The sequence below is a fragment of the Sitophilus oryzae genome, unplaced genomic scaffold (assembly GCF_002938485.1).
Source record: "Sitophilus oryzae breed Bouriz unplaced genomic scaffold, Soryzae_2.0 scaffold_1122_pilon_pilon, whole genome shotgun sequence".
NCBI classification, from domain to species: domain Eukaryota; kingdom Metazoa; phylum Arthropoda; class Insecta; order Coleoptera; family Curculionidae; genus Sitophilus; species Sitophilus oryzae.
Window position 1 is genome coordinate 250,116 of NW_022145752.1, and position 60,948 is coordinate 311,063.

Consider the following 60,948-nt stretch of genomic DNA (forward strand, 5'->3'; position numbering starts at 1 on the left):
CAGGGATGCGTCTTAACGCTTCTCCTATTCAACATATTCATGGCAGCGCTCTCCATTATAGTGGACAGCAAACTGCAGGAGAGAAGATTGGGCATTAGATACCGATATGACGGCGCACAGTGCAACGTATAGCTCTAGAGGACAAAAATGCAAAGCTTCTCTTTTATTGTAGGCAATTTATTCAAACTAGGTTTATTTGACACAAATGATGAGTACTCTCATTGTACTAAATGATGATCTTCTTAGTCCCACGTTTATGAAAAAAAATCTTATAAATAATAAAAATGTTGGAGCTGTGTTCCATCTAAGGAAATAATAATTTATAGTATAAAAACGGTGTATTAAATAAATCCCTGTGATAAAAAAGAATTGAAATAACATTAGAACATGATTTCTACAATATAAACCTAATATAAGATAAAAATGTTTTTCTTTAATGAAAAAGAAACATTAATGTTATATTTAATTAAAAAAAACTTAAGACACTATAAATTTACTTTAGGACAACACAATACATACATCGTAAATACTCTGATTCAGAAGAATCACTGCTGACAGAATCTTCCAAATTTATAGTATCCAAATCATAGGTAGATGAAGTATCCTCACATAGAAGATATTTCAATAAAACACGCTTTTAGATGTATCAAAAAACTTTTTAGTTAAAGTTACTCTTATTAAAAGTTTTTTGATACATCTAAAAGCGTGTTTTATCAAAATACTAATATTTCAACGATGTTTCACAAGGAACCAACCACAGCTTCAGTACAATTTATTTAAGATATTTCTGTACATCATTTTCTAATATGTTACTTTTTCGCGTTGTTACCAGGGCCTATTTTTCATCTGGTCGGGCCCTAAGGCCCAAGCAAAAATTCGGGCCCTCTTTTCCAATAAAATTCAAAAATTCAAGAAATTATGAATATTTTACAACCTTTAACGGGCCCCCCAGACAACCGGGCCCAAGGCCCGAGCCTTATGGGCCTTATGGTAAAGTAGGCCCTGGTTGTTACTGTTCTTTTTGTTGGTATGAGGGGTTCGGATGTTAATAGTTACCTCTTTAATAGACCATATCCATATATTATTTTTTCCTTTTCTTGGGTATGAGGTTTTATAATAAATTGAAAGATGGAATTTTTTTGTGGGCAAACATAATGGGCTTTTTCAGGCACAAGTAGTGTCTCATTTGACTGGAAGGTTCATCAATATCTAATAAAGAACACATTTTTTGAAATACAAATAATTTTCAGTTCTTGTCCTTATGATCAAGCCAAGTATTAACCAGATCGGCATTGCTTATCAATTTTACTCCATCTTAAAAGTATTATAAAATAAAGTTCGTCGCAAGCAGACGTAGGTGAACTATACAAAAATTAAAAGTGTATGAATATGACAACAAAAATATTCAATAAATACGATATGTTTTGATATGTTTTGATATGTTTTGATATGTTTTTTTTAAATGCCTTTTTGAAGATTGAAAACGTAAAATTTTTATACCCATTTAAGAAACATCTTAAAAAATAAATAAAAACTAAACAATCACGAACTTGTTTAGAAATAAATTTAAAGTGCATACCTTTTTTAACAATATCCATAGTGGCTTTCAATTAAATACGTACCGTTTAACTCTATAATATACAGAACTACTATGAATGTTATTCTTTTCACTGATAAGATAATGATCGCAAAATTTATTTTTAGTGAAAATATTTGCTAACAGAAAACGCTGTTTATGAAAAATAATATACGGGATGGTTGAACATTGCTATAAGTATAAAATTACATATTCAGATATTAGTAAATTTTAACTTTTTTTTCGATTTTTGTCCATGGGACGAAGCACTGTGCGGCGGTCTGTTGAACATAAAAAGACTCAGGGCAAAAACACGTACAAAATTTATCACAAAATTTCAATACGCTGACGACTGCGCTCTAGTTGCAAACACGGTACAACAACTACAAGAAATGTTGAACACATATACCTGGGCATACGAGGCTTTGAGCCTTAAGCTAAACATCGACAAAACTAAAATCATGTGCTCCCCCGGAAGATCACAACAATGCTATAAAAAATCGGAAGGAAGAACTATTGGGAATATGTGGCGGAATTCAATTACCTTGGCAGTTTGATTTCCGGAAAAGGCCAATATTGACTCTGAAATTCAGCACAGGATTAGTAGCGCCTCAAGAGCATTCTGGAAATTAAAAGACAGGGTTTTCTACAATCATGACTTGAGTACAAAAACAAAACTTGCAGTGTACCGAGCAATTATAATGCCCACCATGTTATTTGGGAGCGAAACCTGGGTGCCGTACCGCCGACACATGAACGCTTTAAACAAGTTGCAACCGAGACACCAGGCGGATGAAACTGCCATTTGAATTTTGGAAACACGGCGGAGTTTCTGCCAGTAGAGGGATAGATGGCGCTGCGTAGAAATTTCATCTAAAGTCCCTAGATATCCATCTAGGGACTTTAATTTCATCATGATTTAATCGGGTTATCCACAGAGTATAGTTTAATTAACGAAATCGTTTGATTCTCTGTGGAGTAATTGGAGTAGTTGGAGTAGTTGAAAAATAGAAATATTTATATAAAATGTTGATAATTTAACAGTGATGTGCTTTGTTACCTTATCAACAAATATTGGTATGAAGTTGCTTCGCCAGAAACAATTATAATTAAATAATTTAATAAAAAATTTAATTTCTAAGTGACCGGATCCAGTTAGATTAATAAAATAAATTGAAAAGTAAAACGTCATTCCATATTTGGCCAGTCTGTCAGATTCTAAAGTGAAAGTGAATTGTGATTTGTTTATATGGGAATATTTTAACGGATTTTCGCGAATTTAGAGTATTTTTGGACGATAGGATTGTGAAATTTAAAAGCCAAGTAGTTCAATATATAAGATTAATTAATCCCTGTGATAATTTTTATGAAATTTCTCATAATCAAAACAAATTCTTTCAACAAAATGGCTGTCTCAAGAAATTTAAAGAATATCAATTTAAAGTTTTATTTAAATGAGGATCGAATCAAGAACTTGTATAACATTTCATATTAAAAGCTTAATTTTTTAAGGTTGTGCAGTAATTTTAAGGGGAAGGGTACGGTTTTAAATAAATATATGAAATATACAAATTTGCAAAGACAAACAAGTAATTTTAAAAAGATTATTTATTTATTTAAACGAGTATAATCATTAATCATTTAGTTTGAAAATATATTTTTATTTACTTATTTATACATTTTCTATAAACTTGTATTATTGATAAGCTTTATATGTCCTGTTTGTTTGTAAAAAAATGTTTCGGGTCATCGAGAATAGATTTACTAACAAAATTTATCCCTTTACTTTCTGTATTATACAAACGTAGAATGTAAGATGTTTCTATTTGAATAGGTTATTAAAGTTTAGATTAAAGTTATACCAAATTAGATACACGTTAACTAATATGCCTTTATATAATGATTTATTTATTTATAATTTATAACCTTTTTTATAATTATTTATAACTGATCGTATAACTTCTGACAACTTTATATATATACTTGTATAGTATTGAATGTGTTATATGTATTTTTTATTAACAAATGTTATAATAAAATAATCAAGTTACAAATTTTTCGTGTTTTATTCTAATTTCAGGGATAATTTCAATCTAGATTATTAATTTATTTGTATTCAAAAATACATTATTTTTTATTTTGTAAATGTTTTGTTACTAATAAATTAATAATCAAGATTGAAATTACATCAAATATAAGTAAAAAACTTATGAACTGGCAGTAAAGGTCCATTTAAAAATATGGCGCGAACCTTTAGTTCTGCCAGTAGCCCGCTTGGATCGCGGCGAGCGCGTGTTTCCAAGCTTTAACATAGGAGTTTTCATTTCTTTCAGTTAGTTATTCTATGCGAGACACCTTAGACAACTCTTAAAAGTCCGGTGGTTCCATCATGTCTCAAACGTATCGGTTCTTGAAAAAGCTAACTGCGAGAGTATTGAAGTCATGGTTACAAAATCCCGCTTAAGATGGGCTGGTCACTTATGCAAAATGCAAGAAAAGCGCATACCAAAATCTCTGCTTTACGGTGAGCTTGTAGACGGTAAGAGAAGGCCGGGTGAACAACTGAAAAGGTACAAGGACATTTTCCACGAAAACTTAAAGGGAATTAACATGCAGAATGAGTGGGAAACAGCAGCTCACAATAGATCTCAATGGAGTTAACAGCGGCAACCAAAAAGTAAAGAGGCAACAAAGCAATGAGATTTTTGAATGTCCGGAGTGCGGTAGGCAGATAACATCACGTATCGGGCTTTTCAGTCACAGAAAAGCTCATGAAAGAAAACGCCTTGCGTGACCATCTTCTTTATGTGTGTCGAATACTCGTCAGCGAGTAACGGCTGTATGTATATGTAATTCCTGACAAATTTAAATGTCCACTGGAAAAACAGACTGGGACACAGGCATAGCAACCTTTATCCAAAGACCTAACTCTAAAACCACAATCGAACTAATATAGCTAATTTAAATGATTGAGCATAATATACACAATCAATCAAAATGTAGAGAAAAAACAAATAAGACTAATAAACATAAAACAAATATACCTATAACTCTGCAAACTAAAAATCTGAAAATTGTGATTTAACTTTACACTATCCGCCAGTTGTTGAAGTTTAAATTGCAGTTTACAACAGCCTATAAAAATAGATACTTCCGTAAGAAATCTTAAGGTTACCAACTACCTGAGGATTAATCCCAAGCTATTAAACTGGCCCTTAGAGAGTTAAAATGCGAGATTCGGAAAGAAGACTATACAGACATTATTCCTAATTCCGCGTCGCTGCGGATTAGTACGATAATTTCTTATAAAAACGTTGAATTATTGGTCTGAAAATTTTCGCGTCTTATGGTTGGGAAAACAGCTTAAATTTATTAATGACTTTTTCGATCTGCTAAAGTTTATCTTCAGGTTAAATAGTCCAAGCGATCTATCAGGCGTATTGCCAAAGAAAAAAAATAGGCATATCAATCTTGCATAAGACTATACTTTTCGTTCAACAGGATTTTCGTGCGCACGCACCAAATAAGACGATCTTATTCATCTACTTCATCGCTGAACGCTGCCAGCTGTCTATTTTAAACTCTAAATATTCTCTCTCTCTCTCTGTCTTTATTCCTACAAGAGGAATGTAGTGGTTAGGTGATGTGTGAGGTTTGTCTCCATAATTCCCTGTCTTCATGTACAAGCGTGTGCAGTGGCTTGTGGGTGATCTTTGATAGCTGGTCTATCCATCGGGAGGGCGAGCGGCCTCTTGGTCTTCTTTCCGGAACCTTGCCCTGTATATAATGAGTTTTTCCACACAGTCAGTATCCCTCCTCATAACGTGACCGAAATATTTAAGTATACGTGACTGTATAGAAGTTGAGAGGCGTTCTGTGATGTTCAGTTCTTGGATTATGGATTCATTGGTTCGCCGGGCAGTCCAGGGAATTCTGAGCATTCGTCGCCACAGTACATCTCAGTTGCGTCAATTTTTCATTTCTGACTGTCTCATCGTCCAGGACTCGGAGCCATACATTAATATAGGAAATATTAGGCAGTGAACAAGCCTTTTTTTAAGTGTTTAGATATGTTTTTGTCTCGCCATATCTTTGAGAGTTTTCGCACTGCCACTCTTGTCATTTCACATCTTCTTCTTATTTCCCCTTCTAAAGATCCCGTGTTGTTTATAAGTGATAAAATATAAATATATAATAAATAAATATATATCAGGTTTGTTGTTGTTTTGCCTGTCGATAATCATAATTTTTGTTTTAGAGGGATTAATTTCAAGTCCAAGTTTCTCGCTTTCGTCTTCAACCAATTTTTGAAGCTGCAGTAACTCTTCCTCGTTTCCCGCTAGAAGGACCGTATCGTCTGCAAATCTGAGGTTGATAATTTTGTGACCATTAATTGTTGTCCCCCTTTGCCAATGTATAAATATTAATAATGTATAATATACCGTGCTGGCAACTGTTACTTTTGGGTCGGCATTTACATGTGTAGAAGTAAATCGCATAGGGATCTTATTAAGTCGGAGTGAGAGAAATGCGACCGACCGACGCGACGCGCAACGGTGTGCTGTTGCGGCGTTGCCGATACGCCTTTTCCTATAAAGTAAAATCACGATCGCAAACCGCTTATTTTTAAAAGACTTTTTTTCAAGAGATAACTAGATAAAATCATTAAACATGTTTCTGAGCATCTGAAATGGAATTATAAGGATATCCATCCATTTACTTTTAGAGCATAGCAATTTTTAGCAATCGTGTAAATTTTTTATTGATAAAGATTTTCACATACTGTCTACAAAGAAAATACAGCAGAAATATTAACAAAGTTCTTGAAAAAAAACTACAATCTATTATTTCTAATAGATTTCGAGATATCGATTTTTGAATTCAGAGTTCTAATAGCGCGACCACTATCGAACACCCACTCAATTCCACTTATTTTTACCAAAAATGCAAGTGTTTCTAGCTTGCACTTAAAAAAATTCAAGCTATAGGGAAAATTACAACGATTCGTTAATAAATGAACAAATTAAGTATCACGGGACGTAATTAAATCGTGAAGCTGAACGCATGACGTACACCTCTCCCTAGAACTTTAAGTACTGACAGAGGTATTGATTGGGTCGACCGGTCAACTGCGACAAATCTGTTATATCCCCTTCCACGTCTGTTAGCGATGTGCACAGTGTCTCGGTTTATTTCATATGTTTGGCAACGTGTTTACTGCCCTCTCTTTGTTCAGTACATTATAAACGCATTGCACTCTTCTTACATCGGAAATCTCGACCCCAGACTAACCTTTGCCAGCCCTTAGTATTATGATTTTATTGGTAATTCATTGGCATTATTTCAAACTGTTATTTTAGATATTTATCACATGTATCCGCTTCTTGTATTTGTTTAAATATGTCAGAGATTAAATTTAAATTTATAAGTAAAGGCGCGAATAGTTAGACGCTAAATTAATTTACGTGCTAGATAGAAACTACTTCTATTGGTTAGTATGAAATAAATCAACTAATCGATAAATACTTCTCACGCTTGCGTGGTTCAAAGCTGTTGAACGAAAAGGACCGACTTATGTGAATTTTGTATAACTCTATCTGAAAAATTTGACTTCAATCTCTATTCCTGATTAGCCATACGGTGTAATATGTACAGGTTGTTAACTGGACAATTACTTATAGGGGAACAGAATGGCAACACTGCCTATTGAGAACACATGCACTTATAGGGTTTTTTGCCGACTCGGCCAGTCGCGCGTCGCGTCGTCTATCGACGAGCGGGCCGAGGTTGCCATATTTCAACCATAAAGCTCTTGCCACGAGTAATAAACAAATTAACAACCTGTATATATATGGTATCAACGGACAACGGACGCATGAAAATCCAGCTTTATTCTACTGTTTTTATTCAATGCTATAGACAAGAAATATTCCGTCCAGATTACAAAAGGAGCCATCAGCTTAAAATATTCGAGTTTTATTCTATTTTCCATCTCAATCTTTTAATATTACCCTTTTCAACGAGGAATTAGCCAGCACCGTGGCATAAATTACCTAGACAAGCTTGAAAATGCAAAATGGCGCCAGGTAATCGCCGGATTTACCGGTCCGTGCCCGGAATAAACCGTTTCTCTAGCGATTCCGGATTTATATATTTCTCGTCCGATTCATTTAACTCCGGCAATCCGGAGCGTAGGAACGGGGCTGCTTAGGTCCAGTTTTATAGCTTCCAGTAAAAGTTTTGATAAAACCAATGTTTATTTTTATTTTATTGAACTATAAGGCATACTATTGTTACTTGAGCTTGAGCAAAAGAGACCCAGGACAAAAACACGTATTATAGTCGTAGTGGTTGAACCCAAATACACGAAAAACGTTTCAAATAATGATAGAAGCAAACCACTTGGTATAAGTGGTATATACACATAAACAATCGATTTGACCCGCAGCACCTTATTGCAAGTGGAGGCAAATTCAAAATGGCGGCGTTTTTTAGAAATACTGTTTTTTGCTTTTTTTTGTTTTTTAAGTTTTTTAATCGATTAAATTAATAAGTGTATTTTGAATTCGAATGCTAATAATAATAGGATTAATACTACACTTATACAAGTAGGTTTATAAAATTCAAAATGGCGGAATTTAGTTCTGTATTAATTAGTAGTTGCGAGCTAATCACCTACGCGCGAGATATAAGTTTTGGTTCAAATCAAAAATTTATTACTAGCAGCAGAGCACCAAGAAAGTAATTGTGAGAAGATCCCCAATCCAAATAGTTGGCGTAACGCCATCACCTAAGGGATGGGGCTGGGGTTGAAAATAAGAATTTAAAGTGGACTCCTCTATGGTCTGTTCTTCCAAATGTATGGCAGACATGCCAAGAGCTAGCTAAATGCTCCTGTAAAACTGGATGTAGCAGTAGTCAAGGTACAAGAACAGTTAACCGTTTAGTTTACCGTTCTTGGATAAGGTACGCGTAAATACTGCATGACGCTATTCGGTTTTCCGATATCTCTCTAATAACTGTGCCGGTCAGGCGCTGTGCACAATTTTAGAGGCCATAAGTGGGCGTGCTATGTGCGCAAACTAGTAACCTAACTAGTGCCCGATTTCGAAAATAGGAACCACGAAAAACTATAAAGAAAAAACAAAGTTTATAATCTGTATGATCTGTGCTATAAGTAAAACAGCGAAAACGTTAAGGAAATGAAAATATAAAATGACACCAATCACAAGCAAATCGGCGCATAATAATGCAATAAATTTAAAAACTAAAAAAAAAAATTTTAAAACAAAATTTATAATGAAAAAAATTAAAAAAAACTACACGTTACTCCATTCTAAAATTATTTTTATTTAATCTAAAATTCAAATCACAGTGTATCCTTTCTCAAAATAAATTAAAAATTAAGTAGTTAAATAATACTGCAGATCTCATAAAATTAATTTTTAGTTACATTTGTCAAGCCTAATTTAAGTTATCGTTGAGTATATTAAAACAATACATAGTATGTATTCCCTTCATTCTACCATTAAATGAAGGGTATTTTAATCAAATAGACCCTGTAGAAAACTTAGGATATAAGTAACAATGAATAATTACTCTATTTAAAATTTGTCATGATCTAATTGCTATTAAAATTAAAATATTTAGTTTTTATTTTGTTAATTGAAAATAAAAATAAGTTAGTTAATCTTGGTATTCTAGTACTGGAACATAACTTTGGAATGATTCAAAATGATGTCGTTTTATTTTGTATAATCTAATTAATTTATTTCCTAGATTCTTTATAGTATACAGGGTGGCACAGTTTCTTGTAGCAAGTCAAGATAACTACCTATTGACGCTAAGAATCCTCTTACAAAAATCTGTACTACTCTGTATAATATATTTCTTTTCTTTACAGAGGTTGTGCAAAAAGTACCTAAGTATATGAAGCACAAATATTTCAGATTCCTTTCTAAAATTCTAAAAATAGTTATTTCAAATCTATATCTCTATTATTTAAATTTTAAATTAAACTAATGTTAACACTCGGCGTTTTGTTTGTCATTGTCACTTTGGATAAAAGATGGCGCTGGTGTTATCAGTCCCACGCTGCTCTGAGTGAACACCTGGCCAGTGTTCTTATCACACATTGATATTTTCCTCTGTTTGATTAGAGGTACCAGTCCGTTTTTCAGGTTCTGAAAACAAAATAAAATGTATTTTAAAATATTTATTTTTCAAAGGGTTATACCAAAACATCTTTTACTCAATTTAAGTTTTCTTTTTTGATATATTTATTTTATTTACATTTATTTTATTTTTAGTATTTTTATAGCTCACCTGTAATATAGAATTTGGTTCTGTCAAGACGTAATACAAAGCATAGATCGGTATCCAAATCATGGAAGAAAAACTAATGCACATTCCAACAATATTCGCCCACAACGGATACTTGTAATCTCCATAAGTGAGAGTTTGGTATTCCAAAATATGGCCCACAAATATTATCTGAAACAAAGATAGAGAGGTTGATACTGATTGTTTTTTTGTTAATCATAAGATTAGCTTTAAATAAATAAAATTAAAAAATATATGTGCTTATAGTATTGAATTAATATAGTATGTGAAACGAATAACTTTGAATTTGACAGTTCCCGCGGGCTTTTCTAGTGTTAATTTTATTAGGTTAGCAACTTGCAGCCATGATGACGCAATGCCGTCTCTAGTAGAACAGACTCGGAGCGAGATTTATGACGTCACGCTAACATAATTATTCCTTATATTTGACTATGACTGAAATCGTACTCCATAGTCAATGTAGATAGTTTTAGTGTTAAGAATAATAATTTAAAAAAATATGTGGTCATCTTTTGAAAAGTTTATATTAGTTTATTAATTGCAGTAAACATTATGTGGTTTGTGGTGTGAATATTTTATATGCAATTTTTTGGATTATATTCGACACTATTTTTTTATATGACACAACACTGATGAAGGCTATAATGTTAGCCGAAACGTTTTTTTAAACCAAAAAAATAATGAAAAACCAAATGAAAACTTAATCAGCGTTTTTCCCGAACCTAAATCCCAAGAAAATCAAAAATTTTATAGAATAATTTTACATTATAAAATGACAGCGATCTTTATTTCATAGCCATCGCTGACGCATTTTTCTATGATATTGTATTATTGCAAATATAATTTTTCGAACATTGATACTTGCAAAATATATGTACATATAAATTTTGTGAATGCAAATAATAATACATCACTATTAGTAGATATTAAATGTTTTTTGTTAAATTTGGTCGATTTTCAAACCTCGAAATTTAAAATATATTTTACATTTTCCCCATTATCTTATGTACCTACCTATTCATTATTTGTATATTATAAAACATTTGCTGCATTTGTATCGTTCATAGTATATTTGCCAAAGTATTTATTATTATAAATAGGTATATATTATATTTATTAACTGTATATTTTATGTAAACTATATCATTTTTAAAATACAAACCAAAAATACGAGGAATAATTATGTTTTCCATGTATTCTACAACATCCTACTACAACAATCCGTATCTAATTAGCGTGACGTCATAATTCTCGCTCCGAGGCTGTTCTATTAGAGACGGCATTGGTCTGATATTTAGAAATGTCAAAAGCTGATGACATTTTACTTTTGACAATTATGCGATTTCGTGTTGATTTTTGCAAGAAGAGGAAGAACTGTCACTTGTTTTATTATTTTCCTTTTCTATTTCACGAAAGTAAAAAGAGTTACCTATCTGATTCGTTCAGGCACTCAATTTAAAGAATACTTAAAGAATATCAGTAACTTTTTTGACAGAGGGATTATATATTTGTCATGTTGGTAAAAAATAACGGTCAAAATTCAAAGTTATTCATTTTATAGACTATAGCAAAGTATTCTATGTAAAATACCTATTGTTATTACGAGATAGAGCAAAATACCCCAGCCAAGGAAATTATTTTTTTTCCATAGAAACTGTTAAAATTGCCTGATATCTATTAAAAAGAAGGATAGGTTAAAAACTTTATTTCTTCTCGCACGTTTTTTAATTGCTTCCATTTTGAAAAATGTTCTATTCCTTTTCATAAGTTATTCGGGATTTAAATGGAAGTAGTTTGGATATGGCGAATATCTGTTGGTAATTTACTTATTTCGTTTTGAGCCATTTCTGGCCCTAATTCAATCAGCCATCGACATGAAAGAGAATTAAAAAATATTGACTCAAAACTGACAACTAAAGAGACAGCTTTATTTATTTGTCAAATTACATAGAAACCAAGGCCAACCCAGCACAATATTTTTTCTACTCGTAATAAATTCCTTGAAATAATAATGTCTGAATATTTTTTAAAACGTAACTCGCTATGGAAAAAATATTGTTTTATACACGACGATAAAATTGCATTATCGTATCCCGAATTCTTTTCGGTCGTCTGTATAAAAAATAACTTAAAGAAATAATACCATAAAACAACAAATGGGTATAGAAGGTACGATAACACAGGATATAGAGAAAAAGCAGCTGATCTGGTACGGACATGTAGAGCGAATGAAGGACACTAGATGGCCCAAGAAAATAATCAATTGGCAACCAAAGGGCAGAAGAAAACAGGGAAGACCAAAACTGGGATGGCAAAAAAGCGTACACAAAGCGATGAGTGAAAGAAACCTGTCAACAGAGGATTGTACGAATAGAACAGGCTGGAAATTGGGTATCGGACTACGTAGAAAAACGTTCTAAACCGACTAATATATATATATAAAAAATAACTATTTTACTATAAATAGTAATATTTAAAATATTTCTTCACCCACAACTTCAGGTCATAACAGATGCGTCACCTAGCGGCCATTTCTCAAACTTGCAAATAATTTCCAGAGATATCCCTTGACCGATTCACATATTACAATTTTTTCTCGAAAATATACGATAAGTAGTTTGTGAGATACAGCCGGCATCTATTCTTAGTTGGCTACCCGGTGTATGTACAGGGTGTGTCAAATTTGACGCTTTTAAATGGAAACACCCTTTTCTATAGGAGATAGACGAAAACTAATATCGGTGTCTGAAGCTCAATTTTCATCAAAAACATGATGGTGAAAACCGCACATCAATATCTGTTACCGTTTCGGAGTTACGGGGTGTTTTTCAAAAATGTGCATTTTTAACAAATCGCTGTAACTTTTTTGCTATGGAAAATTTTGTATTTCTATGAAAACATTTCCAAAGCACCTTTTTACGTAGAATTTAATGGTTCAAGTATAATTTTTTTAAAATTAATAATTTTAGAGTTATCAACAGAAAAATTGATTTTTTATTTAGGACACCCTCTATATTTTTAATTAACTGCAAAGAATTTAAAATTACCTTTCCAAAAATATAGCACACTTGATATTTTGTTATAATCCCCTTCGAAATACAGAATTTTTAAAAGTTTGCCACTTTTAACTAGTAGGCTTTGGACTCCTTATTGATGATATGTCCTTAATGGAACTCGAAAACATATTTTTCCAGCAAGACGACGCACCGCCTCTAAACGTTGAAGTTATCAGCAAATTTTTGCAGCCAATTTCAAGAATAATTGAATAGCTAACCAAGATTCCAGCCGTTGGCCGTCGAGGCCGCATGACTTAGTGCCCATGAATCTAATCCTATGGATATATTTGTGGAAGAATAAAGGTTCCTTATTCTTCCATATAATATAAACAAGAATTAGAAATACTTAGCAGTTATGAGAGGGTATCTTTCACCCCCACTGAGTTAATGAATTCCGCGAGAATTGTTCAAAAACTGCCCCGTCTATCCATAACAGAAGACGGTCGATATGTCGAACACCTGTAGCCAAATATCATGTCTTGGTTTGCTATTTATTTTTATTGTTATTAGATATAGTTTAAATGTGTTGATGTTAGTTAAATATATTTTAAATTGTTATAAAAATTGATGCTCATAGCTAGAGTTTTTTTGCATTACAGTCGGTGCCGTTCAAAGCCTACTTATGTAAAGCAGGCGAATTTTTATATACTCTATATCCCGAAGAGGAATCGAGCAAAATATCAAGTGTGTTATATTTTTGGAAAGATAATTTTAAATTCTTTTCAATAAATTAAAAATATACAGGGTGTCCCATATAAAAAATCAAATTTTCTGTTGATAATTTTTAAATTATTAATTTTAAAAAAATTATACTTATACTATTAAATTCTACGTAAAAAGGTGCTTTGGAAATGTTTTCATGAAAATACAAAATTTTCCATAGCAAAGAAGTTACAGCGATTTGTTAATAAAGCATATTTTTGAAAAACACTCCGTAACTCCAAAACGGTAACAGATATCGATATGCGGTTTTCACCATCATGTTTCTGACAAAAATTGAGCTCCAGACATCGATATTAGTTTTTGTCTATCTCCTATAGAAAAGGGTGTTTCCATTTAAAAGCGTCGAATTTGACCCACCCTGTACAGGGTGGCTCGAATTCGACGCTCATCATTGGGATTTCGGAAACCGTAAGAGATACAGGATCGGTTAAATGGAGACAAAGTTGCGCAATTTGATGCTCAATAAAATGCCGTATTGCATTTTGAAAATTTCGAATACTTCCGAATATATTCGAAAAAAAAACGGAATTTTCAATTTTGTTTTCTATTGTTTCCTGGCTTTATTTGTTAAGATAACTTAAAATGAAAAACACATTTTTATGACCACTTTTTCTGCCTAAATCCTTTCATCACTCTTAAAACACTATATATAGTCACTTTGATATTTGCCGACGTTTCGTACAGAAAATTCCATCACCAAAATATTTTATGCAAAAAAAATAAAAATGCAATACGGCATTTTATTGAGCATCAAATTGCGCAACTTTGCCTCCATTTGACCGATCCTGTATCCGAAATCCCAATGATGAGCGACGAATTCGAGCCACCCTGTACATACATCTCTAATATCGATGACGTTTAGAGACCATAGAGACTTAATAGAATATTAGAGCGACCTGGTAAACTGACATTTAATAACATAAATTATACAGACATTGGCTTTTAGTTAGTTTAGCTTAACGAACGCCATTTCTGGCTAGTAAACACTGACGGACTGGCATTTTCATTAATATATTCACTGGGCCAGCAGTGAATTTAATATTAAAGCAATATTAAAGCAGTTAAAATTTTTATAACCCTGCTACTTAAATTATGTATGCCGTAAATAAATGTATTGCCAATCCCAGAAGGTTATAAATTAATATAATTCAATAGTAGGTATATGATGTAAAACAAAATCAATTTGAGTTTGAGGGTATTAATAGTATATTACATACCGAGGAGGGAAGGTTATGTTGTCTACCGTCATATTCAAGGCCTGACTGTTTTGACAGTTCTACCGAAGTGGTCCAGAATTAGTAGTCGTAAACAAACCAATTGTTTTCATTAGTTTCGCAACAAATCTGTGTTTTTTGCTCGTTTCTATGCTAATAAAATTATACTAAATATTGCTTTACAGGTGAATAGACTGAAGTCGAGAAACCCACCTTTGCGAACAGCTGAACAGCTAAAAAGCAGTAACTACAATTCTCGAAAACAGTGGCTTCAGTTATGGATAGTTATGGATAGAAATGGCCGATGCACACCTATACTCCTGGTTCGAAAATAACTATTGCCAGATACCAGGTACCGATCTAAACCGGAAAACATGGTCAACTTTGAATAGGATTGGCTATGGAAGATGTGCGTGGATTTCCTTTATAAGTGGGATAAAATACCTTCCCCAGAATGTGATTGCGGATCCCCTCACCAAACCGTCCACCACATAACTAAAGAGTGCAACCTACGCGCTTATGGTGAAGTCTAGGGGGACTTTCTGGAGGCTTCTCCAGCAGCTTTGGAATGAATAGGGCATCTAGATGTCAATATATAGTGTTCTTAAATACGTTTTTTATATTGTCGTTTTATCATATACCTACTTGTTTTATTTTATTTATATTGTAATGTTTTCATTTACATTGTAGTTTATTTTATCTCTATGTTTAAAAGTCTTTCTTTTCTTGCATGTATAGCCATACGATAAATAAATAAATAGATAAATTTCTGTATTTTTTGCATTTTTTTGCTTCCGACGACGGAAAGAAATAAACTTTCCGAAACGTTAAGCATTTTTTTATCCGTTAGGCAAATTTTTTCATTTGTAAGCCACTGCTGACAAGTTAGTCTCCGTTGGATTAAAGCAGCAGTGTTACAAAAAATAACTATTTTATTTTGTAGATTTTCTTGAAGTGGCGAAATACCCATATAGGTGTTTTTGGAGAGATGAATCCGCCACATAGGTATAATAGACATCTTAAACTAAATTTTTAAAAACTTTACTTTTTCTGTTTGTTTATTTTTGTATTGTGTACTTCGAAGGAAGAATATCTTCAAATTTAAAGAAAAACAGTCCCTAACCTTCTTTCTTCCTGGATTTAAAATAATACCTTTAACTTTGGAAAGGTAAATCAAATATTGAGGCTGAACTCAATCTCGGCAGTGCGCTCCGCGCGAAATTCAATTTTCCTAAGTAACAAATTTAACTTTTAATTTAACTTCCGACGAGTTTTCAGTTCGGAAGAAACTTTCAAATCACAGGTAAGATACGTTTTAAGGAAGCGTAACTTGTTAAGTCTTCCTGTGCAGGTTAAATATTCTAAACTCAGTCATTAAAACAAGAACAAAATAAAAATTTTTTTTTTGATATCAATAATACTAGTGCCACAAAAATGTCATACATGGAGTGGTCAGAATTATAGTCCGTCTAGAAAGTATCCGGAAACAAGAAAGCAAAATTACAATTATCGATATATATTTTTAGAACTTGAGTTAAAATAATTATAACAAATTATTAATTTTATTTACTTATACAACCTCAATTTAACTCCAAACACTGAGCTAAACGTCCAGGTACACCTGAAACTAGGTCCACACCATAATGTTGAAGTGAAGAGATCAGCAAGAAGAGATAAACGCTTGTGGACAGAAGAACTTGCAGAAAAAGCTCAAATGGCAGCTGAAATAAATGATTCCAGGACACTTTATCGCACTACTAAAACGCTTGCCAATAAAAACATTAATAGGGAATGTCCTATAGTGAAAGATAAAGAAGGAAATATACTGACCTCAAAAGAGGATCAGCTGCACAGATGGACGGAATTTTTTAGTGAGCCTCAACAGGTAACAAATGATATTGATGAGGTACCAACGTCTTCAACAGAGAACTGCAAATCTAGAATCGCAACACGTGCTCCATCGATTCAAGAAATAAAGCAAGCATTATCACAGCTTAAAACTGGCAAAGCGGCAGGTCCTGATAATATACCCGCTGAACTATTTAAGATACACCCAGAAAAGATTGCACAGCTACTAGAGACAATAATAAAAATCAGTTGGGAAACAGAATATATCCCGTCAACGTGGAAAGAAGGACTTATTGTAAAACTCCCTAAGAAGGGCGACTTATCCCAGTGTAAGAACTGGCGAGGCATTACCTTACTTAACACCATTAACAAGATAATTGCTACAGTCATCCAAAAAAGAATATCAGATGCCCTTGAACCGACTCTGAGAAAAGAACAAGCAGGCTTTAGGCCTCAAAGATAATGTATCGACCAAATTAATACTCTCAGAATAATAATAGAGCAATCTCAAGAGTTCAGATCGCCATTATACATGGTGTTCGTGGATTTTCAAAGAGCATTCGATACTATAAAATACATAGCCATCTGGAAAGCTTTGAGAGAAAAAGGAATACCCGAAAAAATAATCCGCATGATTAAAATGCTTTATCATGATGCTACAAGCTGTGTCTTACATAAAGGTTAAGTGGGGGAGAAAATTTCTATTGCAGTAGGTGTAAAACAAGGCTGTATACTTTCGCCGCTACTCTTTAACATCGTTCTGGATGTAGCACTAAATAGAGCATTTAAAGAACCACTAGGGATACAATGGGGAAGCTAGAAGACCTGGATTACGCAGACGATCTATGCATCTTTTCCCATTCACACTCGGATATGTCTCAAAAACTTTTTAGACTCCAAGAGGAAGCTAATAATGTCGGTCTTCAAATCAACGTGGCGAAAACCAAAGAAATGAGGTCAAATACTCCCAACAACCAAGATCTATACCTCTCCAACCGAGCCATCGAAAGAGTTGATGAATTTCAGTACCTGGGAAGTATGGTTCACAGCTTTGGGGCACAGAGAAAGATATAGAGGAAAGGATTTTGAAGGCACAAAGAGCTTTTGGCATGCTTACACCTGTGTGGAACTCCTCTATATATAGCAAAAAAACTAAAGTCCAGCTCTTCAATAGCAATGTCAAATCTATTTTGCTTTATGGATGCGAAACATGGAAGGTTACGCGTGGTCTCATGGATCGCCTACAGGTGTTTGTTAACAAGTGTCTTCGAAGAATATTGAGAATTTTCTGGCCCAATCAAATTAACAACGAAGAACTGTGGAGAAGAACATCACAAAATCGAATAGATATCGAAATTAAGAAAAGAAAGTGGGGCTGGATTGGGCACATTTTGCGCAGACCCCACAGAGATATCGCTAGACAGGCACTTGAATGGAATCCACAGGGAAGACGTGCCAGGGGAAGACCAAGGAATACCTGGAGAAGAACAGTAATCTCTGAAACCCAAGAGGTCGGGAAAACATGGGGAGAGATCAAACAGACAGCTCAGAATAGGATCAGAATACATTGAAATTAGAAAAAATATAAAATTCCGGATACTTGGTTGGTAGATATTCTTCTACTATTTCCAGTGTTGTTTATTAGGATGTCTTTTCTCTCTACATTACTTTAGATTTTGCTAAGCTCATTTTGAGAACTGCTTTATTGTATAAAAAACAAGTATCATTTTATAAACCTATTTTACGATAAAATAATAATGTTACACAATACTCCATCTCTGGTAAACAAAGATTCAAAGTGAAAGAATAAAATAAAATAAAAGGACACAAAAATATACATGTTCTACTATCGATGGCAGAACTAATATCCAATTTAACTCTAACATTGGCTTTCCGCATGCACGACTTTGCTAAAGAGAAGACAAAAGAAAAGACATGAAATACATCTTTCTGTTCCTTTGTTATTCTATATTTATACGACTTTATATAAATGTTTGTCTTTATGAAATCTAGTTTCTTTTCAATCGCTTGAAGAGGCAGATGACATCTTTATTTAAAATTACAATTTATCGTAAAAAAGTAATGGAAATAAAAAAAGAGTTATGTATTTTCATTCCTCATGTAGAGAGTGTCCCAAAAGAAAACATACCAGGTCGGTTAAATGGAAGCAATTTTGCAAAATTCGATGCTGATCAAAATTCGAACTTCATGGTTTAAAAATTCCTAATACTTTATTAATACTCTCCGAAAAATTTGGTGGAGTTTTACCCTTTGTGCAAAACGGTACCGTTTAGATTTCTCTCCTCCGTTATCTAAAAACCAATATGTACTACCAGTCATGACCTAAAGCGGTAGTAATAAGCTCCTTATGTCCCTTAAGTGATGTTAGAAGGTGAATTTTGTTGATGTAAATCAACTGTTTATATATTTATAAGCAATTTATTTTTGGTTCCTAAAATATTTGGATTAAATGAAAATACGTAAAAGTGGGCAACGCTGTACCGGTCAAGCTTAATCACGTCACTAAAAGCTTATTTGGTATGAACTGTAAATTTGTAGTCAAATCCATGTAAGCCATACGCTAAATAAATAAATCCTCTATTAATAACTCAATACTTACCGCTATAACGATTGGAGCACAGTATTTCCAACATATCCTCCAGAACAAGTTAGGTCTGTGACCCATCATCTGTTCTATACAGTCGCACAGCTTATCAACACCAAAGGACCATGAAATGGCTACGGTTTGGAAGAAACACACCCACAGTAAAGACATTCCGCTCGCTGAGTAGTAATCCATCAGTTGGAAGACATACATACCACCCTAAATGAAAAGCCTCTATGAAAAAGTATTTAAAATCATTTTTATTTAATTTTTTCACTTGTCATTTAATAAAAATAAAAAATATGTTTATGTTCGCCATAATTTTATTTAAAATATTTAAGTTAAATTGTAGTACTTGATTTTTTTGAACAGACGAAAAAACCTATCATACAATAATTATCCATATTAATACTTAACGTACAAATAAAAATAATATGTTTTACCTGGGTTACCATAGGAATTCCCAATAAGAACATGATGACGCAAACAATCGTTGTGAACATCACTCGGTGAGGCCTCAAAAAAGTTGACCAATTATCCATAAATCCAGTAATGAAAGACTCCACCAAGCAAAAGGCACTGTCGATACCAAGTACCTACAAAAAAATCCAACTAGAGAGTCTATTAGGCTGTGTTATTCGGGTCGCTCTTAAGGGTTGGGTAAAGCAGGCGTGTGGCCTAAGGAAATATATATTATATTTCAGAAATCTGCCTAAGGGTACGAACATAGTGGAGGCAGGTTTCTGCTTTCCGGCAGCCTGTCTCTGGGCACCTATTGTTGATCACTCGCATCTTCAAATATCGCTCACATCTCGCATCTCCGAAAAAGCCATATAACAATACACGTGATGCGTAACTTTGCGTATATGCATCACGTGTATTGTTATATGGCTTTTTCGGAGATGCGAGCAGGGTTCGGAAGTAGCTAATTAAGAGGAAATTTATCTGATTAACTAACCTAACCTAACCTAACCATATTGAAACGCCGCGCCCACGCGCCGGGGTACGCACATAGGGGTATTTGGTCTATAAACCTGGCCAAAAGTGATATTTTTTTATTTTCATTTTTTATCTTAACTGAATACAAATCTATAAATACTAAATGCAAGCACGTTTATTAGCTTTTTTTAAGTCGTAAGTTGACTATCAAATAAATAATATATTTCAATTATAAGTCTGAATTATCTTGAGTGTATTCTGAATATTTCTAAGATTATAAAATAGTGGAATTGTTTGTAGTGCTTTTTTTGCAAATTGTTTATAATAACTGTCATGATGGATACAGAGCCAGCTGGCAAGTCTTGCAAAGCAATGTTTTTTGCCATATTTTTATTTTGAAACGTTTCCTTCTATTCTATTTCTTTATAATGTTTTATATTTAAAAAATCAGAGGCATTTTTATAAGGTGTAAGACTATTCGGCAATATTCCGCATGGAAATTAGCATCCGTTCAATGCTTAAAGTCTCCAGCTTTGGAATATGTACAAAAATCTTGCCAATATTTGCCACTGCCAAAAAAACATTGATTTAAATAGATTCTTAAAGGAAATAGTCTTTACCCTATAACACCCATCCTCGCTCAAATATCGTCTATAATATACAAATTACTTTCTTGTTCTAGCATCCTCATCCAATTGCTTGGTTTTGCACAGAATGGCCTTATTTGATCGTGGCCTTATTTGATCGGAGGGTTTCAGAGTAGAGGAAAAAATATTGTGTAGGAAAAACAAAATGAGGTTCCATATTAGCACCCTGTCCTCTAATAATTAATATTACTAGCAAAAAAGCAAAAAAATCATAAAACATAATTTTGGCCAACTTTTAGTTCTTAACACCCTCTGTGCGCCGTCGGCGCCTGCCAAAGCAGAAATAAATACATTTTCGTTCCGGTAAAAGCGAGAACGCCGACGAACGCTGGTTGACGGCTCCTACCTGCTTTTACTGTGAACTAACCGATTTGATAACACGCTTTAATTTCTCAAGGTTATAAGCGCAAGGCGGCGCGGCGCGGCGCTACTATGTAACCATATACAGGGTGTCCCAGAAATACGTGCAAGTATTTTAACTTAACTGGTAGTATAGTTCAACCCCAGAAACACGCCTATGAGGTTTTTTTCTAAATATTTTTTTTGAAAATTCGGAATTTTTTGAAAATATTTTTGAAATTTTTTTGCAATTTTTTTTTAGTTTTTATTTCAAAAAATAATTTCTTGATAATATGGCAACATAGGTAGTAGATTAAATTTATAAGAAAGAAAATCCAGAAAAGATCCAGTGGTTCTCAAACAAATATCGAAGTATTGGAAAGAATATGTAAGGACCAAGAACTATTGACTACAATAAAACGATGGAAAGCAGCATATTTTGGTCATATTTTTCGAAATAACAAATATAGTTTCTTACAGCTGATCGTTGAGGGAAAGATTGAAGGACGACGAGGCATCGGGCGTAAACGGTTTTCCTGCTTGCGGAATTTGCACCAGTGGTTTAATATAGGAGAGGCAAGTGCAATTATCCGTTTGGCTCAGACAGGGAGGAATTCCAATTGATGGTCGCCAACCTCCGATGAGGAGAAGGCACATGAAGAAGGTTCTCAAAATTTGAGCAAAAAATCATTTTTTTTGGAAAATTTCAAAGTAAAATAACTCCATTATTTTGGACTTATTTGAAAAACGATAAAGAGAAAATATGTTTCTTTTATCGAGATCTACCACCCTTTAAAATACTTGCACTTATTTCTGGGATACCCTGTTTATAAAAATACACGTGATGCGTATACGCAAAGTTGCGAACGATGTCAAGAATAGGTGCCCAGATTGGCGCTGACTACCAGCAAACCTGCTTACACTGTGTTCGCACACTAAGGCTTAGCCCGACTCTGTCGTGTTAAGCCACACCCAAAATTCCAAACACACGTGCTTTGATTAAGGCTTGATTAAGGTTTGCAGAGCTTCAGCATTTGCCATAAAATAGCAAGCAATTTGTTACAAAACCATATAAATTATATATCACTGTAATTACAAAACTTCAATCTATTTCCGTAAATTGAAACGGAATTTTAAATTATGTATTTATTTTCGAGAAAATTTAGTCCAAACATAAGGAATATTTTGTTTATGTTTGACCATCAAAATCTTAAAAACAAAGAAGTTTTCTAAAAATTTGCTACAATACGGACATAGTATAATCCTTTATCTTTAATTTTCTTCATTTGTGTAAAAATACCTAGCCAGTTTTACATAAAACGTTAAATACCGACCGCCTATTTTGCAACTTCTTCGGACTAGTGAAATGGGCTCTTAAATAAACAACAAAACAAGCTAACCTATTTTGGGACGACCCAGTATACTTACCAGTAACATGATGAAGAATGTGGCGGCCCAAAACGACGCCCCCGGTAATTTTAGGACGACCTCCGGATAGGTCAAGAACACCAGGCCTGGACCGCTGTTGACCACGTCACTCACGTCGGCATTTTGTTCGTGTGCCAAGTGACCTAGGATCGAGAACGTCACAACGCCAGCTAGCACTGAGGTTAAGGTGTTTACTATGCAGGTGATGACAGCATCTCTGTAAAACAATTAAAAATTAATAGTATATATTGTTTTATTGGGAGTAAAAATGGTATTTTTTGTGACGAGGTACAAATAGTTATTTATGGTACTAGTGTGTTTTCTTAAGGTGCGTATTCATTATCCGAACGAACGAACGAACGAACGAACGAATGAAAGTGCGGTATATTTAGACGGGGACCGAACGCATGCGGCCGTTCGTTCGGTCGTGCGCTCGACCATCCGCTTCGAGTCGGTACATCAAAGGCGTTCGCCTGCGTGCGCTTTCAGATTTAAGGTGCGTATTCATTATCCGGAACGAACGAACGAACGAATGAAAGTGCGGTATATTTAGACGGGGACCGAACGCATGCGGCCGTTCGTTCGTTCGTGCGCTCGACCATCCGCTTCGAGTCGGTACATCAAAGGCGTTTAGACGTCATGGTACAAAGAATACACGGTATGATCGATAGCGGCTCCAATTTCGTTCAGTTCGCGCATACCACCTGTGACGTCACTAGGAAAATGAGGAATAAATAAAAAATAAAGAAAGTTGACAGGAGATCTGCATTTTTGAGGTTATGGTTAAGAATTTTTTATTTTTAAGACTTTTTAGTTCGTTTAATTTAATAATTACTAAAACCAGCAGTTCCAAAAATATATTTAAGAATAATAATTATATATTAACATGGATTTGGACGATAATAGGTAAAAATACTAAATTTATTTCTATATTGGTATAAAATTGTTTATTAGGTTTTTAGTTTGCGATGTTTATGGTAAATAATTTTCATTTTCATTGCCTCTGAATTCACATGAGGACAGAGTTGAGGATATCTATGGAAAAGTAACCACAAGAGGAATTGTTACATCATTTAAAAAATATTGGGAAGTTTATTGTTTCCCATCGAAAAGTAGAAAATGCCAATGCAGATGAACGTATTGTAATTGTGATAGAAGTAATTCTAAGGGTGAAGTTTATTATAATTAGTGGAAGTAATACCAAGGGTGAAGTTTATTATAATTAGTGACCTCTGCTTCTTTTTATATGTAGATGTTTCTGGTTTTGAGAATAAATCGGTTGAACCACACCCAAAATTTAAAGGAAGTATTTGCATATCCAGAATATGCCCATCATGGGTTATATAGCTCAAATTTCCTTTAATGGTAGGCAATTATTCAATGCAAATTAACTTTTTAAGCGACTGAAATATTAAATAGTTTCATCATCATCATTAGCCGTTTGTCGTCCAACTTTGGACATAGGCCTCTCCCAATTCTCGCCACCGATCTCTGTTCTGTGCTGTGCGTGTCCAATGTAGTCCTGCCATTCTTTTGAAATCATCGTACCATCTCATTTGAGGGCGTCCTCTCATTCGCTGTCCTAAGTATGGCCTCCATCGCTGAATTACCGTGTTCCATCTATTGTCGGATTGTCTAACTGTATGTCCTGCAAAGCTCCATTTCAATCGTGCCGCCCTGGCTGTCACTAAATCAGTCATTAAATAGTTTACAATATGGTATATCACTAAAAATATATTACTTTTAGGTACAATTAGGGCCCGATACATTTCAAAAAGTAGAATATTATTTTATATTAAATGAGGTATTGTACTAACAATCAATTTATATTAATAACGGAGATTAAAAAATAACAGAATAAATAGTTCTTTTTTCTTATACTACAAAAATAAACTATAGAATACAACAGTATTTAAAAAAAATAAAAGCGATGTTCCGGCCGAGATTCGAACTCCGGTCTCTCGCTTCCTAGCCCGACTCCTTATGCACTGCTCCATAGTAACTTGCTTAGCGATAATTCAATGACGGTATATAAACAAAAAAAAAACAGGTTTATAACAATATCTTGACGATTTGAACTGGCGCGCGAATGAAGAAATGCGTGCAGTCTTCTCGTGCGGTTCTATCGTGCGGTCCCCGTCCATACCACTAGCGAACATTCGTTCGTTCGTTCGTGCGGATAATGAATACGCACCTTTAGGGTGGCCCATCGAAAACGTTCCGCAAGGCATAACGGCCAGGGTAATTTAACACGTCAATTTTGTTTGTGAGGCGGACAACTTTTGCCCCAAAAATGATTGCAAAATCTTCAACCATCTAAGTGGGAGTGTCATCCCCCAACTTTTTTCGAATGGGAAGGGGGGTCAAGTGGCACCGCAATGAAAAGAGCTTTCTCATCTCTATATTTTCCCGCTTCGTTTTTGAAAATCGGTCGAGTCATTGAGAAAATATGAATGATTGAAATTTGAAAAGTTTATTTAAACATTTATCAGAGTAAATGATAAGGATAAATTCCTTCTACCAATTTGAGGTTTTTTCTTATTATTTCTAGATGTTTACGCATTTTTTCACTTGCCGAGGTTGAACGATCAGGTACGGTAGTTGCTAGATAGCTGTTCTGTGACTTGTGCCATAAAGTTCTTCTCAATATCGTTAAACTTTTTAACAATTATGGTGTATGGTGTACTCATTTGCTGAAAAAGTAGAAATAAAAGTAAAAATAATGAATGTGGCAATCGGGTTGCGTAGATATTCCAATGAACGCCATCCTGACAAACACCTTTATGGCAAAATTGTTCGCGAGTTAGTAGCAAAACTTCGCGAAACTGGTTCCGTTATGAATAAAAAGAGGCAGAGGGAATATCCTGTAGTAAATGAAGCTATGGAGGTATTCGTATTGGGCCAAGTTGCCATGGATAGTACGCTGAGTACAAGAAAATTAGCCAATGAGACCGGCGCGGCGTAAATCGTACAAGTGTCCAAAGGATATTAAAAAAACACAAGTTGTACCCGTACAAAATTCAATTGGTACAAGAACTCAACGAAGACGATTTTGATCGTCGCGGACTGGTATTTTTGGAAATTCTATTGTGTGTCAGTTTAACGATATTGAGACCGCACCTGATCGTTCGACCTTGTGGCAAGTGAAAAATGCGTAAACATCTAGAAATAATAAGAAAAAACAGCAAACTGGTCGAAGGAATTTATCCTTATCATTTACTCTGATAAATGTTTAAATAAACTTTTCAAATTTCAATCCTTCATATTTTCTCAACGACTCGACCGATTTTAAAAAAAACGTAAGACAGGTATATGAGACATACAATGTATAAGTCATATGTATGTGTGATACTTCGTATCATAGTTGTGCCTATAGTACACACCTTGTAAAAATGTGACGTATACACATAATATAAATATCTATATAGGCACTTTGTAATAGTATACTGTTGTGTCTACATTCCAGTATGAAATGAAGGTGTGCGCATGCGCGGCTAGCCTCAGCGTAGATACACCGACCAAGTGTATCTTATGTGTCCTCTCTCCTTTCTCCTTTCTAGGAGTGGTATATGCAGGTGGGTGACACTTCTTATGGGAAAACTGGCAATGGTTGAAAACTTGACTACAAGCGATTTTCTAGGAATCTTCCTTACCGATAAATTATTGACAAGAGTGACAGATAAAACTTTGACATTCTTTCAGTATAGCAGTTCATCTCTTTTTCTTTCTAAAGTGTGCGTTGAAAGGAGACAAAAACAATTTTTGTTGACCCATAATTTGTTATTCGAACACCACTTTTCTCCTTGTCGGGTCGTTGACGTTGACTTGTCGCCATTTTATTTCTTTTGTTTACACCATGTTTACACGCTGCAGTTTGCTTTGTAAATTTAATACATAAATTATTTAGGCAAATATAGGTTTTTGATAAAACTCCTTGGACTAACGTGTAGGTAAGTGTTGATAAATAAGTTTTTTTTCATCTTAACATGCTCATTGTCATTCTCCTGATTTAGGTGACACAAAAGGATCATCAAATCAAATTGAATTTTATATTTTTTCATCCCAGGACCGATAATAAAATATATATTTTATGGATACCTTCCTAAATATCAACGAGATGAGCCATCGGAAGAAAGGGACGATAGTACAAAACAGAAAGGTGATCTTTTTTCTTTCAACTTAGGATATTGAAATTATTATATACTATAGTCGTGTTCATAATTCATTATTATTGTGTTATTTGCGCTATTGCGTTCCATGATATAAAGAAATATAAGAATTTTATTTTTGAACCACTTAATCCATTTTATGGAAGAAAAATGGTACATTTAATACAAAACAAAAATGGAACAATTTTAAGGCTACTTCTCTTGAACTTACGATCGATGATTATTATGATAGTTTTGGAAAATACAAAGTTTTGCCTTCCTAATTTTCGCTCTAAAAAGATATAATTGGTATCATTAAATAAATATTTCTTAAAAAGAACGAAACGTTAGGCATCAAAACTTGTATTATTTCCTAAATTCGTTCATAAGAAGTAGTTTCATCCAGCACAAGATGTATATACGAAGCCAAATACATACGTATACACGCGGTAGTCACAACTGCAATGTGTAAACATAGTTTAAACGTAATACACAAGCACTGTGTATCTCTTACTTTGTGTATACGTAAATGCTATACTGTGGCTACATTGTGAGGCGGACGTTTAACCTTTGTGCATACGTGTTGAACTACTATGTATAAACGTAGCATATTTACATCGGGGGAATTTTGTCACCCTGTGTCTACATCTAATAATGTAAACACATCGTAAATGTGATTTGATGTGCCTGTATGGGATATATCGAAGAGTCCATCAACAATAAAATAGAGATTGCGAAAAAGACATCATCTGGAGGCATACAAGGTTTTACAATTTCTGAATCTACCAAAAAAAAATCATTTTCATTTAATATTAATGTTAATTTAAATAAATAATTCAATATAAATTAATATAATAAAGTTAAGTTATATAAAAATAATATATAACTTCAAAAACTCACGCCCACAATCACGTCGCAAAAATTAATACTTTTGGACGTTTGAAAAAAAAGTATATTAAAAATATTCGTAAGCTCTGCAGTCTTTCATTATTTTCTCATATTAAACTAAAGACCCCTATAATAATCGATAAAGAACAAGAGACAAAAACAACATGCACGTGGCTATTGCGCCTGGAGATTACAAGGTCCAATTTTGCTCGTACTCGATCTTCATTTGTTTTCCGACTACGTCACTCTGGAGAAATAGAAACGGGGTGATCAATTGTTTCGGTTTGTCCTTTCAGTTGTTCTGCGAATGGGAAATAACAAAAGACTAGCGCAGGGCTATGGAGATTCAGTCGATTGATTTATGAGTTTGTTACATCGAACTTTTGGTATACGATTGATGCAATAAGTAAAAGAAAAACGAATTTTTATTTATGAAATTTTAGTTTTATTATTATTATTTTTAGTTTATAATATACAGGGTGGTTCGAACTGTATTCCGAAAACTTCGGCAACATATTCTGCAGGTAAAATTAAGTAAAAAAGTTCTTATAAATGTATGACCTAGAATGCTTAGTTTGGGAGATACAGGGTGTAGAAGTTTCATTTTAATTTCGATTTTTTCCAAATTTTTCCAAATAATTTCTGAAGAATAACATCAATATTTGGATGAAAATTGGTGTCTGGGAGTTTTTTGACATGAGAAATTTGATTTTGATGTCAATATGACTCCTACTTGTGTTTTAACTGTTTTGAAAGGTAATAACTTTTTGTCCGTACCTGTATAAAACTAATGAGTGAAAAAATATACATTTCCGCGGCTTTCTCCGTAAAAAATGTCTCTTAGTAAAAATCGCTACGATCAACCTTTCTCAAGATATTTTTGACTAAAAAAATCTAAACAAAAATAATATAATTTTTTTACTCAGTAGTTTTATACAGGTATGGACGAAAAGTTTTTACTCTTCAAAACAGTTAAAACACATGTAGGTGGCGCCCCCTACAAATGGGAGTCATATTGACATCGAAATCAAATTTCTCATGTCAAAAAACTCCCAGACACCAATTTTTATCCAAATATTGACGTAACTTCAGAAATTAATTGGTAAAAAATCGAAATAAAAATGAAATTTCTACATCCTGAATCTCCGAAACTAATCATTCTAGGACATACATTTATACGAACTTTTTTACTTATTTTATCTGCAGAATATTCTGCCAAAGTTTCCGTAATACGGTTCGGACACCACTTTGTATAATATTTAACTGATAAAATAAAGCGGTGTTTTATTTATCCAATAATTAATAATATCATACTCCCCAGTACGCTAGCTAAACCCCTCCTAATCCCCCCACAACAACATCCCAATTTCAAAAACTTACTTGTAAGCGTTATGGTGGAACTTATTATACGATCCCAAGGCGGGCAGAGCCCCACATCCAATGCTGTAGGCGAAGAATATCTGGGAGGCTCCGTCCATCCAGGGTCCCGGCGTGAGCAGCGCCTCCAGCGGGGCACCACGTAATAATAAAGGCCTCGCCGGCGCCCTCTAGCGTGACGGCGCGAACCAGCATAATGAACAGGATGACGTAGGGGAAGAGAGCGGAAAACCAGATTACCTGCGAAGAGTAGGGAGAGTGAACGTGTTATTTAATATTTTTATGTTTTTTTCATGTAAAATTATAGACAGGGTGTCCCATTTTGGTTGAAATCATACGGTATCTCCGTTATTAGTGAAGATAGAAGGGTGCGGTTTGCACAAACCTGTCTCACTTTTTTGTCAAACGGAAGATGCCGTAAACAAAATTTTCATAGCCCTCTTCGTTTCCGAGCTCCAGGGTCTTTTTGAAAAATTTGCAATTTGGGACACCTCCTGTATCTCCGTTATTGTTAAAGCTATCGAGAAGGTGAAAACTGTTTATTGTAGAACTTTTTACGTAGAATACAGTGCCTTAGTCTGTTTTTCTACCAAAAAAATATTTTTGAAAATATGAACTAAAGTTATGTTTTTTTAAATGGAACACCCTGTATATTTATAAATCATATGATCTGTCTTGCCATAAGCTTCTCAAAAATATAAATCATTCTATATTTATTTTCACTATTTACTGCAATATTTAAAAGTTTTTATCAAAAGATCATATTTATTAGTAGGCCATGATTGATAATAAAAGAAACTAAAGAATTATTAAAAGTATACTGCTATCTGTCTCTTGTTTTATTTTGGGAGCCGCTAATAAATTCTTTATATATTAGGGAAACTTAACTCTCTACCGCTATTTGTAAATCTTGGAATCAGAGAATAATCTATAATCGTAAGAATAATCTATCGTATCGGAAATTTTAGATATTCCTTTAGCTAATTTACGTGAAATATACTTTCAGCAAGATGGGGAACATTCCCCCTCATAACTATGGAAATATTAGAATACTGTTAAATTATTATTTTTCAAATCAATGAATTGGAACCAATGAACGCATATTGAAGCCTCCTCCATTCCCGGATTTCGCCGTTCTCGATTTCTGATTTTGGGGATTTTTGAAATACGAAATATATCGTGGGCACTACAACAATGTCGAACACCTGAAAAATGCTTTAATAATTCAAGATTTAGATATTTGCAAACCCATCCCGCTATAAAAAAAAAGAAAAATATATTCACAGTTTCAGTGGTAACAGTTATTTCAAAAGTAAAATACGAGGTAAAATATATCAATCCCAAATAAATTTTGATATGTGTATGATTATTTTAGTAAATACCATTTTGATTTTTTGTTATTTATCACGGCCTACTAATAAGAAAATGATATATTTTAAATATTGCAGTAAATAGTGAAAATATAGAGTGATATATATTTTTGAGAAGCTCGTAGCAAGACAGATCATGTGATTTATAAATATACAGGGTGTTCCATTTGAAAAAACATAACATTAGTTCATATTTTCAAAAATATTTTACTACTTTTTAAAACAGAAAAACTTTTTTTCTACGTAAAAAGTTCTACAATAAGCAGTTTTCGCCTTCTCGATACCTGTAACAATAACAGAGATACAGGGGGTCTCCCAAATTGCAAAATTTTTGAAAAGACCCTGTAGCTCAGAAATGAAGAGGGCTATGAAAATTTTGTTTGCAGCATCTTCCGTTTGACGAAAAAGTGGGACAGGTTTGTGCAAACTGCACCCTTCTATCTTCACTAATAACGGAGATACCCTATGATTTCAACCAAAATGGGACACACTGTACAGGGTGGCGCCTCTCATATGCGCCGCGAAAGCTCCAAAGAGAACGGTAGTTTATATTGAAATTAAATTTTAGCAGCGTATGTATGTTAACTGAAAGTATTTTATAAAAATATATAGAATTATACAGGGTGTACCCAAAAAAAGTTACACATCAAAGTAGTGTTTTTTCTAATGGAACACCCTATATGTTAATTGATTTTCAGATTCTAGGAAAAAAATAAAGGTGAGTTTTATTAAAGAAGCATATACTTAAAATCTAAAGATTTTGACATATTTCACATTTTGTGAAAATGAAGAGTAAATTTTAAATTTCGATAACAGCTACCTAAATTTTAGTTGACCTTGTATAGCCTGATATTTAATTACAGTAACCATTGTATGTTAAACCGAATTGAAATTTGACCCGAACAGTTATACAGGGTGAAAATGTTAAATATATCAAAAACCTTACATTTTAGTCATATATTTTTTTATAAAACTCACCTTTATTTTCCTCCCAGAATCCAAAAATCAATTAATATATAGGGTGTTCCATTACAAAAAAAATAACTTTGATATGTAACTTTTTTGGGGACACCCTGTAGAACTCATTTCATTTCAATACAAACTGTCGTTCTCCTTGGAGCCTCCGCGGCGTATGAGAGGCGCCACCCTGTATAATAACTAAGTGTATAAAAAATTCTCTTACCTTGCCACTTTGGTGTAGCCCTTTTCTAATAATAAAATATATACCAATCCATCCCAAAACTAGGCATACAAATAAGTTCCACTGTAGACCCCCTAAGTCTTCCAAACCCTTTGTGATTCCCAAAACTTTGTTACTAGAAACAAAAATATAAATTATTATAATATAAAATTAATCAAAGATATACTAAGGGCTGGCAAAGGTTAGTCTTGGGTCGAGATTTCCGTATGTAAGAAGAGTACAATGCTTTTATAATGTACTGAACAAAGAGAGGACAGTAAACACGTTGCCAAACGTATGAAATAAACCGAGAAACTGTGCACATCGCTATGAGACGTGGAAAGGGATATAGCAGATTTGTCGCAGTTGACCGGTCGACCCAATCAATACCTCTCTCAGTACTTAAAGTTCTAGGGAAAAATGTACGTCATGCTTTCAGCTTCACGATTTAATTACGTCTCGTGATACTTGATTTGTTTATTTATTAACGAGTCGTTGTAATTTTCCCTATAGCTTGAATTTTTTTAAGTGCAAGCTAGAAACACTTACATTTTTGGTAAAAATAAGTGGAATTGAGTGGGTGTTCGACAGTGGTCGCGCTATTAGGACTCTGAATTCAAAAATCGATATCTCGAAATCTATTAGAAATAATAGATTGTAGTTTTTTCAAGAACTTTGTTAATTATTCTGCTGTATTTTCTTAGTAGACAGTATGTGACAATCTTTATCAATAAAAAAATTACACGATTGCTGAAAATTGCTATGCTCTAAAAGTAAAAACAAAAAAAGTTGTTTACAATTTTTGAATGGAAAAAACAACCTTATCGAATTTTTCTTATGTAAACATATTGTAAAATATCCGATCTTGAAAATAAAAAAAGTTTCAATATCTAAAGTGGTTCTTGAGTTATGGCCTCTAGGCCTGTTTTGTGTTAAAAAGTTAAGTTTTTAAATTATCGCGATTACTGACGTTTTCTCGTTATAAAAAAAATAACACCATAACGATATCCTTATAATTCCATTTCAGATGATCAGAAACATGTCTAATGATTATATCTAGTTACCTCTTGAAAAAAAGGTTTTTAAAAATAAGCGGTTTGCGATAGCGATTTTACTGTACTTGATAAGGAAAGGCGTATCGGCAACGCCGCAACAGCACACCGTCGCGCGTCGCGTCGATCGATCGCATTTCTCTCACTCCGACTTAATAAGATCCCTATGCGATTTACTTCCACACATGTAAATGCCGACCCAAAAGTAACAGTTGCCAGCACGGTATGAATAGTTATTTATTCTAATAGTGTGTTATCTTACATATAAGTCATGCTGAGAAAAAATGTTCTCAAGTGACTTATATTTTATAACACGTGAGTGCCATACAAAATTTGATCCAACAGCAAAACTGTTTCATGTCCAATTTCTAAAAAATAATTGATTTAAAAGGATCTACCAGTTCTACTTTCATTGTTGCGAACTAATAAATTATCAGGGTGCGTTTATGTTACTATCCAATATAGATTTTGCGTTTTGTTTTTTTGTAAATAATAAATAGCACTGACATTAAAACGTCATTTAGATAAATCGCGATTTTTTAACGATAAAATCGTGAATTATCAACCAGCAAATCAGATTTCAAAGAAAAATGATTCAGGAAGATCTTCCGCAAGAAATTATTAAACAGTCAGACGCGGCTACAGCACAAATACTACCAGAAAAGTTTCATGGCGTATACTCCGCTGGCAAGCGAACCTTTAGGTCGGCGTTTACATGTATAGGAGTGAGTCGTTATGGCAATACATAACTACTTAATCTAACGCTACATTCCATGCGCTTGGGAAAATACTCGCCTTCTGTCTTTATTCAGTACATCTTATTTTACTAAGCGTGTTGACCGTACTCTTCGTACACATGAAAACCGGCACCCAAGAAAAGAAATGCCGACCCTTAGTATTCAAGGCAATTCAAGGCGTTTCAAGAGTGGATGAAAGTAAAACATGTCAAAGGTATAAACGAAACTATCTTGCTTGCTTACTTCTTTGAACTACAGATGAAATTTGTTCCATCATCCTTATGGACTAAGTATTAAATTATTATTATTATTTTTAGTAGGTATTAATTTCATTTAATGTTAATGTTAATTTAAATAAATACGAGCCCTAACAACTAAATGTTCGGACAAACAAAAATTTATTAAAAACCTTTATTTTCATTAACTGAATTACTTACATTTAAGAAATATATTAAAATCTGACATTTCTAATTAGTATTTAAATATATATATATAGTTTAGTTTCTATAAACATTAAAATAAACTGTAGGCCAATAAATAAACAAAAATATTGCACAATATCGTGACAACTGAATGTTCGGACACTTTAAAAAATAACTGTTCTCATATGGCGTTACATCGACATATGAACTTTTGCAACCACTGCAAGCCTGTTTGGCATTGTTTTTATTAATGATTGACATACGCCAGAGTAAAAATTTTGCCATAATTCACTGAATATCATCGTCAAATGGGCAATGGTTTTCTTGGGAATTGTGGAATGTCTCGATAACATTAAGGTCCGGACTTTGCGAAGGCAATGTGGGGACCTTGATGTTCATGTCCCTAAACCATTTTTTAGTGGTTTTAGCCGTATGGCATGCCCCGCCATCCTGTGGAAATATAAAATTCATATCCTGGTAAAGGTCTCTCGCACTTCGCACAAAACTGTTTTTCAAAATTTCTTGATGTTTTGACACATTAGTTGTGCCTTTCTACCCACCTCATACCTTCCTAGACCCATTGCGGACACAAACTCTAAAAGCACAATATCTTTAGGAAATTCCACTGTCCATCTTTCATAAAGATCATGCATGCGTGCAGATGTAATCCTTGAACTTGCAGTTTGCGATTAGAATTAACAGCGTAGGATTGGAACTTCTGATGTCACAAACTACAAAAATGAGATTAAGGTAAAATATTTAATTATTTCCCAATCCGACGCTAATAATTCCAATCGCAAATGGCATAAGTGCGCGGATTACATATGCACATCAGCCACCTTAATATTGATATAATAAATATAATCGAACACCGCTAGAGTGTCTATTTGATAAAGATTGCCTCAAAAGGACAGTGAAATTTCCTAAAGGGATTATGATTTGAAGGTGTATGTCCAAAATAGGCCCAGAAAAGTATAAGGTAGTAGAAGGCATAATTGATGCGTCAAAAAATCAAAGAATTTTGAAAAATATTCTTGTGTCAAGTGGGAAAGACAAAGGTCCTTGTAACCAATTGTTCTGGTAAAGACCAGGACAATAATTTTATATTTCAACAGGATTAATAAAAACAATGCCAAACAGGCTTGCAGTGGTTGCAAAAGTTCATGCCGATGTAAAGCCATATCAGAACAGTTATTTTTTAAAGTGTCCGAACATTTAGTTGTCACGATATTGTGCAATATTTTTGTTTATTTATTGGCCTACAGTTTATTTTAATGTTTATAGAAACTAAACTATATATGCTGCTCAACAACCCTTAGCCTTATGTATACTCTTTCTTATGCTATCTTTGCTATGTACTGCTGTATATATGCTGTATGTCTTAACAACATGTAACATATGCTCATATATATTTAAATACAGTAGAAATGTCGAGATTTTAATATTTTCTTCTTAAATAATAATTCAGTTAAGGTAAAAATAAAAGGTTTTTTAGCCTGTTTGTCAAACTGTGGTGTTAAGAACTCATAGTAATTTATGAATAAATCTTAATAATTTCTATAAAATGGTGTGGCTTTTGAAGTTATAACAGACTGGTTTGTTATAACTTCAAGAAACTTTCCGATATTAATGTTATTCTTTATTTTGCTGTACGTAGCCTTACATGTGAGTATGTCTGAATAAAAGTGGCTGTTGAATAAAACATATGATCCCTTAATATACTGATTTGCTTTATATTTCAAAAAAAATGTTAATATTCAAAATTTATCTTTTTTACTTTTCGAAAACATGCAGTTCTTAATTTTCTTTTAAAGCAAGGTAATTAACAAAAATGAGCATTTGCTTGAAAACTTATTTTTATTATCAAAAAGTTTGCCATTCTCTAATTAGAAGGAACAAAAGGAAAATCTTTATTTTAGTTAATTTAAGAACTGCTTAGGTTAAGAAGGAAGGATCTAAGAGAGGATTGAAAATAATTAGAATTTCAGACAATCTTAATGATGCTTTTAACTCGAGTGGCTTTTAATAAATACCAGTTTTGCAAGATTTAAATAAACAATAACATTTAGAGTAAAATGAAAATTTTTGTATTTTGTAAATTTGTTAAAGAATTTAAAATTTAAACAATATTAGCCATACCCTATCTGGTGGATTCATCATCAGAAAATCATATGGGTTTTCGCTACTGCACACTACAGAAAATCTACAAAATAAAATAGTTTTTTGTAAACACTTCTGCGTTAAACCTAAACGGACTGCTTGTCAGAAGTTGTGTTTGCAGTAACCAAAATTTGCTAACAAAGAAAAAATGTAACGTTTCGGAAAGTTTTCTCTTTCCGTCGTCGGAGCTTTAAAAAATATAAGAATCAAGAAAAAAACTTATTTAAAATATTTAATTGAACTATTCGAGAACACTTTACTTTTTAAAAACAAGATTCTCGTCTCATCGTTAAAAAAAATAAAATAAAAAAAATAAAAAAAATAAAAGAAAAAATAAAAAAGAGATTAAAATAAAAGAGGCTTTTTAAATTCAATCTAATAAAATAAATGTATTGCTTTCATGCATCTATAGATGTTATTAATGTATGGCAATCCCTTCTTTGATTTTAAAGAACATTACATAAATAAACATAACATACGTAAAATTTAAAAATAATCATCTGAAGTTTTTTGGGCTTTTTGGTTTTGCATAAGTAATTATCAGGTAACAATTATTTAATTTAGAGTTTAACTTAATATAATATGTTTTAACAGAACAGTAACGATTTCTTGTAGACGTATCTGTTTGCATTCAAAAAAGTAAGGAGAATGTTCTCGAATAGTTCAATTTAAATATTTTAAATAGTTTATTTCTTCGATTGCTTTTATATTTTTTTTTGCTTCCGACGACTGGAAAGAGAAAACTTTCCGAAACGTTAAGCATTTTTTTTCTTTAGGCAAATTTTTATTACTGTAAGCACAACTTCTGACAAGCAGCGTCCGTTTAGGTTTAACGCCAGAAGTGTTTACAAAAAATAACTATTTTATTTTGTAGATTTTTCTTGCAGTGCAGTGGCGAAAAACCCATAAGGATTTTTTTTGGATAGATAAAAAATTTACTAATACAGGGTGAGTTTTATATAAGTCAATGTAACAAATGCACATATTTATCTATAACTTACTCGAAAAATTCTTCAACAGGAGATGTAGACCTTCTGCTTTCATTATATAGAGAAAGATTGCGTCTTGCTAGCCAACAATTCTCCGTATTCCGCAGTTATCGAAATTTATCGAAATTCAAGGATTTTAGTTAAAGTACCAGGCACAGACCTAAATAAATTTTCAATTTATTATAAAATAGAAACCATTTCAGAAATATGAGAAAAAAATAAAGGACCGATTAAATATAAAAATAATGTTGGTTTCTAGTGAACAAAAACGAACCTTGTTCTTCTTAGAAATTCTTGTTTAATATAATACTTATTAATCAATTATGGTAAAAGTGTTTTTAAGCTTACTTTCAAACTTACCACAACTGTCCCATGTTAGTACTGGTACAGAAGCTATTGTAGTTATAATATAAAATAATGTCCAAGCTATGATAATACAGTAGTAAATATCGAGTAGGAACACTATGGTCATCGTGGCAAATCCTACACCCTTTAGAATAGGGCACAGGTGTCCTACAAAAGTCATTCCTCCTGAACCCAGGTATTGGCCTACAGCTACTTCTTGAAAAAATAGAGGAATGCCACAGAAGATCATTGCTATCGTGTAGGTTACCAAAAATGCTCCTACAAGAACAGAATAATTATGATCTAGGATAATAATTGCCCAAAAACAAATTACCGAAAAGAAAGTTACCCGAACAGATAATTGCCCGAAAAGAAATATCATCGCATTACAATTTACAGAAGTAAACATTTCCCGAAATATTGCAGGACATTTAAACACTGTCCATTAATAATTGAAAATTAATAATATGTATAATAAAAAATATAGTTAATATAAATTGATTAAATAATAATCTCTAAAGGTGCGTATTCATTATCCGAACGAACGAACGAACGAACGAACGAATGAAAGTGCGGTATATTTAGACGGGGACCGAACGCATGCGGCCGTTCGTTCGTTCGTGCGCTCGACCATCCGCTTCGAGTCGGTACATCAAAGGCGTTTAGACGTCATGGTACCAAAGAATACAAGGTATGATCGATAGCGGCTCAATTTCGTTCAGTTCGCGCATACCACCTGTGACGTCACTAGGAAAATAATGAATAAATAAAAAATAAAAGAAAGTTGACAGGAGATCTGCATTTTGAGGGTTATGGTTAAAATTGTTTATTTTTTAAGACTTTTTAGTTCGTTTAATTTAATAATTATAAAACCAGCAGTTCAAAAACTATATTTAAAATAATAATTATCTATTAACATGGATTTGGACGATAATAGGTAAAAATACTAAATTTATTTCTATATTCGGTATAAAATTGTTTATTAGGTTTTTTAGTTTGCGATGTTTATGGTAAATAATTTTTCATTTTGTGCCTCTAAGATTCACATGAGAACAGAGATGAGGGCATATCTATGGAAAAGTAACCACAAGAGGAATTGTTACATCATTTAAAAATGTTGGGAAGTTTATTGTTTCCCATCGAAAGTAGAAAATGCCAATGCAGATGAGCAATATTGTGGTAGCGGTAGAAGTAATTCAAAGGTGAAGTTTATTATAATTAGTGAGTAATATAAGGGGTGAAGTTTATTATAATTAGTGACCTGTGCTTCTTTTTTACTTATGTAGATGTTTCTGGTTTTGAGAATAATCAGTTGAACCACATCCAAAATTTAAAGAAGTATTTGCATGCCCAGAGGCATATGCCCATCAGATTTATATAAGCTCCAAATTTCCTTTAATAGTGAGCAGTATTCAATGCAAATTAACTTTTAAGCGACTGAAATATTAAATACTTTACAATATGGTATATCACTAAAAATATATTACTTTTAAGGTACAATTAGGGCCCGATACATTTCAAGTAAAATATTATTTTATATTAAATGAGGTATTGTACTAACAATCAATTTATAGTAACTAACGGAGATTAAAAATAACAGAATAAATAGTTCTTTTCTTATACTACAAAAATAAACTATAGAGATACAACAGTATTTAAAAAATAAAAGTGATGTTCCGGCCGAGATTCGAACTCCGGTCTCGCTTCTAGCCCGACTCACTTATGCACTGCTCCATAGTAACAGCAGCGACTAATTAATGACAGTATATAAACCAAAAAAAACAGGTTTATAACAATATCTTGACGATTTGAACTGGCGCGCGAATGAAGAAATGCGTGCGGTCTTCTCGTGCGGTTCTATCGTGCGGTCCCCGTCCATACCACTAGCGAACATTCGTTCGTTCGTTCGTTCGTTCGTGCGGATAATGAATACGCACCTTAATAAATTGTTTCTTCATTCTTGTCTTTTTGATACAAATAACTGTGGAATAACAATTTCTACTTTCCCTTGGCATTGGCATTTGTATTTGCTATACACAGACCTTTTCAAGCCCTATACCTATACAACTTAAGCTTGATCTTTGTGCATCCTTTATCCGACGATACGACGATATGATATTAATTTTATTGGTTGAATTCAAAGACTTCGATTGGTTAGAAAATTACGCAGTTTTTAAATGTATTGCATTTAAAAACTGCGGTTTATCGGATATACGATTTGCTTCTGATTGGTGTCATTTTTAAACGGTTTTATTTAGCTCGACCCGTACGGTATTTATTTATTTGTTTGGGTCAAAATTAGAAATTGAAATTTAAGTACCCTCCTGTTGTCAGATTGATCTGAAATTTGGTACACACCTTTAGTTCCGATGACAATACAATATAGTATTATCAATAACATTGTAAATCTAAGACGGCCGCCGGTACAAAATGGCGGATTTCATATTTTTCCACAACCCCCTCAATATGGGTATCAAATGAAAGGGCTACACTAGTAGAATACTGTGATTATGACAAAATTTAAAATCCAAGATGGACGTCGTTACAAAATGGCGTATTAGGTGAGGGCATGAGTAGTCGTGTCAGAACAGTTGTGTGCCAAGGTGGTAATGACGTTAGAAGGACAGATAAAAAAAATAGGTGATTAGATGTACCTACGTAGTTGCTTGGTAGCTTTGCCACCCAAGTTAAGGTAATAGGTTAAAACATTCACTGAGGACTGCAACTGGCATTAGGGTGGCTAAAAATGTAATGTCGCAAGCGTTTTCCCCTCGAATTGAGCTCTTGTTGTATATTATGCCTTGCCCTCTACTGGACACTCACAGGGGGGGTCGACAAGGTAAATGTCCATTACTCGTGGGGAAAACAAACAAACAAAATAAAAATTGGTAAAAAAACTTTTTAAGTTGAACGGTTTTATCTTATGTGCACTGAAAACTAGAAAATAATAATAACAATTGGAGTATTTTGAACTCCCTAGTTCAGAAACTTATTTTAGTACTAAGGCAGAATAGCTTTTAGGCATATTAGACTAAAAATAAAAAGCATTAAGGGCCTGAAATCCCTACCTATGGCAAAAAGCATATCTTTATACTTTGGTAAATCATGAGCTCGGCGTTCGCTGAGGTAGAAGCCGCCACGGCTGGTTATTGATTGTCAAAAATCTTCAGTTACGATTATAGTAAGTCGATGCCAATCACACTTAGTATAAGAAGAAAGTATTACAACAACTTAAGTTAATGGGCCCCCACGTTTTTATTGCGAATATGCTCCCCTAAAAAACCAGTACTAAAATATTTCTCGAACTAGAGGTTCAAAATACAGTGTCGCCAACCATTACTACGGTTTTCAATATTTCACCTCAGACAAAGAGCAAATTTGGCACCACCGATTTCCTATATTTTCATTCCCATAGCGATTTCGCTGTTTTACTTATAGTCTCAGAGCTAGAAACGTTTTCAAGAGAGAATTTTAAGAAAGCTGGTTTTTTAATATATCTTTTGCTATGTTCTACTGAACAGAATACGGACCGTCTGGCTGCCGGTAGACGTTGCGTTCACTACTGCGCATCATATCTGTATTCAACATCTTTTCACTACTGCGCATCACAAATTCGCCCTGTATTTCAGGAGCTAAGGAGGCTAGGACAAACATATGTGTAGCATATTAAGTTTCATAAAAAAGTAACAAATCTACTCATAAACGAGAAATCCCATAAACCATACGAAAAATGATACCCTGTACAGATGTGATGCGCAGTAGTGAACGGCAGTAGTCTACCAGCAACCAGACGGCTTGCACTTTTGTCAGAAGAGCATAGGAGAGCATAGCAAAAGATATATTTAAGAACCAGCTTTCTTAAAATTCTCATTTTCCCCACGTTGCTAGCTCTTGTACTGTTATATTTTTATTAAGGTCAGATTAAATTTGTCAAAAAAGTGTCAAAACGTTCGTTATCGTACAATCTTTCTCCGTTGACAAATTTAAATGAAATTTAAACGGATGAAAAGCGGCACGAAAACGCTATGACCAAACAAAGCACCGTTGGACCATCGTATCAACGGATAACGGATGCATAAAAATCAACAGGAAAATCAATACTCGGATATTTCAAACTTTGCATGGTATTTCTTATTTCCGACGAAGGTACACCATCAACTTACCCCCTCCATTTTTGTAACACAAATACGGAAACCTCCAAACATTGCCCAGACCCACCGAAAGACTGATGCAGGACATTAGGAAGTCCAGCTTGTGTCCCCAGCCACCCCTATCCTCCTCCAGTTCGTTGCTGTTTATGACGTATGTAACAGATTTCTTGTCATCACCACCCTGTAGACATTTTTCTTCCTCCACCCTGGATTTTCCGCTTTTTTCCATATCTTCCGGACTGACTTCGGGAAAGAAGATAATCTTGTTGGCCATTTTTTCTGTAAACAGAAATAAAACTTTATAAGGAAAATATTTACTTTCTTTGGAAGCATTATTTTAACTTGCAGTCGATGAATAAAAAGACTAGCGAAGAAGACATATACAATTTCGGTACTAAGACAAGTAAATATTTTAGATTTTGATTTTTAGTTTGTTTTTTTTAAGTCTATTACGCTGTACTGTTCGGGTCGGGTAAAGCGGGTATAGTAAACGCCACGAATGTTTGGGAGTGATTCATCGGTTGCTACCTTTCAATAAGAAGATTAAGGAAGGAGCATATCAAAAATCTTAGGTACACAGCGATGGGCCTCAAATATGGCCGACTTAAATTCCGGTTTATCAGTGTCGTTCTAATTTTATTTTAAAAATGTAAAACTATGATATAGGAATGGGCATTAAGGGGTAAGACTCAATAATTTGTTGTTTTATTTTACGTTGTGAATAAATATTTGGTAGTTATTAAAATTGTTATAAATATATAATTCTAATAAAAGTAGATAGAAGTTATAATAAGTATTACCACAAACATCCGATACGCTACTGGAAGCAGGTAAGTCAAATTAACGTATCTAAATTCTTTGACATCTAATCTTTTGACAAGTAATAAATAAAAGCTAAAAAATGCAAGAAAAATATATAAATTTAGTTAATTTAAGTGAAGATTTCATAAATGATCGGTTTACTACACGTATGTATATTATATAGTCACTTACTAGCGAAAGTTGTTCCATTATTTCACTCAATTTTGCCGAGATCTACCGCACGCTACACAACCAACTATTTTAGAGTCTTTTCGATAAATCGCGATAATGTCACTGTTAATTTAAGTGCTGCCACAATTTCCATCTAGATTTACTACCTTTTATACAACTATCAGTAGTAGAATAAATAATAAAAATAACATAAAGTAAGCTCCGTAAATACTGACAAATCCACGAAATTTCAAATCAAATTCAAATGTCAAATGAATCGTCAAACAAGAACACAATCAAGGATCCCAACCTAGAGTAACCTTGGCGCTTTTTCCGCCCACCATGCATGAATAACTGGATAGCATTATGCTCCTTCCTTAGTCTTCTTATTCAAAGAGATTCGCTACCATGTGAACTAATCTGTTCAAAGGTCACATAAAAAACTTAATTCCAGTGCCATTAATTGTTCCAAGTCATATAATAATCAATATATAATCTGTTGTAATTTGTTGTTTTAACTGTCAAAGTCTTGTCAAAACCTATATTTGGTTATAAATATAACATCTCTAACATTTTAGAATAAGTAGGAGGAGCGCAGGCAGATGATTAGACCGGGTCTTTAAAAACCTACGTCTGCGGTAAAAATTTACGTTTTTAATGTAAAAAATGATGGCGCGCGTGTCGATTCTAACTTCATCAAGCGATGAATCACTCCCAAACATTCGTGGCGTTTACTATATAAACTTCGTTCACATAAAATCTGAGAAATTAAGTTTGCGTGATGTTTTTAGATTGTTCAGACTGGCTGATATGTCTAATAAAAGATTTAAAACAACAGAAAAAAACCAGATACGTAAGAGAATAGCAACATGCTACTTTAATAGAAAAAAAAACAGGGAAAATTTCTTTCATCACGCGATTGTAATATTAGGTCTCAAAAGAGGTGATGAAGAGTAAAGAACTTTATAAAGTTTATTATAACTTAATTATATTTTCTAATTATTTAATGAAGAGTTTGAAACTTTTTAATATTGCATTATAATGTCTTTTTAATAAGTTACAAATTGGGACCCAGCTAAATGAGGTATTTTTCAAATCACCCCGACCCACCCCTAGGTGCCACCCCCTCACTTCTAACCTCAAGATAGCGAAACCCCACTTGTGACACCTCTTTGAAAAGCGTATCAAAAACATTTCAGCAATAAAAAGAACGAAAAAAATGGAAAGTTTAAAATAAAAAAAATGTCAAAACGTGTCCAAAATCAATAGAATGAATTATTTTTTTGTATCCACATGTACCATTACGAAGCAGGTACAAAGAAATTTAGTGCCGCTCTTAATGAAGACCTCATACACTTTCAGCAAGATGGAGCCCCTCCCGCATTATTCTATTGTCTAGAAGGCGGTGGTTGGATAAATAATTATCCCACAGCAATAAGGTTAGCAGAAGGGGTCAATCGAGTGGCCGCCAGATCACCTGATCTCACTCCTTTAAACTTTTTCTTGTGGGGTTACACTAAATCCATAGTCTACAAGACAAAACCAGGTTTGTTGCAAGAATTGCGGCAGAGGAGAACTGAAGCATGTCGAAATATTCCGAGAGAGACTTTCCAAAAAGTGAGAAAAGAATTTGAGCAATTGTTAAAATAAATTATCATTTTAAATTTCTTTCAAATTGTCACACCTACATTTCTTACCACTAGTTACCAGTAAATAAGTTGAAGTCTGTATGACCATCGTTTAGCAATTTCAATTAGCTTTCCAAAGAAGTGTCACAAGTGGGGTATCGCTATCTTGAGATTAGAAGTGAGGGGGTGGCACCTAGAGGTAGCCCATACAGCACATCAAATCACATTTACGAAGTGTTTACATTATTAGTCGTAGACACAGGGTGACACCATTCCCCCGATGTAAATATGCTACGTTTACACATTGTAGTTCAACACGTATGAACAAAGGTTAAACGTCCGCCTCACAATGTAGCCACAGTATAGCATTTTACGTATACACAAAGTAAGGGATTACACGGTATGCCGTAGGATACAATGCTTGTGTGTATTACGTTTAAACTCTGTTTACACATTGCAGTTGTGACTACCGCGTGTATAAGGTATGTATTTTTGCTTCGATATATACACATCTTGTGCTAGATAAAAACTACTTCTTATGAACGAATTTATGAAATAATACAAGTTTTGATGCCCTAACTTTTTCGTTCTTTTTAAGAAATATTTCAATGACACCAATTATAATATCTTTTTTAGAACGAAATTGGGAAGGCAAAACTTTGTATTTTCAAAGAATATCTCGATCGTAAGTTCAGTAACCCTTAAAATTGTTCCATTTTGTTTTGTGTTAAATGTACCACTTTTCTTCATAAATAGTTAAGTGGTTAAAAATGAAATTCTTATATTTCTTTATAATACATGAGAGCACCAATATCCCAAATAACACAATAATAATGATTATTTACACTTTCTGCAGAAACCAAGTAGAAAAAGCACTGTAAAAAGAACAGAATTTGTAAAAACCCCATTAAAAAATATATTTTACCTAATTGCTAACATACTAAAATAGTAAACACTGGTATATCGCCACGATTTGAGTGGACCCTCGTTTAATCATTTTTCTCGCTTTTTTTCCCTCAAAACAGTTGGGTTTGTTATACTCATTCAACGAACACTCTGTTGGACTTTGTTGTATTTTATTTCCAGATTAACAATCTCACCCTTAAATTTTATATGAAACTGATTATTGAATATTAAACATATCTGTATATTGATCCATCAATAACTTACCGAATATCAGTGTAAGAAGTTCTTTGAAGTGTTTAAATCTTTCTTTCTCTGGTCCATTTAAATTTTTATTATTTCCAAATTAAAAAAAAATATATTGCAGAGCAAACCTCTTAATTCCCGTTAGAGACAGATTCACAAGGGAATTTTATGACTTTATTTATGAATACCGTAACAAATAATGGATTCTCATTGTCATTGATGAGATTTACAATAACAAATCAACATAAAACAAGTAAAATCCAAGCAACCAAAACCTCTGTTTACCAAATTTGATATAGCTATGAATACCCATTGCACTTGAAAGACGATTCTTAAATCACTTTGCTCAAAATTTTCAGATATCCCAAAAAAATTATAACTGTTGCCACTGGCATTATAACACTGCCATTTGATATTCGATCAGAGTGAACCTATATTAAACCATAATGTGATATTTTTAATTTTAAAAGCTGGCATGCTCTCTGATTTGACGAAGTGCATGTATATACCGTATCCAATAATTGAAATTCTATTTTGGACTTTCGAAAAAACAATATATAGTACCTACATGTGTTAGAAAAATATCGAGTTTAACCTTTACTTCACCGTAAAGGTGTTCTAAATATAGATGAACCTTAAAAATATTACCAGTATTTTTTTGGAGATTAACACATGGGGAAAATTATTGTCTGTGTCTTGAGATTTTATATTAGGATTTGTTTTTCGTCATTTTTGTACTTGTTTGGTGTGATTAAAAAATCCTCACAATCTTGTATTAAGAATCCATTTCACTAGTTCGAAAAAGTAGCAAAATAAGCGTTCGGCATTTAACGTTTTATGTAAAACAGGCAGGTATCTTTACAAAAATGAAGAAGGAAATTAAAGATAAAGGATTATACTATATCCGTATTGTAGCACATTTTTAGATAACTTATGTTTGTAACTCCTTATGTTTGGACTAAATTTTCTCGAAAATAAAGACATAATTTAAAATTCCGTTACAATACGGAAATAGATTGAAGTTTTGTAATTACAGTGATATACAGTGCCGGCCCAAAGTGGAGAAACTCTTAAATTGCACAATGCATTCCACAAATACATTTGCTATTGATACGCCAAGTATACGAATGTTTATAGATCTTGATAATACTTAATAAAAAAGAAAAACACTAAATATTTTCAGAAATAATTTGCTGATAAGTAAAATTGTTTATTTCTATGGGGACATAAATGAAGAAACTTTTGCTATTATTACTATAAATTTGCTATTGCTTGTGTGAGAAAGTTAATATTTTGTCAGTATTTTTGTAGTTTGTCTTTAAAATACCTCGTGGTATTAATTTATCAAATCAGGTAAAACAACTGATTATTAAAAAATACCAGGAGGGAGTCAAGCAGGTTGATATTGCAAGTCAGTTAAAATTAAATAAAAGTGTTGTTTGCAAACAAATAAGACTGTACCAAGTAAGAGGATCAATTGAAAGTAAACCTAAACCAGGACGGCCCAGAAAAAGTGGAGCTGCCACCGATAAATTAATAAGGTGTTCTTTGAAAAATCCATTTATTACTGCGGTCGATATAAAAAAGGAAAATCCACATGTTTCAATTTCTGTGGGGACTATTAGAAGCTACACGCCAGACGTCCTGCCAAAAAGCCTTTTACTTGCCACAGAACATTTAAATTGGATTTACGACCAATGGAAACAAGTGCTATGGTCGGATGAAAGCAAATTTAACATGTTCGGCTCCGATGGTATGAAGTGGGTAAGGCGCCCTAATAACGAAAAATACAATCCTAAATATACTACGCCAACTATCAAACATGGGGGTGGCAACATGCTTGTGTGGGGGTGCTTCTCTGGCCATGGAATGGGACCACTAAGAAGAATAGAAGGAATTATGGATCGGTATCAGTATCTGGACATTTCAAGAAATACAATGTTGCCATTTTCTGAGGAATCGTTACCTCCTGTTTGGAAGTTTCAGCATGATAACGATCCAAAGCATACTGCAAAAATCGTTAAAGAATTTGTTGAAGCAGAACAAGTGCCTGTTATAAAATGGCCAGCTCGGAGCCCGGATTTGAACCCCATAGAAAATATGTGGGAGCAACTAGAACGCGAAGTCCGGCAAAAACACCCGGAAAATTTTACAAATAACGATGAATTATTTGCTGCTCTGCCACAAGCTTGGTCTGAGATTTCAGAGAATTTGTTTTTGTGGTTTTTGTAGAAGGATGATATTTTATTTGTAAAGTTACTTGCTTTTTACAAAAGCAGGTTATTTTGCATATGAAAGTCGACCCCGAAATCGAGTTTGCCTCGAAGTTTGCAGTAGAGTTTGGAAGTAAAATTGATGTGCTAAAAATAATGTTATTAAACAGAGTATTGCAGTTTAGAGTGCTCCAGAGTTCATCGCCAATTTTTGACTTTAACCATTGCTTTAGTATTTTAGAAACTATATTATTTTCTTGGATATAATCAGTTTCCAAAACATGTAGAGTGGTATCTTCTGAAAGACTTCCAGAACTAAACGATTTTGTCAAAGCACCTTTAGATTCCAGATATTTTTCAGTATTAGCTTTAGATGCAAATGGGCTAGAAATGATGCAATCAGCTTCCCGGCCGTCGTCGCCACGTGCGTTTAATCCAGCGTTGCCAGATGTCCAACAAAATACCTGTTTAATACCAGTTTAATACCAAATAAAACCAGTTTATTACCAAATAATACCAGTTTATTACCAAATAATACCAAATTAGTACCAAAAATGGGGAAGAACTGTAAACTCAGTTAACAACGACAACTGAAAACTAAAGAACCAACAAAGTAATGAGATTTTTGAATGACCTGAGTGCGGAAGAGAGATAACGTATCAGGCTTTTCATTCACAGAAAAGCTCATGAAAGAAAACGCTTTGCGTAAACCGTCTTCTGATGCGTGTCTCTAAGTAATTACAAAAAGAGTAAAATAACAAAATATGGTAAAAAGAGTTATTCAGATAATTAATATGACCCTGTATACAGTATTTAGAGTTTGTTACTGGTTGGTGAACGAATTGCAGAGCACAATTGATACAAAATGATACTTGTTTAAACCAATTTCGTTGGCATGGATTGTTGTTTCGTGTATCATATTAAATCGTATACATTGATGTGCATGTGCGTTTTGCCGCTATATTGGACCCAATAATTATTGAGGGCTAATTAAGGCAACAACAACAATTAAATTGACCTTTGATGTTATTTTGTTTATTGGCGATATGGTTAAACACAGTTGTGAAGCGTTTTCTGAATCGAATTGAAAGAATACAATGAATGAAATATTTTTTTACAATTGTTACACATACAGGGTGTTTCAATAAACACGTGCTATCTCTCAAAAATGCAATTTGGTTGGCAACAATGAGTTTAAAAATCACGCCCTAACTAAAAATGTAATTGATATGAAATATAGGCCCGATCATGATTAGTTTCATATCTACAGAAGATTAAAGTCCTTCATAAGTTTAAAAAAAATTAAAAGAAAACAATTTTAGTTATTTTTTATACAAGACGATAAAATGGTATTTTATCATCGATCGAAAAGATTAATGTAATGTAACTTTTGTTTCTTACATATATCTCTATTCACTGTTAAAATTTCACGTCAATCGGTGCGGGTGTCAAGAATACGGAGCAAAAATAGTTATTTTTTATACAAGACGATAAAGTGGTATTTTATCGTCGATCGAAAAGATTAATGTAATGTAACTTTTGTTTCTTACATATATCTCTATTCACTGTTAAAATTTCACATCAATCGGTGCGGGTATCAAGAATACGGAGCAAAAGTAGTTATTTTTTATACAAGACGATAACATGGTATTTTATCGTCGATCGAAAAGATTAATGTAATATAACTTTTGTTTCTTACATATATATCTATTCACTGTTAAAATTTCACGTCAATCGGTGCGGGTATCAAGAATACGGAGCAAAAGTAGTTATTTTTTATACAAGACGATAAAATGGTATTTTATCGTCGATCGAAAAGATTAATGTAATGTAACTTTTGTTTCTTACATATATCTCTATTCACTGTTAAAATTTCACATCAATCGGTGCGGGTGTCAAGAATACGGAGCAAAAATAGTTATTTTTTATACAAGACGATAAAGTGGTATTTTATCGTCGATCGACAAGATTAATGTAATGTAACTTTTGTTTCTTACATATATCTCTATTCACTGTTAAAATTTCACGTCAATCGGTGCGGGTATTAAGAATACGGAGCAAAAATATTTATTTTTTATACAAGACGATAAAATGGTATTTTATCGTCGATCGAAAAGATTAATGTAATGTAACTTTTGTTTCCTTATATATCTCTATTCACTGTTAAAATTTCACGTCAATCGGTGCGGGTTATTAAGAATACGGAGCAAAAATAGTTATTTTTATACAAGACGATAAAACGGTATTTTATCGTCGATCGAAAAGATTAATGTAATGTAACTTTTGTTTCTTACATATATCTCTATTCACTGTTAAAATTTCACGTCAATCGGTACGGGTATCAAGAATACGGAGCAAAAATAGTTATTTTTTATACAAGACGATAAAGTGGTATTTTATCGTCGATCGACAAGATTAATGTAATGTAACTTTTGTTTCTTACATATATCTCTATTCACTGTTAAAATTTCACGTCAATCGGTGCGGGTATTAAGAATACGGAGCAAAAATAGTTATTTTTTATACAAGACGATAAAATGGTATTTTATCGTCGATCGAAAAGATTAATGTAATGTAACTTTTGTTTCTTACATATATCTCTATTCACTGTTAAAATTTCACGTCAATCGGTACGGGTATCAAGAATACGGAGCAAAAATAGTTATTTTTTATACAAGACGATAAAATGTTATTGACGATAATGCAATTTTATCGTCGTGTATAAAACAATATTTTTTTCCATAGCGAGTTACGTTTTAAAAAATATTCAGAAATTATTATTTCAAGGAATTTATTACGAGTAGAAAAAATATTGTGCTGGGTTGGCGTCATTGGCGTAACTACAGGGTAACCCCCAAGAGAAATCCTGAATAATGACTCTTGGCTACGTATTAATTTTTATTTGCTTGTTTTGTTTAGTTAATATTATTTTGTTGTGTTCAAAAAATGTGTTAATTTATATATTTTAGAAAATTTGTAGGTATTTAAGTAATCTACGGGAACACGGTTTGATAACCAAGTCTATGAAATTTATTGATAGAGAAATTCATGTAAACGGTTTATTCAAAAAATGTGTTTTTTAAAATTATTTTTCATTTTTAAAAAGCAATAGCCCTAGTCCCCCCCCCCTGGGCTTAACACCAGGCCTTCCCCCAGGCTCATAACAGATTGGTTTCTGTAATGACAAATAAATAAAGCTGTCTCTTTAGTTGCCAGTTTTGAGTCAACATTTTTTAATTCTCTTTCGTGTCGATTGCTGATTGAATTGGAGCCAGAAATGGCCCAAAACGAATTAAGTAAATTACCAATAGATATTCAGGCTGAGGCGACAAACGCCATATCCAAACTACTTCAATTTAAATCCCGAATAAGTTATGAAAAGGAATACAAAAATTTCCAAAAATGGAATTAATTAAAAAACGTGCGAAGTAAAGTTGTTAACCTATCCTCGCTGTTAAAGTGTCATTTAATCTACCTTTGCGGTTAAAGTACTATTTTAACTACTATTTTTGCTATGGAAAAGTTTTAAACAGTTCAACAGAAATACCTTTAATCCTTGTTTTGGGCATTTTGGTTATATATTTCTATCCATACACCATACACTAATCTACTTCGAGATACACTAACGCATTTTTTTAATAATAATCGCAAAAATACGGTTTTTATCATGAGAATAATTTATTATATTTGATGCGTCTAGTCGAAGTCTTTCGTCATGGCGACAACCAGCGATCAATCTATATCTATCTAGTCAAATCTAGTTAATTCTCATTAAACTATATTTAAATATCTATAGAATTTCCGCAGGCATACATAGAACTGTTTATATTTGTTCAAACGTTTTTAAATTTAGTATCTTTTATATCTTCCATATATCATCATAATTTAAAAGTAATAAAGGTATATAAAAGTGTCACTTTCTTTATATTGTGTACGTATGTTTGATCATGCAATTTCAAGATCACATCTGCATGACCAGTGACGAATGGGTGTACCAAGAAAAATTGTATAGTGAGTGTCGTTATACAGGCTGTCCATTAGGGCGCTCCGATTTTTTTTTCTTTTTAGTTACCGTAAAAATATCGTTCACGATGATGAAAAAAAATTGGTAGACAGTTCTTTTAGTTTCAAAGTAAAGGAATTTTTTCAATTTTTTTTATCTCAAATACTGCGACTTTAACTGATTTTGAAGTTATTAGAAATTTTGTAGCAAATATTATTCCTAATCTTAAATTGAAAACCGCGTTTCGCTAGCTACTGTAATTTTGGAGTTACGATTTTTTAAATTTTAACCCCTCCCATACCCCGTTACCAACTCCCCACCCCCACCAAAAACTAATGGCAAGATTCTCGGGTGCCTAGAGGTATATTTTTGTACCAAATTTGGTTAAAATCGGTTTAGCGGTTTTTGAATTATCGTGTTACAGACGGCCAGACAGACAGACAGACAGACAGACACCATGAAAATATTTTGTATTTAGGTAATTTATGACCCAAATAACTTATTTTGAGTAAAATTAAAAATTACCTGTTGGTATGGTCGGCTCAAAATCTGAGCTTGACCTAAGCAAAATTATCATCGATTGTCGTTCCCTAGCCATCTTTGACGCCATTTTTTTTTCGATCGTATGGTAAAGGTGTGTTCTGACTATTCAGTAAGAATAATAGATCATTGAGATCAATGAACCAAAAGAAAATAACCGTACAATTATATAAATATATTCATAAACTTTAATTGTTTATATTATTTATTATTAGAAAGCAAATATTACTCTATATACTTCTAAGAACTCTATTTTTAACCTAATATATTATTACAAAGAGTATAATTTTGTGGTTCGTGTTACATCAGCTAAAAACAATTTTAAATACTTTCTAAAATATCGAAAAAATTAATAACAATAAAAATTCATAGTCATTTTATGTCTGTTTGTTGTGGTTGTATTTAAAATACGTACTGTGTATCATACGGTCTAGTCTAACAATTATCTGAAAGATAAAAAAGCTATCTTGATTGAATTATGGTTTGCGAATATATCTAATCAATTATCGAAAGTTCAAATTTAACGAATGTAGTAAATTAATACTTTTAAAATAAAAAAGGAGATAGGTCTCCTTGAATGAAGTCAGTAGCCTATGATTAAAATTTGAAATGAGAGTAAAATATTAATAAAAAATAGATAATAGTAGGTATATAATATGTGATTGAATGAAAACAACATCAGAACAAGCGTAAAATTATATTTCTGTTAAAACTGGTTCATATTCATCACAAAATATCCTTTCCAAAAAAATCAAAAATGTATAGAATTCAACTTAATAATATCATAGGATTTAAAAACTTCACAACCTACTATAATATTGAGCTAAAAATTAAGAAATTGGCGCTTATCCCCTGGGCCACTGTTTTTTAATAATCTATACTAATATATAAAATTAAGTGATTGACTCACTGAACCTAACTCACAACCTAACCTATCCTGCTCAAACCACTCAACGTAAGAAGCTCAATTTTGGCATACAGGTTGATTCTAGGGTGTAGAGATTCAATAAGAAGGGATTTTTCAAAATTTCAGTTCTTAGGGGGTGAAACCACCCCTCAAATATTACAATATTTTTTATTTAAAAAACAGTCAAGTTCCGAAAAAACGCTTAAACACGTATATTTTATTTTGTTTTTAACATATTTTAAGATTTTTTAAAAATGTATACATGGTGTTTCGAAAAATCTGGTCATTGATTAATCACGATCCTGCTTAAAGCGCTTGACGTAAAAAGCTGATTTTTGGAAAACGGATTGACTTTAGGGTGTAGAGGTTCGATAAGAAGGGATTTTTCGAAACTCGAATTCTAAGGGGGTGAAACCACCCCTCAAACATTAGAATATTTTTTATTTAAATACCGGTGAGTTTTTCGGAAAAACTCTTAAACACGTATAATATTTTATTTTGTTGTTTTACATATTTGAAGATTTTTTAAAAATTTATACAGGATGTTTCACAAAATATGACCATTGAGTAATCACGATCCTGCTTAAACTGCTTGACATTTAAAGCTGATTTTTGGCAAACGGATTGACTGTGGGGTGTAGAGGTTCGATAAGGATGGGTTTCTCGAATCTCAAATTCCAAGAGGGTGAAAACGCCCCTCAAATATTACAATATTTGTTATTTAAAAAACGGTTAGTCTTTCGGGAAACCGCTTGGACACGCATAATTTATTTTGTTTTTTTACATATTTTATTTTTTTTTTAAAAAATCATACAGGGTGTTCCAAAAAGTTGGGTAATTCATTAACCACTATTCTGCTGGAGGTAAAAATCTTATTTTTGACAAACGGATTTTTCGAAAGTCAAATTCCAACGAGATGAAACTACCCCTCAAATATTACCAAGTTATATAATAATATCGCCATATTGTTGTATTATAAATGTGAGAAAATTTTATCCAGTTTGTATGTTAATGGAAATTCTTGCTTTGCTTTATCATCACCATTACAAATGATTAAATCGACGCGAACAAAGCCGCGGGTACACGCTAGTATTAAACAAAATATACCGTCAACAATAATATGTTCTCTTATTTTAATAAATATTTATGTTAAATGTTTCCCATTTAATGTCAATATTAGCTACTGAAAGTTCATTTACCATACATGACGTAAATCAATAATACTACACCGTACACATAGCCTATTTGGTTGTATACATAAAATATTTATGTTGAGAAAATAACTATATAAATAAACAAAAAGTAATGATAGCCATGCATCACTTATATCACATTCTTGTGAGACTTTAAGAAGTACCACGCCATCGAAAAAAACGGCGTCAAAGGCGCGCCTAGACGTCATTACTTTTCCAGTACTCTTTTTAATTTTTCAATGGCGCTTACTGTAAGTTAGTTATTGTAAATTTTAGTAAAGAGTTTTTTCGATCGTATTGTATTTAAAATAACAAAGTTGCAGTCAACTTCAAACATATTTGCAGGCCACCATACTGAAAATATTTTAAACTAGCGTGTACCAGCGACTTCGTTCGCGTCGAATTAATCATTTGTAATGGTGAGCAAAGTAAGAATTTCCATTAACATACAAACTGGATAAAATTTTCTTACATTTATGTCAGCATGAGAAAAAACAATATGGCGATATTATTATATAACTTGGTAATATTCGAGGGGTAGTTTCATCTCGTTGGAATTTGACTTTCGAAAAATCCGTTTGCCAAAAATAAGCTTTTTACTTCAAGCAGTTTAAGCAGAATCGTGGTTAAGAAATTACCCAACTTTTTGGAACACCCTGAATGATTTTTTAAAAAATTTCAAAGTATGCAAAAAAACCAAATAAATTATGCTTGTCCAGGCGTTTTCCCGAAAGACTAACCGTTTTTTAAATAACGAATATTGTAATAATTGGGGGGCGTTTTCACCCTCTTAAAATTTGAGATTCGAGAAACCCCTCCTTATCGAACCTCTACACCTCACAGTCAATCCGTTTACCAAAAATCAGCTTTAAACGTCAAGCAGTTTAAACAGAATCGTGATTGCTCAATGGTCATATTTTATGAAACACCCTGTATAAATTTATAAAAAATCTTAAAATATGTAAAACAACAAAATAAAATATACGTGTTTAAGAGTTTTTCCGAAAAACTCACCGGTTTTTAAGTAAAAAATATTTCAATATTTGAGGGATAGTTTCACCCCCTTAGAATTCGAGTTTCGCAAAATCCCTTCTTATCGAACCTCTACACCCTAAAGTCAATCTGTTTTCCAAAAATCAGCTTTTTACGTCAAGCGTTTTAAGCAGGATCGTGATTAATCAAAGACCAGATTTTTCGAAACACCCTGTATACATTTTTAAAAAATCTTAAAATATGTAAAAAAAGAAAATAAAATATACGGGTTTAAGCGTTTTTTCGGAAACTTGACCGTTTTTTAAATAAAAAATATTGTAATATTTGAAGGGTGGTTTCACCCTCTTGGAACTGGAATTTCGAAAAATCCCTTCTTATCGAACCTCTACACCCTAGAATCAACCTGTATGCCAAAATTGAGCTTCTTACGTTGAGTGGTTTGAGCAGGATCGTGATTAATTAGTGTGTCAGTCACTTAAGGATTTTATGTATTAGTATAGATAATAATCAAAAAATTTAGCTTAGTCAAACTCCAGCCAGGAACACCCTGTATATATTCGATAATTTATTACTTTTATTTGCATGCCATAAGTCAATCAAGATAATTTTTCATTTATTGTTTACATCGTCAAACGATATCGATTATCAGTCAAGACCACATGAACAGAGTATCAATAAGTTTCGTCATTTTTCAAATTCTTACAACTGAAAAAAAATCTAAAATTGCAACCTTAATCGCTATCTTTTTTTTAATACTATAGAAATGAGTGTTTTTTTTCAGTAGATTTCTCTCAGCTGATGTAACAATCAAAAATGAACCTTGCAAACAGTACAATGTTTAAAATATTGAGGTATAATATTATTTGTTTCTAGGTTGCGGAAAAATGCATTCATAAACAATAAAAAGAATATTATTAAATAATATTAGAGTTATTTCGTATTAGGTCATTGATCTAACCTATGGATCTAACAGTGCAATTTTTTTTCATTGAATATTTTACACAGTCCTCATGGTCATTTGAAATTAAAATTAACTCAACCAAGAGCGGTTTTTTTCTCTGATATAATATGCATCAATATTAGAATATACGTAGTTTCTAAAATAACCTTTCTTAAATAATCTTTGTCATTTCACAGGCCTCTATGACGCCGTTTTTTTTTTCATTTCTATTTAATGAACGAAATATTTGAATAATCGATTACTTATGCGTGTTCTACTTTAAGAAAAAGCTATTTCATGAATGGGTTTACCTATAACAGCACCTTGACCGAACATTTTTTTTATTGTTTGAAACATGTCTACCGAATGATATTAACATTGAACTACAAATAAGTTATAAATCAAAATGTAAATGAATGATATATTATGTCATTTCCATATAACAATGTATATTTTAGATAATATTATGTCTATTTTCTCTGTAATTTAAACAAATTTAGTGATATTTTTTTAAATATTTGACTTGAAAAAAAATCTTCTAAATACACAGTATACACTTATTTTGTTTTTTTACATATTTTAAGATTTTTTAAAAATGTATTTCAAATTCTTCTCTCACTTTTTGGAAAGTCTCTCTCGGAATATTTCGACATGCCTCAGTTATCCTCTGCTGCAATCCTTGCAACGAACCTGGTTTTGTTTTGTAGACTATGGATTTAGTGTAACCCCTCAAGAAAACGTCTAAAGGAGTGGGATCAGGTGACCTTGGCGGCCACTCGATTGGACCCCTTCTGCCAATCCATTGCCTTGGATAATATCTATCCAACCACCGCCTTGTGACAATAGAATAATGCCGTGAGGCTCCATCTTGCTGAAAGTGTATGAGGTCTTCATTAAGAGTTAAATTTCCTTCCAAATCTCTTTGATTTTCAAACTCATTTACAATGGTTGGCTCTATCAAAGTGTTCAGCATTTCCACATAAGCATCGCCAATCAAATTTCCGTCGATGAAAAATGGACCTATAATTTTATTGCCTAGTATTCCGAACCAAACATTGAGCTTTCGGGGATGTTGGGTGTGTCTTTCAATAACAATATGCGGATTATCATCGCTCCAGTATCTGCAGTTCTGCTTATTCACATTTCCGTTTAAAAAAAATGAGCACTCATCACTAAAACAAATATTTTTAGTGAGTGAAGTTTCCCTTCGAATTTCCTCCGTCATTAGTTCACAGAACTGAATCCTTCTATCTGGATCGTCGTCGCCAAGTTCCTGCAGAATCTTCATTTTGTAGGGATGGAATTTGTGCATTTTCAATACTCTTCCGATAGATGTTCGAGGTATACCTGTGATTGATAACATCTGACATGTTGATGCTTCTGGATTGACCGATACCTGACCAATAACTTCCATCTGCCTTCATTCAGTACCCTGGACCCTGATATTTTTTATTTTTGACCGATCCAGTTCGCAAACACCTATACTAATATAATTTAAAGGTGCTTTTTGGCAAACGGATTGACTGTGGGGTGTAGAGGTTCGATAAGGAGGGGTTTCTCGAATTTCAAAATTCCAAGGGGGTAAAAACGCCCCTCAAATATTACAATATTTGTTATTTAAAAAATGGTTAGTCTTTCGGGAAAACGCTTGGACACCATAATTGATCATAATTTATTTTGTTTTTTCAGCTATCAGCTATATATTTTGAAAATCAGCTATATATTTTGAAATTTTTAAAAAAAATCATACAGGGTGTTCCAAAAAGTTAGGTAATTGATTAACCACGATTCTGCCTAAACTGCTTGACGTAAAAAGCTAATTTTTGGCAAACGGATTTTTCCAAAGTCAAATTCCAACGAGATGAAACTATCCCTCAAATATTACCAAGTTATATAATAATATCGCCATATTGTTTTTTTCTCATGCTGACATAAATGTGAGAAAATTTTATCCAGTTTGTATGTTAATATTAATTAATAATTCTTGCTTTGCTTTATCATCACCATTAAAAATGATTAATTCGACGCGAATTAAGTCGCGGGTACACGCTAGTATTATATATATATTATTAAACCGAATCAGTTCTTTAGTAATTACTGAAATATTATATTTAATAAAACAATATAAAGCTCCATCCAAAACTTTAATTAATTTTAAAACCAACGAAATTTAAACTACACATTTTCATACACATTAATAATAAATATCATTATGAGGCTTTTATATTATCCGATATAAAACAAACCCCATTTCGGGTACTATAATTGTTTTTAAACAAAACAAACAGATAAAAACATCGGCAATAATCATTTTCAGACAAAAGCTCCCAGTTTTTAGTTTATTAAATATATTTTCGGGTTGGTTTTAGTGATTAAAACAGCTTAATACGGATGCAAAACAGCTGCAAGCTATAGAAGCAGTTTTATGTTGAAATGAAACAACGAATTTTTTACGAATACTATTCTTCTGATATAATAAATTTAAGTTAACCTATATTAATTAATAATTAAGAAAAATATGATGTTTTTAAAATGAATATTTACGTCAAAAATAACTTAAAAATAACGAAGTGTAGTAATTTACCTTGCAATGTTTTTTTTTCGTCTATAAATAAAACTAGAACTTGTGAAATCTTAGATGCGGCAAACAACGTTTTCACAGCCCTCTCAATTTCCACGTATTCAACCATGAAATCAAAGAATCAAAAATTTTATTTTGGTGAAACATCTAGTTCCTTAAATGTTCGAACTAAAAAATTGTGTGTACAGTGTGTCCCATTTTGGTTGAAATCATAGGGTATCTCCGTTATTAGTGAAGATAGAAGGGTACGGTTTGCACAAACCTGTCCCACTTTTTCGTCAAACGGAAGATGCTGCAAACAAAATTTTCATAGCCCTCTCCATTTCTGAGCTACGGGGTCTTTTCAAAAATTTTGCAATTTTGGACACCCCCTGTATCTCTGTTATTGTTAAAGGTATCGGGAAGGCGAAACTGCTTATTGTAGAACTTTTTACGTAGAATACAGTGGCGTAGTCTGTTTGTCTACCAAAAAAATATTTTTGAAAATATGAACTAAAGTTATGTTTTTTCAAATGGAGCACCCTGTATATTTATAAATCATATGATCTGTCTTGCTACGAGCTTCTCAAAAATATATATCACTCTATATTTATTTTCACTATTTACTGCAATATTTAAAATATATCATTTTCTTATTAGTAGGCCGTGATAAATAACAAAAAATCAAAATGGTATTTACTAAATAATAATAATTGGGATTGATATATTTTACTTTTGAAATAACTGTTACCACTGAAACTGTGAATATATTTTTCTTTTTTTTATAACGGGATGGGTTTGCAAATATCTAAATCTTGAATTATTAAAGCATTTTTCAGGTGTTCGACATTGTTGTAGTGCCCACGATATATTTCGTATTTCAAAAATCCCCAAAATCAGAAATCGAGAACGGCGAAATCCGGGAATCGAGGAGGATATCAATATGCGTTCATTGGTTCCAATTCATTGATTTGAAAAATAATAATTTAACAGTATTCTAATATTTCCATAGTTATGAGGGGGAATGTTCTCCATCTTGCTGAAAGTATATTTCACGTTAATTAGTTAAAGAAATATCTAAAATTTCCGATACGATAGATTATTCTTACGTATACACGTATTCCAAGATTTACAAATAGCGGTAGAGAGTTAAGTTTCCCTAATATATAAAGAATTTATTAGCGGCTCCCAAAATAAAACAAGACACAGATAGCCAATATACTTTTAATAATTCTTTAGTTTCTTTTATTATCAATCATGGCGTACTAATAAATATCTATCTAGATCTTTTAATAAAAACTTTTAAATATTGCAGTAAATAGTGAAAATAAATATAGAGTGATATATATTTTTGAGAAGCTTATGGCAAGACAGATCATATGATTTATAAATATACAGGGTGTTCCATTTAAAAAACATAACTTTAGTTCATATTTTCAAAAATATTTTTTTGGTAGAAAACAGACTACGCCACTGTATTCTACGTAAAAAGTTCTACAATAAACAGTTTTCACCTTCTCGATAGCTTTAACAATAACAGAGATACAGGAGGTGTCCCAAATTGCAAAATTTTCAAAAAGACCCTGTAGCTCGGAAACGAAGAGGGCTATCAAAATTTTGTTTACGGCATCTTCCGTTTGACAAAAAAGTGAGATAGGTTTGTGCAAACCGCACCCTTCTATCTTCACTAATAACGGAGATACCGTATGATTTCAACCAAAATGGGACACCCTGTACACTATGTGTGCATAGTTGAACTTAATTTATTATATTGAATATTATGCTTGAACAGCTCTTAAATTGAGGAATTTGACGTATATGAAAAAGTGTAGTTTTGAAATTTAAAAAAAATGTTTTTTTACGCCTAAAAATTGTTTTTTGCTTGTAACAAATAGTTTTTTACGTGTAACAAATAGCTTTTTACGCGTAAAAATTGTATATTTACAAGTAAAAAATATTTTTTGGTGTAAAACATAAAACGCGTAAAAATAGTTTTTATACGTGTAACAAATATTTTTAAATTGATATACAGGGTGGTCCGAACTGTATTCCGGAAACTTCGTCAGCGTATTGTGCAGGTAAAAATAAGTAAAAAAGTCCGTATAAATGTATGTCCTAAAATGCTTAGTGTCGGAGACACAGGGTGTAGAAATTTCATTTTTGTTTCGGTTTTTTCATAATAATTTGTGAAGTAACGTCAATACTTGGATGAAAATTGGTGTCAGGAGGTTTTTGGATATGAGAAATTTGATTTTGATGTCAATATGACTCCTACTAATAGAGGGCGCCACCTACATGTGTTTTGACTGTTTT

At 32.9% G+C, this 60,948-nt stretch overlaps 1 protein-coding gene across 1 annotated transcript; it reads right to left on the bottom strand.

Annotated features, from left to right (window-relative positions):
* Positions 1-8,917: 8,917 nt before the first annotated feature.
* On the bottom strand, positions 8,918-45,720 carry LOC115886083 (sodium- and chloride-dependent GABA transporter 1-like). The gene is given in 13 exon segments (XM_030905131.1): positions 8,918-9,759; positions 9,902-10,069; positions 19,381-19,584; positions 19,809-19,961; positions 22,719-22,935; positions 29,135-29,255; positions 29,258-29,290; positions 29,293-29,371; positions 31,685-31,817; positions 37,054-37,144; positions 37,396-37,665; positions 41,550-41,816; positions 45,572-45,720. Coding segments are annotated over 13 exon segments (1,923 nt in total). The 5' UTR covers positions 45,600-45,720; the 3' UTR covers positions 8,918-9,600.
* Between the last annotated feature and the right edge of the window lie 15,228 nt (positions 45,721-60,948).